The sequence below is a fragment of the Bactrocera latifrons genome, unplaced genomic scaffold, assembly GCF_001853355.1.
Source record: "Bactrocera latifrons isolate USDA-ARS-PBARC rearing strain unplaced genomic scaffold, ASM185335v1 scaffold_64, whole genome shotgun sequence".
Classification (NCBI taxonomy): Eukaryota; Metazoa; Arthropoda; class Insecta; order Diptera; family Tephritidae; genus Bactrocera; species Bactrocera latifrons.
In genome coordinates, this window is record NW_017537312.1 from 521,363 (window position 1) to 577,517 (window position 56,155).

Sequence of the window (56,155 nt, forward strand, 5' to 3'; positions counted from 1 at the left end):
GGTGGGTATGTTTGGTATGGTGAATTCGTTAGAGTAGATGGCTTGTATTGTGAAAGAGGTGGGCTATTATTAGTGGTGGGGTTAGTGGTGAAATCATTACAGGCAGAGAGTCTTTTTGGACTTGGTGGAAACATTCCTTTCCAATGTTTGAGTGGATTCCACTATGAGCGAATTGGAAATATTGGTTTGCTGTAAAGAAGAAATGCTTTTGAGTGATTGAGTTGATTGAGTGCTATTTTTGGTGATTTTTGGTGAATTTGATCTTTGAGTGTTGCTGGGAGAACTAATGTTGTTAGTGTTTATGGTGGTGGAAGAGTCAACGTTAGTGTTTGTTGTTTCTATATTTTCGTTGGAGTTGGACGCTATTGAAGTATATGTGTTATTGGATAGAGATGCTGGTGTTGTTTGTTCCTTATGCATTTTTATTGCTTCGCGCATGGAACATTTCTTTATTGTTTTAATTTTTATTATCTCTTTTGCTTGCAAGAATTTGGTACAGTCTTTAGAGGATGATGCGTGTTGTTGGAAACAGTTGATGCAAAAAATGCGTTCGCAATCAGATGGGGCATGGGGGGGGGGCGAGTGAACAAGTAACACAAAGAGGGGAACGATTACAGCGCTTTGCTATATGACCAAGAAGTTGGCCATTTTTGCAGCGCATTGGCAAAGGAATAGTTGGAAAGGGGTTTGGCCAAGTCAGTAGCTCCCATCACTACGAATTTGGGGTCGTCAACTTTTATATCTGGGAGTTCTGGACAATCCATAACCGAAACACTTTTATCAGTTTTACGTTTTTTTTTACCAGGTCCTGTATCGAATACGGCGAAACGATTCGCCTCAATAATTTGAGGCCCAGGGGCCATTATGCACGAGAAACACTGATGCACACTTTTAATAAGATCCTGCGCGCGAACAGTAAAAGAGCAAAGTAAGGAATAAAGGATTAAATGTACATAAAAAATCCGAAAAGAAGAAACAGAAAATGTCGAAAAAACCAAAAAAGACACGTCTTATCGGCGCGAGAGCTAGTCGATGACTGTGAGTGCAGTATGTAGCGGTGCATTATCGAGTTACAGAATAGCTTCGCGCAAACGAAGCATAACACTTAAATATATTACTTTTTGACAGTTTGCTTTGGTTTGGCGTGGTTTTTTCGGTCCAGGTTCACTTTGCCACGATATTCGGCCGATTAATCGTCTGTTTCCGGGTCATAAGCATGGATAGTCAGAAGGCATTGTTCTACAGACGTTAACGCGACGCTCTTTTTCGAAAAAATTTAGTGATTTTGTAGCCAATCGTTTCGTTTTCATTTTTCCTAGACCCAAATGATATTTCAAAATAAGATAAGATTCTGACGTTGATCATCAGTTAATGTTGTGGACCGCATTGGATGTGGCATATTTGAATTATTTGTACCAATCAAAACACTTGCCTGTGGTTTATATGCCAACATATATAAGGAAGGGCTAAGTTAGGGTGCAACCGCACATTTTATACTCCTGCAACTTGCAAAAATTCAAGGCAGGGAAAAACTGTAAGGCGTGAGCATTTTTATATATACAAATACTGTAGAGAACTCATACACTGACAGATGTATAAGGTTTGTTAGAAAAACGAAAATATTTATATGTAGTATATGGGAGTTGGGGTAGTATCGAGCCGATTTTATCTACTTACCCCAATAGCACATAATATTAACATGCCTTAGTATGTGTAGAGCAAAGTCAGTCGGATGTTCGGAAATCCTAATATTAGTTATATAGGGGCTGGGTCAAGTTTTGGCCCAAATTTATAAACTTTGAGTAAAAGGATACACTGTTACGAGTAAAACACGCTCTCTGATTTCCATTGATATAACTCACGTATTGACCAATATATGCTGTTTAAAGCACACGGAAGTTCGAAAATCTTTATGTTGGATATACGGAGGCCAAAGGTAGTATTGGACCGATTCAATCCATTTTTGATATACAGAGTTACAATAGTCAGAAAAGCATTCTCTCTGCATTTCAATTATATATCTCGGACATTGACTAATATTTTCGATCAAAAATCAACTGCTGGTACTGGGGTCCAAATATTCGATACCTGCGAACTTGAACAGGTTTTGTTGGATTTGAACTCTTTTGGTTATAAGATGGCATACACTAAAGGTATTATTCGTATAAAGTTGTATCTCTTTACAATTAATGAGTTGTAATTCGAATGTAATGGAAAGAATCAAATGGAATTTAAAATTGTGTTATATGGGAAGCAGGCGTGGTTGTTTGTACGATTTCCTGCATTTTCGTGCTGTGACATAGGAATATGCAGGGAATATCACTTACCAAATTTTGTGAAAATCGGTAGGTCGGGCCCCGTGATGTGGGATTTTCCCAAAAAGTGGGCGGTGCCACGTTCGTCGTCTAATTTTCACACCGACTCGCATAAAGCGCTTTCATACCATCTCGGAAGTAAAACTTAATATATCTCGCGTACTTCTTCTTCTTCTTTACTACTACCAGAGCCGAGTTAAAAACAGCGCGCCAGTCGTTTCTTTTTTTCGCTACGCCAATTTGATATTCCAAGCGAAGCCAGGTCCTTTTCCGCTGGGTCCTTCCAACGGAGTTGAGGACTTCCTCTTCCTCTGCTTCCCCCGCGGGTACTGCGTCAAATACTTTCAGAGCCGGAGTGTTTTCGTCCATTCGTATAACGTGACCTAGCCAGCGTAGCCGTTGTCTTTTAATTCGCTGAACTATGTCAATGGCGTCGTAAATCTCATATGGCTAATTGTTCCATCGAATGCGATATCAATATCATACGCGATCCCGATCCTGACGGAGCTTGTGGTGTTGCTCAACTTCAGTTTAAACAGCCGTATTAGTTTTGCGGGGATACCAAATTCAGACATCTCGGCATAAAGGCAGCTCCTTTTCGTGCTGTTGAAAGCAGCTTTGAAATCGACGAGAGATGGTGTGTGTCGATTTTCCTTTCACGGGTCGGACTAAATCACCTTTGGGGTTCTACAAGAGTATGCTCCGGTCTTGAAACCTTCTGTAAGCCGCCACAGTTGTTCGTAGAATTTTTGAGCATTACCCCAGTCGGCCAGCTTATCAAGCTCTTCGTACTCACACATTTTGGCCTCTTTATTTTTCTGTCTGCAAATGCGTCTCGCTTCCCCCTTCAACCAGCGGTATCTATCCCATTCCGCACGTGTTGTGGTCGATCGTAACGTTGCGAGAGCCTCTTTTCTCTCCGCTGCGACGCGGCTCTTCTCGCTGTACCAGCTTTCACAAAACCAATGGTTTCGGTAGCAGCTACTCGTAAAGAGCTTGAAATGATTCTTTGTATCGGATAACTGTAATATATAGCTTCCATATGAACTGAACAATCAAAATCAAGTCCTTGTGTGGAAAACTGCTTTATTGGACGAGGTACCTTCGAGAAATCGGGCATTGAATATTATACAAGGCAACGGTACAGTCTGAAAATAAATTGGTCATATCGAACTACTATAGCATTTAACTGCCATACAAACTGATCTTTTGATCAATTTCGTTAATGGAAACTTTTTTACTTTGGGAAGGCTATTCTAGCGACCCAAGTTAACGTTTTTTCTTGTTTTGATTACAATGACTTTCAAATATAAACTAAGTTTGATAAAATAATAAATTTTTTTTTTAAATATACATTCTTATGTACATCAAAATTTCATATTTCATATATTTCATATTTGAGTAATTCATTTATTTTATATAATTATATAATTTATACATTTGTATATATGTATGTATTATTGATAATACGTATTCAACGTTTAGTGCGACTTTACGTATACGCAACATCACACTCATCCCCATACAAATTGTTGCTCATACGCCAGAGATAAAATAACGTTAACATTCAATTACTCAATTAAAGTAAATATTAAAATAGAAATTAATCAAAAGATTGTATTATTTGTGATACAAACGATTTTGGTTATTTCCTTCAGCCATGTGTACGAAATTATGAAAATTATATACAAGCGACGTTCTACTCTTCACCTTACCAACTGTTACCTATGCGCCCCATACAATATGAAATTAAATAAAAATTTAGGATTTCTTTGACTATTTAAGATTGGTGGATTAAATTTTAGGCTGGAAGGAAATCAATCAATACCGTTCTTCATCGCAGACGCTATAGTTTAGTTTGGAAAATCAGATGCAACTTCCTCAACATTTTGGAATCACAGGCGGTTGGGAAGCTTACCTACCATACTTACTTTACGACTTACTACATTAATCTTTTCGTTTATCTTCCTTCGAAATTTTAAAAATTAAAATAAAAGTTTGGCAGACTCGAAGTCTGAGGTATTCGATCAATTTTGTTATCGATAATAAATTTGAATATATGAAATGAATAACACTGCATCGTTTAAGATAAATAGGATGGCAGTATTTTCATTTAACCAAACATCAATAAAATCATTTTGTGGCTCGATACATTTTTCTTTTGGTAAAAATGTAGTAGTATTTGTTGCAAATAACGATGGTACAATATTAATAATTTTAAAGAAAACATACAGAAATTTCAAATTTAATGGGGAGTGTTTATTATCATTCGAAAGAACATTTTTTGTAATAAAGTTGAACGATTTGTAAACGTTGTTGAAGCGTAGGTCTTTGATAAAATACCAAACAATACTGAACAAAAATAACATGAGAGCTTAACACGATTCATGGGTGATCTGTCTAAAAAGGGCTATTAAAAAAATATCTATACTTGGATCACCCCTTATATAAAAGCATATTTCCTAATGAGTCAATTTCGCTTCACCTAAGTCGAACACCCTCATTGGCTTAATTTTCTGCAACCAATCGGTCGGCCGCCAGTAATTAAGTAATAAATCCCATTTAATTGCTTGAATGGTTCGGCAAACAGTTCAGCTTTCATTTATCATTTACTAGCAATAATTTCTTTGTTTATACCCGACTATTGCTTTCATGGGCCGTCAGCGCGACTATCCAAAATATCCCTGTAATATTTTAATAAATAAAGCAAAGCTGCATACGAGTATACATACGCACATACATTTATATACAAAGTGTGATTGCGGTGGTTAACAATTGTTAGATTTAACGCTATCTGCTGGTGTATCTATGATGCTCATATACGCATGCATGTGTGTATTTGTGCAGATAAAGCTATGCGCTTGTCATTTGTAACATTGAGTCGCCTTATCGGTACTTGCACTTCCTTCCTGCTCTTGTAAAATAGCGAAATATTACCATTTATGATTGGGAAAGTATGTGCGTAGTTGCAAACATGTGCCTCTGCTGCCACACTTTCTGTCAGTTGCGATGCTAGTCTCACCACAGTGTTTTATGAATTTTCCGCTTTGGACTGATTTCATATTATATTTAATTTTGCGTTCTAACGCTTTGTCAGCAAGCCAACAAATTTAATTAATATTTTATTATTATTTTTATTACCCTTTTATTTTGCTTATTGATTTGCTCGTTAAAGCTAATCATATACATGAGAGTAATTTCACTTATAGACATAAATATATATAGCGCAGAAATTATTTATGTCAAGGGAGGTGAGGGTGATTATCCACTTAAAGCATGCATAATTCGCGTAGCAGTTCCTTTATGGTGGGAAACCAATCGCTATACAGGGTTGCGTTCCCCCCATCCTCAAAGCAGCTGCAGAACGCACAAGCTCATCGAGGCTCATTTGACGGCTAATCATCTGTTCTATGCACTCCTGCCCAATAGCGATGTAATGTTGTAAGATGAGATCGCTTTAAGTACAACGATTGCTGAGGATGACAATAATTATTGTGAAGATTGAGTTAGAGGTTAATCTAAGCAAACTGACAGATGGTGGAAAATGATCGGAAAGGTTCCAAGGTTGTAGACATTTTGATACGCGGTCAATAGACACTTTAATCTGCCTTTCGACGTTTTCGTGTAGTCAGTGTACCACTTAATAGTTCTATCGCTTAGTAATATGTCAAGAATGGAGTTACTCCGTTCGTCAGCCGTACTGCCGAGGGTAACTTTAAACTTATTTGTGCTGTTTGCCCTTGGGAGACGAGACCTTCTTTTCGTAAACGTGAAAATAGTCGTTTTCGGCGGGTTGATATTCACTCCAAACGTACTCCACCATTCCTTTGCCCGACCTGATCCCCATGACAGCGGATACCATTATTGGTTTGTTACCCACGACAGTGCTACATAATTAGAAGGAAATACTCCACCCTGCGGGCAACCTGTTGCCATTTCGAGATGAATCTTATTATCTCCTATAATGATCTCAGCTATTCTAGTGCGCAGTACGGCTTCTAACAATCTGCGTACTGGTTTTACCACATTTAAATACTGAAGTGCTTTTGTTACACTTTCATGAGACGTATTGTCAAAAGCAGCTTATATGTCTAAGATTTTGATGTTCTTTCTAAAACTTTCTCTTTATTCTCAAAAAAGAAATTTCTGCGTTTGACCTTTTAGTTATCAATGTTTTGACTTTTAAACCAACACGAAATGTTATTTTCAAATTTTCTTCCTTTGCTGAAAGAAATAAATTTTTTAAATTATCGATATCATTTTATCAATATTGTCAGTCTTGTGCTTTCTTTCTTCTTTTTTAAATTTTATTACCAATCGAGATACTTTAACAATATCTTCAGAGTTTAATTTTGGCGATTACTTGTATAACTCATGTAATGTCAGAAATCGTATTTTTCGGCGTTGAAAAAAAATCGAGAAAACTTTAATATTTTTAAACAAATCTTTAAATTACGTTTTCTATTTACTTCCTTTGGTGAGTAACGAATACTTCACAAGTACAATTTTCGTTATCGATAAAAATCGATATTTGGTTGTAGAAAGCTTTTTTCCGAATTGATATTTCTAACTATAGAATAAGGGAACTAATATGTATTTATGTGGACCTTATTTAAATAGTTTAAACAATCGAATTGTGAATATATGTATATGAGTATAATCCTCCTATTTTTATCCTCCTACGAGTCCCACGCTATAAAAAGCTTCACACAAAGTAATTTAAAAGTGCACGTATTTAAACATTTGTACTAAACGATAGCAAAGTTTGTAGGCAAAATCGAAAATTTCCGCGCAGGTGCATACCCACACACAATACGCATGCAATTCAGAGAAACACCGTTACTTCCTTGCGAGTTGAAGGACGTCGTGCAACCAATGAAATGTGAACTTTTCCAACTTTGATCTGAAGAGAAAAGAACAAAAAGTAAAAGGGATGTAGTAAAAATTAATTTTTTTTGTATTTTTCATTTCGCATGTGTGTGTAAGTAAGCGCGTTTGGATATAGCTTACTAACACAAGGCAATCAAACGGTTTCGTACTCGTAGAAATCGCATGAAATATTCATTATTCTATATCTATGAGTGGAGTGTTGGCCTTGCTGGCAGCCAGCGTGCTTGAGTCCCAGCTTTAGATGCTTGTAGAAAGCAACTTTGTGTTGTTGCATTGGCCAACGCTTAACTAAACGCTATGCAGCCAACAATCTGGCAAGTCTGCGAGCCTACAGTCCACATATGTAAATTCTATATTAAAACACGGACACATACGTACTCACTCAAACATATGTACACATTCGTATATGCATATATTATATAACATATTTATGTAGTGACGCAAATGTTAATGTAAATGAGTGAAGAGTTAGATGGCTGGTCGTTCAGCTTTAAAAAGTTGTCAGCGTTATTTTTATTTTGTTGTTGTTGGATTTCCGTATTATTTCAGCTAATGTTGTGGGCACTTACTCAGTTGGTAGAAGCACTTTTGAGAGTGTTAGTGGGCCTTAACTATTACTATTTTTATTTTGAGTAGACTAAATTATATTTATAACGGGTAGGGAGGGTTAAGTTCGGGTACAACCGAACATTTTATACTCTTGCAACTTGCAACAATCAAATCACTTAAGGTGTAAAATGTCAACCAGAAGATCAGAATCCAAACACTTTTATATACATATATCCCATATATCGACATATTATTATAAGAAGAATGAAAATCATTATATGTACTATTATATGGGACAAAGTCAGCCGGATGTTCGAAAGTCCTGGTAACAGGTATATGGAGTTAGGTCAAGTATACACCCAATTGTATCTATTTTAGGCATAAAGATACACACGCTCTCTTATTTACACTGGGATAACTCTCATATCGGCCGATATATGCGATACAAAATCACCCGGAAGTTCGAAAATCTTTATATTATATTTACTACGGGAAGTATTGACCCGATTCAACCCATTTTTGATACACAGAGATATTATTGCTAGTAAAGGATTCTCTCTGAATTTTAATTATATATCTCATACATTGACCAATATTTTTATATTGAGGATACTAACCTTTTTAATTATTATTTTTTTAATATAAGTATATACACGTATACCTTTTAATGTTTTTCAATTGATATTAATTAAAATTTTCTGCGATGTATTAGCTTCAAATACGGCATTGGAGTTAACCTATATAACCTTTCTTGACATATAGAAGTATAGTAAATTTGTAAGCGATAATTTGAGGCGATAAACTCAGTGGCCGTCCAAAAGAGCTGTTACAGATTAAAACTTAGAACACTTCACCAATGGATTTTGGATGACCTTAAAATAAAGTTAATCGCGAGAGTTGACACTGTAAATATAGTAAAGGATTGCTTTGGACCATTAATGAAATTCGAGAGAGTCCAAGATGTCTGAAATACCTCACATTCTCGAATCTGGCCGTCAATGACAATTTCCATCTTTTCAGACGCCAAGGAAATATTTGCTGAAAAAAAATTAAGCAACAATGAAAAGGACTCTTTTGAAGCAAATACAGCATTTACTCTAAAAATTGTTATTGTCTTCAGTAGCAAGTAAGTATAATTAATAATAAATTTGAATGTTGATAAAAAACATTTGATTTTCCTTATTAAAATTAAAAAACTGCTATATCAATTGTTATAAAATTTAAGCACATACTCAGAATTTACTGTTGTACGTTGATCCAGTGGTATGGTTTTCGCAAATCTAGTTTTCGTGAACAATTTACATATGTTCGATTCGGCTCATCTGGAAACACCCTTACTGTTTACTTTTGGGCTCATACGAGTACGTGTGAAACCCTGTCATGCTGTCATATTCGTGTTTCGGAGAACTGCTATCGTATTTTTTAACATTTCTCTCAACCCATCGACATGAACCCGTTTTGAGCGACCGACAAATAGTTTGGCATTAAACGGTAATCAAATTTTTTGCTGTCAAATGTTCATAAGAAATTTGCCTTGGAGTGATCTACAAAGTGAACAAATGGGTTTTTCTTCAAAATCAATTTATTTTATTCAAAATAGAATCCTTCTGCTTCAATACAGCTTTTTGCACGTCCAAAATCATTTCGAACGAGTGTTTTAGCTCGTTGCCTGTTATGGCGCCAGTATGCGGGTGCAAGCCTTTTGAGTGACCTCTACGTCTGCATAACGCTTTCCTTCCATGGGCAAATGCATTTTTCCGAAAAGGAAGAAGTCGCACGGTGCCATATCAGGTGAATACGGGGAGTGATTAAAATATGATTTTTGGTCAAATAATTGGTTACAAGCGTCGATTGATGAGACGACGCTTTATCGTTCAACAAACGCCAACTTTAATCTTCGCGATATTCGGACCGAACAAGTCGAATACGGCGCACCAAACGCTTCAAAACTCCAAGGTAGAATACCGCATTAACGTTTTGGCCGGGTGGAACAAATTTTTTGTGGACAATACCTTTGGAATCATGAAAACAAAACAGCATTGTCTTCACTTTCGACTTCACCATGTGCGATTTTTTGGGTTTTGGCTCGGCCGGTGCCTTCCATTCAGCACTCTGGCGTTTCATTTAGAGATCATTTTAGAAACACCACCAGTCAGATTATTGTAAAAGAAGTTTTGGCCTTTTTGACCTCTTAAATTATGTTCTTCGAATGTTAGATTCTGAGCAATTTTTGGTCGACAGTCAATTTGTGCGGAACAAACCGTGCACACACCTCTCCTAAGCGCATGTGAAGTTGACCTAAAATGCTTGCGATTTCATTCCATTTTTTTGGCCAAGATGAATATTTAAGTTACTGTAAGGAGCACAAAAGATCAAACTTTACTATAAAGTTGTGAGTTATCAGATTGCAACACTAAGGTTCCCCTTATATACCTACATATATTATAATAAATAATAATTCCAGACTATAGGAGGAACGTTTTGCCAGAAAAAATTAAATCTTTAACGCGATTTCCCTCCATTCCTGTGGGATTCCGGCCTTCTCCACTATTGAAACCCAAAACAATATTCCTTACTTATTTACTATTAACATTATTTTCGTATTTTAAATCTGAATGTCTCACAATATGTAGGCATTGAACGCTACCGCGCATGCTCGTGGAAATTCATTCATAGTTTCAAAAGCACAGAGCAACAACTAAACATTGTCATTTAACAATTTGAAATATGTAGTAACTCAGACTCTATCGGCAACTAGCAATTCGTTGTAACTTTTCCTTTTTATATGCAAGTAGAGACTATAGTACATGTATGTAATTTTCCTATTCAACAGGTACCAATAGCCACACATACACGTACGCACAGAAACATGCGAGGGTTGCTAACAATGTTGCATGGTTTTGGGCGTTAATGGCTTGTTTAAGCAAGGTTTTATGATACATAAAGCCAATTGTTGATGCTACAACAACACTACCAACAAGTGGCACCATAAAACCGCCGCAACACAGTTAAAGAACTCATTACAATGGCACAGTATATTAAATATGGTGTTGTTGTAGCTTCTGTACGTTTTCCATTCGTATATATATATATCCACATCGCCTATATCTATCGTGTCACCATTTGTACATCCGTCGTTGTCTCTTTCAACGCCGATTCATCGGTGTCCATTCGCGTTTGTGCGCGCCAACGCGACCGTCTAGCGGCGAACGCGCGCATACACAAACACAACAACAGGCCACCACTCACCACTCACCAGTCGCACAGTCAACGCATTCAGTGCATTCGACGCGTCTTCGGTGCCACCTCGGCTACCGCGGCTGCCATCGCTGTCGTTGGCGTTCTGTGTGGCTCGCTGATTTGCCTTATTCGCCGCAGATATTTAACATCCTGTTCCGTTTGATCTGGCATTCAGTTGTTGCATACTCGTCAGCGTGTTCACATTAGTGCTGTCAGAAAAGAGGGCGGACACAAAATTTTAAATAAAATCAAATGTGGCAAAAGAAAAAGCAACATTGTTAAAAAGTCAGTCAAACGGTTCTGAGTTTCGAAATTTTTGAATTTGATTTTTGCTTTAAAGTGCGATAAAAAGACAAATTTAATCAAATTACTGTAGTTTTGTGTATGTGCAAATTAAAAAGGTAAATAATTTGCGTAAAGTCAAAACTGTAAAGAATTCAAAACTGAACTTTTAATATATTTTAAGTGTGCACAATAAAATTTTCAAAAAATTCTTGAAAACTGTCGCGGTTTATTCTCAGGTACGTGCTCAAGAGTTTTTAGTTGATTTGGGAATTTCAAAATTGACAATGTTTACTTTTTTTAATTTTAATAAATGTTTAATAAGGACAAATTTTTTTTTGTATTTCTAATCAAATTTCAACTTAATTTTTTAATATTTATAATGCGCTTTAATGAACCAACCAGTCGGTCGACCAGTTTTTGCCATTTTTCCGCTGAAGACATTATTCCATCAGTGTAAAACTTTTTTTTTCTCAACAAAAAACTGCGACAAGTAATTTTCACAGACTTCTCTTGGAGTAAAGTTCTCTATTAAGGGAGTTATGCAGCAAAACTTTCCAGCCGAGCTCTCCCAATTTTTGCCGAGCCAACAAAGATGTGTGGGGTCTAGCGTTTTCCTGATGGAAGACGAARYCCTTTCTGTTGATCAGTTCTGGCCGTTTTTTTTTGATTGCTTGCTTCAATCTCATTAGTTGTTGACAGTAAAATGCAGAACTAATCGTTCGACCAGGCTGGAGCCGCTCATAATGGATAATTACTTTCCAATCCCACAAAACCTTTCCAGGCGTCTATTCTGGCTTTGCGTCCATTTGTTGAAGCTCACGCCCACGCTTGGACCATGACCTTTATATAACCCAGTTTTAACCAATATTTGAGTTTTGTTTCACTCACGTACCATTTTATAACGTTTTTCATTCTTCCCCCCTGTGAATTTCAGAAAATGTTGTTACGTTATTTTGCATTTTAGGTGACGATATATTTGTGTCTAAAAAATATCAATTTATATATATAAATCATATCAGGATTTTCGAACATCCGACTGATTTTACTCTATATGATTGATTTTACACCTTAAAGTATTTCCCTGGCTTTGATTATTGTAAGTTGCAAGAGCTTAAAATGTTCGGTTGCATCCCCTTAGCACTTCTGCTACTTGTTTAATTTTTGATTTTTTTTCGGTTCAACAGCAGTTTAATTAAAAACTATTGTGCTTTTAGGAAATGTTTAATAAAATAGGCCTAATATTGTTTCTCTGTGTGGTAAAATATTATTATTCACTGAAATTTTCACTTTAAAAACGTATGAAACAATTTAAAATCATATGAATAGAAAAATATGACAATCTGCTCTGTGATTATTATGGAGAAACAGAATACTTTTACACGTAGCTGAATAAATATCAATCCAATCCTTAAAAATTCAAAAAAAATACAGATTGTTTAGCCGAACTTCTTTAGCTTTTTTTGAAATGCCTCGGTGATCATTCTTTGTCTAGAAGAGTGAATTTCGGGAATTTTTTGACGATTGAAAAAAAAATTAATTTTTTAAATTTAATTTTATGAGTATGATAACCGAAAAAACGGCAATTTTTAGAAAAAAGAAATTATATATTTTTTGAACAATAAAAAACGAAACTGAGTCAGTGATTACGGCCTTCTCTTTGGACGAAATCTATAAAAAATGTTCCCCAAATTTTGGAGTTTTTGGCTTGCAAATATTTGTTTTTTGATCATATAAAAACCGCATGTAGAATTATATACAAAGCAGGCAGAAAAAAACTTCATGATAATCGGTTGAGAGGTTGTAATTCCAAAATTTTTGTTTTAAATCAATACATAGTATAAAAGAGTCGATTTTTCTGTTCCTATGCCCTTTTGTATGCTTAAATCTTTAAAACTACGCTACAGGTTTTGAAGCGGTTTTTTAATAGATAGAGTGATTGAAGAGGAAGGTTTATATGTATAGCATCCATTAAATAGTGAAGATACTGATATATTTGAGTTTTCTATTGTGATGCCGTAAATATAATAATTTAATTTTTTCCCCTTACGTTGCAAACGGCACTGAACTCTACGAGATTAATTAAATTCATGTACTAATTGTTGTACATAATGAAAAGGTCTATAGAAAACTTCGCGATGGTATATGTCTATCTCTTATGAATATCTGACAATAACATTTTTTTGTCATTTACTTTTTAGGACAAATAATGTCTAAGCGATTTTAACCGCATTTACAGCATTAGTTATCCAATTAAAAACATCTGATCAGCATTTGATTTAAATGAATATTTCGAAAACATTAGAGATTTAAAAATTGCGGGACGTAGCGCTTGCGCGGTACAGGACGGTTGGGACGGTGGGAGCGTGCCTATAAATTACGCGTCAGAGGCCGCGGTTCTGCCTATAGCACTTTGAATTTAGCAGCGATCGGACGCTTCTAGATTATTATCGGAGCTTTCTAGATTTAGGATTTATTTAAACGATGAAGTATATGCGTAGTATTTCAAACTGATCTTTCCTCAAAAATAATAAAATTGCTAAATATTTGGAATAGTAGAATAGATGCAATAGAATGCAATGGATTATAACTGACTCAGTAATCAGTAGATGAATCAAAAGATATAACCTTACCAGCCAACGTTTTCGTCTTTCTACGCTTGAATACCGGTTCATCATGCAGTCCACTGTAATGTCTGTCGATTGAACTCCAGTGTAAAATGATGGAGCCGTATTTCTATTGGCACACACCCATGCAAAAATTCGGTTTTATTACGATTAAAGAGATGCACTCCTCAGAATCAAAAATTCGTTGTTTTTGTTAGACTGTGCACTTGCGAGGCACCCACTTTGCACAGAGCTTTCGCCTCTTTAGGGCATCCACTATCTTCATTATAATCGGTGATCAACCTCTTTCCATCGGTTGATTCTCCCCAAAAAACAATGTTTTATTAACACACGAAATGCTTTTATGATACATTTTTCGAATTCGAAATATGAGAAAAAATAGTTGACTAGAATATTCGTTTAAGGGATCGTCTCAGTGTGACTCTCCGAAAAATCATTGGCTTTCGCGATTTTTGTTTTTAATGTTGAAATTAATATAGTAATATATATTATAAATAAATGCATTCATGACGAATATAAAATCGTTTTTCTTATTTATTGGGTGGATATTAGTTAAATAAATTCTTGAAATGACACGTAAAAAAAGGTCCTGAACTAAAACAAAAATTTCAAGAAGATTATTAATCTGTAGGAAAGTCGCTGACGCGTTCAAAAAACAAAATTCTCCCATAGCGCGATAAATAACGACGTTAAAAATGTTCTCTCCAAATTGGAGCTATATACTACAAAATTCTTCTTTTGAGAGTGAAACCCGTTTTCAAAAATACCATTCTGAGAAAACGCGTTTAAGATTGTCGACGTAATAATTTGAATTTCGATTTAAAAATTTGAAATAAGTATATTATTCAATAATGGAACCAAAAAATCAATATTCTAAAATTTCAGGCTCAGACGATCCCTTAAGACGGATGTGCTAAAGGGAGAAATGTTTTAACTTTTAAAATTATATCTATATATATAAATTTAATTTAAATAGCCATTTATGACGGTCCGATATTTTGCCGAATTATTCCCTCAGCTTTTGAGATATCGATCTGAAAATTTGTACTTGTTCTTTTTTTCTTGTCCATATTTGTCGAAATCGTTGATATCAGACAACTATTGCATATAGCTGCCATGTAAACTAATCGATCGAAGGAAAGTGTTCGTGTGAAAAACCGTTTTATAAATACCGAACAATCAGAATCACGTTTTTGTGAAGGAAATATTTTTTATTTGAGAAGATATCTGAATGAAGATATCGAACCTCCAAAGCATATAGCAGCTAATTAAACTGATTGATTCATTATCGATCGAGCCATTTAATTTGAAAATTTTTATTTGAAAATATACATACACACATACATATGTTCACGAAACTAGACAACGTTTCTTTCCCAAAGTAAACCTATATTATCTGCGAACATATTGCTAACATAGAACCATTTAAGCATATAGCTGCCATTCAAAGTAACCAATCACAATCAATTCAAAGATCTGCTTATTATGTATTTTAGTTTATGTGCAACTCGACTCAATAAAAACCCACTACAAAAAATGGTCAGAAATATAATGATAAGGAGATCACCCAGTAATTAGATTTCCAAAATTGCTTTACTACTGTGCTTCCGAATTCTTATGATGCCGGTGTCATAATGGTTTACTATATTGTAGTTCATAATTTTTAATAAGATACATGTCTACATATATTACGTGTAAGTACTTTTACTCATTTTAATGAACAACAAAACAAATAATTATGGTTAATGAAATAATCGCTTTGTTTAACCAATCGACAGTTAAACATATTAAAATAAATGGCAGCATATAAACCAGGACTAATTAAATAGCAATTATATTTTGGAATATCACTGGAACGCCCACGATTATCGTGCAGCTAAGGCGTCGTCACGTGACTCCAGTCCACCGAATTTATTAAAAAAGGCAGGTTTACAAATAAATTAAAACTCATTATGGGTTGGCTTAATATCGCTTTCAAACCGCATTTTTAACCAGCAGCACATTAGCGGTACGGATATAACCGTTGTATTTAAATGTCCACCGATTAGCAAGTAAACAAGCCCATATTTGCATACATACAAATCAAACTGCGAGCAAATATATTTTCTTCTTAAAATAAATTATGAGTTTTATTTATTGAATATTATAAAATTGTTTCTCTTTAATATGCAACAAATATCTGCATGTTTTGGTTTCTATGTATGTATATTAACATGACTTTTAATTGAAACACAATTTAAAACGAACAATGGAATACATGAAAAATCGATTGCATACATATCACTATAGTCAGATTGTTGTAAATCAGCAGGTTTAATGTACATATCCCCTAGACCACTAAAGCTGCACTAGCCAAACTCGCTTAGAATAATTCTTCTAGGAGGATAACCCCCGCTCTCTCCCCATACAACGTACTGCTAAAAACTACTAAAAGCGCTATAAATGAATAACTAAATAAGGTATAGACATCAATGTTTACCCCCGAAATGATATGAAAGTATCCGAGCCAGTGTAAAAATTAGACTCCGCCCACTTTTAGGTAAAGGTCCTTTCCAGTGTACAAATCAAGAGCAATAAATATAACCGGATAAAAGATTGCACGAATATGCTTTTAGCGTATGACCATAAATCCAACAAAAACAGTACAAGCCTCTAGGTACCGAATATTTGAACCCCAGAACCTACATATAGTTGACATTTTACTGCAAAGTTTGAAATATATAATTGAAATTCATTCTGTGTGCCATTAATGGGTTGAATCGGGTAAATACTTCTCTTTGCTTCCATATCTTCTTCTTCTTCTTCTTAATTGGCATAGACACCGCTTACGCGATTATAGCCGAGTTAACAACAGCGCGCCAATCGTTCTTTTTTTCGCTACGTGGCGCCAATTAGATATTCCAAGTGAAGCCAGGTCCTTCTCCACTTGGTCCTTCCAACGGAGTGGAGGTCTTCCTCTTCCTCTGCTTCGCCTTCGGGTACTGCGTCGAATACTTTCAGAGCCGGAGTGCTTTCGTCCATTCGTATAACATGACCTAGCCAGCGTAGCTGCTGTCTTTTAATTCGCTGAACTATGTCAATGTCGTCGTAAATCTCATATAGCTCATCGTTCCATCGAATGCGATATCAATATCATCGGCATACGCCAGCAGCTGTACACCCTTATAAAAKATTGTACCTGCTCGATTAAGTTCTGCAGCTCGAATTATTTTCTCCAGCAGCAGGTTGAAGAAGTCGCACGATAGGGACGGGGACTTGTCTGAAACCTCGTTTGGCACGAACGGATCGGATAGGTTCTTCCCGATCCTGACGAAGCTTTCGGTGTTACTCAACTTCAGTTTACACAGCCGTGTTAGTTTTGCGGGGATACCAAATTCGGACATCGTCGCATAAAGGCCTTTTTGTCCTGTCGAATGCAGCTTTGCTTCCATATACCTAATACACAGATTTTCGAACTTCCAAGTTACTTTATATCGGCCAACATGTGAGTTATCTCAATGAAAATGAGAGAGCGTGTTTTACTGATAATAGTGTTGCTTTGTGCCTAAAATAGATAAAGTTGGGTGGCGAACCTTGACCTATCGCCCATATAAAATAATAGTGGATTTTAGAACATTCGGCTGACTTCACGTCATATGATTGATGATGCTATGTGAGTTACCTTAATGAATCTCAGGGAACATTTTATTACAATGTGGCACGTTAATAGTATGTGGTCGTGGTGAAAATATATAAAATCGGGTCGATATCACCTACACTCTCCCATATACATACTACTTAAAAAGATTTTCATTATTCCGAATAAGTCGGTAAGTTCATGAGTTAGGTATATACATATATATATATCTGTCTCTTATACACATCTAGATGTGTATAAGAGACAGCACCTACACTCTCCCATATACATACTACTTAAAAAGATTTTCATTATTCCGAATAAGTCGGTAAGTTCATGAGTTAGGTATATACATATATATATATAATTGCTTGGATTCTGACCCTCTGGTTGAAGCGTTGCACCTTAAGGTATTTCCCTGGAGTTAGTGTATCAATGAATTATGATCTATCTATTACTTATTGAAAAACTAATATGTAAATTCATTGCGTCCTACTTTATTTTATAATATTTTTATTTTTGTTGAATAAAAAATTAAATATAACTGTTAGGTAATAATAATAATTCTTGTAAGACGTTAAAGATGCTGACGCAAGCAAATTTACACTTATTAAACGCATTTAGAAGTGTAAGTGGTGTGTGTGGGAGCATTTGTGTGTGCTAAAGTATCATTACTTATGCGGTTATATGAACTATGAGTAAATTATTATAATTTCATTTGCTCTAAAAGCAAAGGCGAAGACGAAGTAACCGAAATGAATCTCCTGACACTGAATAAAAGTCAGGTGTGTATGCATTTAACCTGCTAAGAAGGTTCAAGTCAACAAAGCACGTTCATTGAGCATCTGTAGGTGCTAATTTTGAAATCATAAATGAGCCAATGGAGAAATTGTTAAGGATTATATGGTTGAAAGTCATGAAGCACGTTTTAAATGTGTGGGTATGGTTGTATGTGCCTATTTAAACTTCTTTTCTGAATTTATCTACAATGTTGATTCTACATATGTATGTATATGTTTACATGCGAGGGCGGTCCGAAATGTCGACAACCTACAAAAAAACCAAAATTTGGAAGTATTGCCGATTTTTAAAACAACATAAAATCTCATTAGTACGATATATCTGAGCCAGAAAGGGTTCAACTTCAGCGGCCGTTCTGAAACCTTCGTGGAGGAGGTTTCTTTCTGAAGAGTTACAGACAGCAATCAGCACGGGAATCTGGAGTACACTGTGAATTGGCAGCAATTCATCGCCTAGTTCGACCAGTTTTACCATGCCGTGGGTGGATGTGTGAGACGGTGAGTAAAGCCGAAGGTGAACCCAATCAAATGAATTTTCCATATTTCTAAATTTAATGGACATATCAGATTTAGCAAGCGGTTAAAACGAAACTGGAGGTCCGTTTCAAAAATTTTGAAAGTAGCCAGGTACGAGAATATACTACACTTTAGTAAAATTCTCTTGCGATAGCCGCGACATCGGGCGATAAGCTGAAGAAGCACTTTTCGTACCGCAAACTTTTATTCCAACATGAGTATATTTATTAATAATAGTAAAAATTCAAGTAATTTAAACAAAAACAAAAATAAATCATAAAAGTAAAACATTTTAGATTTTTAATAAACGTGCGAGAATTAAAGCAGAAGACGCAGGTGTATTAGCTCAAGATGTCAAAACTAAGCCCCAAGCTGTGGCTCTGAACGCTTAATTAGTTTGAAAGTGAGCGGTCTAGATGATTTTAGATCAAAACTTAAGCGGTATACATACGTACATACATTTATAGTATGTGGGAGTAAGTTGAAGCACATGTGGCCACGTGTATTACTCACCTACTTTGGTCAGTAACAGAATGCGACTGCGTACAGCAGCATAGCCTAAGGAAAATTGCCCGTGTTTTCCACTTATTCATTAAACACATAACATACTCACGTACCTGTACCTGTATACCTAATTTTTTTCGCTTTAACGAATACTACTTCCCACCTCTGATTATTCCTGTCCCCTTCCCATCCTGCGGGCTACTTAAAAAGTCCAAATCAAATCTTTTAACAAAGTAATTGTGCCGTTTCTTTTCTTGTGCACTTCGTGCAACAGAAACTGTTATAAAATGCCCCCAGTCGGTGTGGCAATGTGTATTTAAAATTTTCTGTACAGTCATTTAGCGGTTTATGCCTTTAAATAACGATTTACTGTCCCTTTACAAAGCAAACATTTTGAAGACACGATTGTTCTGCTTTAACTTTAAGACACAATAAGTAACTGAAATAAAGAAAGATTTACTTCTCTGAGTGTTTTTGAGATAAGGGAGCCAGTAGAAGTCACGTTTTGAAACATTAAATAATACAATCACGGTTAAACGAAAATGATCTAAAAGCCTTCACCAAAATCTATTCGGAGTCTCTTTTGAACTTAGGGAGATCTAAAAGTCACCAGATTAGTAAACTACTATTGCGTTATGTTTCGGTAAAAATTCTATTCTGGTTATTATTTACACAAACTATTCATTCCGAAAATTAGAGTGTACAAACTATGGCAAGGGTGAATGTAGAAGTGTAACTTTATATCTAAACTACTAGACGTAGAGGTGCGGCGAACTGGTGCGATTATTAATGAATATAATAATTAGTCAAAGCATTAGAGTTTTGCCCTCCAAATAGCTGTGTGTAAGCCTAATAACAAAGTTTTACACTTTAAATAAAGATTCAGCAAATGCAGTTTTGAAGAAATAACGCATACTGGTTTCCAAAGTCCTTTGACCCGATAAAGAGTCTCAAAATACATAAGTATATTACGAAGAACCAGCTGTTGTCAATAAAAGAGAAAAGAGATAAAATAAAGCCATCCTTGGTGTATGCGCCTTGATGATTTTCGGCAAATGAAAGTTCTACAAGTTGTATGCAAGTTAACGAGTTAAGGTTTGCTATTACTACCGGAGGACAGATTGCTGATACAGAACTTGAGTTGTTGCACCACGGTAGAAACTATAATGTGATAAAGATTAATAAATAAGGTAAAACTAGTAAACAAAAATCCAATTGTGTTTTGTGACATGAATAGACCAAAGTGTTTATTATGTTAAAATTGCAACAAATGCAGAAAATAGCTACAGATTTCTTCTCTCACACAAACAGCGATAAATATAATATTGTTATATTATTTTATTAACCAAAGAGTACCTTAAAATGTTACTGTCGTTGTTTTTCGGCGATATTTTGTTTTTGGAGTGTATCCCTTAACAATGTCCAGCAGTAATCGGCAAGCAAACTGGCACTCCACGTGCCTTGGTACCGTTTCTCCAAAGCAGAAATGTCTTGGTAGAACCGTTCCCCATGTTCGTCACCTTTTTTATAGGTAATAAGTAGTTCAGTTATAAGATCTGTGTAATTGTAAGCTTTCAGATTTCCAAGAAAGTTTTTAACAACGCTTTTAAAGGCACTCCAGACTTGCATTTCAGTTTCATTGAGCATTTCCTCAAATCTTTTATCTTTCATTAGTTCTCTTATTTTAGGACCCAAAAATATGCCCTCCTTTATTTTTGGTACACAGACTCTAGGAAATTTTTGTTACAGATACAAGAACCCTCTTCCATTTCTGTCCATTACCTGAACAAAATTGAGATGGTGCATTATCGCACTTCTTTGTTCAATAAATTCAGACATAGTAAAAAGCGAAGAATTCACTTTTAGAGCATTTTTGTGCTCATTGTGGATTTTTTTTTTCAGATTTGACTTCAGGTTATCAAACTGCATTAGAAACACCTAAGAATTTTCACATCACAAATTATATATCTACCAGTGTAATTAGTGTTGTGCTTCCAATAAAGCACCATTTTTGCTTTAGTATATCCACCCTTTAAAAACTGTACAATCGAATTTACTTTCGCAACGTACGATAGTCCACTATGAAACATATTATAAGTTGAACCACAACCGCACCAATGGTTATTTTCATAGTGACCTATATCATCTTAGATTATCTCTAGCTGACAAACGGACAGCGGGCATCTTCGACTAGGCTCAACTTGTTTAGTACCAAAATAAAAACGCAGTACCAAAATAAGAACGCAGATTTTTATAAAGTCCTTTATTGTCGTCGATTAAAAGTAAAGTTATATAATCTACTAATATAGTTAAAAAAAAACAAAATCACCACTTTACGCTCTGAGTAACTATTTAATGACCATCGAAATTTGGTGTGTCAGTGAATGTTATCTCATTGGCTGGAGCTGCACGTTGATATTCGATGAGCACAATGCGATTGTCGCCGCTCTTAAGTACTTCCTGGGGCACGTAGAGAGTCACCTGTGGACCTGCCACCGGCCAATAGCGTCCCAAGTTTTCACCATTAATAAACACCAAACCTTTTCCCCAACCTTTCGTATCTAAGTACGTATCGGCTACTTGCCCATCAGGAATGGTTAATTGACCATAGTAAATAGTTGGACCACTAGCTAAGATGTTACCGCCCTTATCCTCGTGAAAGCGACGTATAACATTGATGTCGTCGGCATTTACCAAGGCTATCAGCGTTTCAATATCCTCAACCGATTCCAGCGGATACTTGGTCATAGTCCAATTGGTCAATATGTCTTTGTCGAGCATAACATTGCTTGTGATACCCTTAAAGTCCGTTACCGGTCCAAAATTAATGCGTCCCTGATTCTCCACCAACAATTGCAAACGCTTGCCGTAGGTTGGACTGATGGGAAGCTCATAGATGGGTGTCTCACGTGAAAGTATGCCCACCAGTTGATCGTCAATAAACACATAGGCGCGATCGTGTACGCCACCAACGCGTAGGATGGTAGGATCACGTTTGAACGTGGGAAGCACAGTTTCGTAGAGCACAAAACCTGAGTACTGATCGAGCGCTTCAAAAGTTTTCGGCTTTGTATCGATGACAACACCAGTCGAAAGTATTTCACGACCCTTTGCAGAAAGCATCGAACAACAGGCATTCAAACGTATAGTACCGTAGTTTTTCTTCGCGGTTGGCGCTGGTATCGGTATATTCGGAAGCGGTAAATAACTTCCGATAATTTCACGTAGTTTATGATATTTTTCCGTGACATCGCCTGCTTCGCTCATTGGCGCATCATAATCATATGAAGTGATATCGGGTTGATAACGACCGGGACCACCGTCATTTGCGCCTGCGGTAAAGCCAAAATTAGTGCCACCGAACATCATATAAAAATTAACGCTGGCACCGACATCCAACATCTCACTACAGTCACGAGAAGAGAGATAAATAAATAACTTATTTAAATAGCCCATAAAAATACATTTATACAAACATGAATGATTTTGAAATAGCCTCGGTACGCACTCGCGCCATTGGCTCTGACCAATGCGTGAGCCAGCCGGGATAGAATTCCGCATTGACCAACGGTCCTTTCGGTTGTATCTGTCGCAATCGCGCCCAATAACTACTTATCTGATTTGTTGCACCAAAGTCCATGGTTGCCAACACACCTTCTATGTGACCGCAACTCAATACGCTCGGACCGTCATTAGTAAAGAGCACGGCATTGTCCTGCACATGTACGAGTGTTTCATCACGCAACCAAGTGCGGTATTTCTTATCACAAGCATAATAGGAACCATACTCATTTTCCACCTGGACCATAATAATTGGACCACCGTTTCCGTAGAGGTAAGACTTGAGTTTATTGAAGAGCGCATTATACCAAGTGCGCACCTCAAACAAGTAGTCTATAGAACGAACAATTGTTATTTCTTAATAATGTTAAAAGATCTTGGACCACTTACTGACATCAGATGTACGCAGTTTTATATTGGGATACTTAGTTAGAAGCCAATAAGGGAAGCCCCCCTGAAAAGAAAAAGATTTAAAAACATTAAGTTTCATTATTTGATTGTCGAGATAATTTTTGGTCCAGAAGGTTTCGGTACAAAGCTTTCCATAAATGGTATAACAAAAGGAGTATCTCTTATGGATTCTTGAATGTAAGAGAATATTAATATACCAGTGGTTTGAAAAGCGCCGGTCACGAAGGCGCTAGAACCGGATGTACATTGTAGTACATGTTTTCGGCTTTTCCTAACTTAGTTATACCAGGGTGAAACGACCGGAAGAAATTTAGATAGGTTAGCCTCACAAGGCGAAAATTACTACTTATACTGATATACTATATATTTGGCGGTTCCGTTCATTTTTCGGGGTAAACACTTCCTGAAAGTATGTTGTTAAGCTTACTTATTAGGGTGAGACTAAATTAATTGATCCAAGTGAAGGTCGCAGCGCATACTTTTTCATCCACTCAACGAATAGCCTTTTGCACTGGAGTTAATTGATCAATTAACCAGCCCTTGGACGATTAAGCGCTGATTTAGATTCATTTACCAAACAAAATAAAAATCTTATTTCACTACAACAATTCTTAATCAAATTGAAATCATGTTTAAATTGGAATGCAACTTGCAAATGCGGGTTGTTGTCCATACTGTAAATTTGGCTGTGTTTAAATCTGAAGGTTGTTGTCTAGGCTATAAACTCGGTTGTGTTCATTAATAAAATAGCATATAGCAGATGATCTTTAAACATTAGAAAAAATACAAAATGAAAGACACAAGCAAATATAAGAGCTGATCGTTAACCATGCCTATGGTTAATCGACTAGCCAGCTTTGTGAAAGACAAAAACTGGTTCTCAATTAAAATCTTAATGTTCTAAATTAATTTGGCTGTGGTATAACCTATAAGAGATGAGTGAAACTAACCTACTTTTATGATAAGTGCCAACATCACGAAAGTTACGCGAACATTTTTTAGTTTAATGATCAGTTATAGATTGAAACGGAGCTTATTAGTATAAATAGTAAATTGGGAAGAAAATCGCTTCAGTAAAGAGATATGTGCATCTTTAATGCTTCATCCGCAGCTGAACTGGTGTCGGTCAAATCACTCATTATCTATATAGTACTATAGTAGGTAAACTATCATATCTACGAAAATGTGACGACGATTTTTTTAGATCACCGTCACTCTCGCTTCATGCCAACGAAAGCCAATTGCATATTTCTCTTTATTGGACGGACAAGAATTCACATGTCTTTAGCGGTTCCGGAGAGTCACTAGACAATTCCATTCCCTCGTCAAAGTTTTAGACCACCTCAAAGGAAAAAACGTTATTTCAACACTCTCAAAGTTATCTTCTTACCAGCGTTTGGAAAACTACGCTACTCCCGTAAGATTTCATTTCGCTCTTGCTACCCCTCTCACTTTGTTGGGAGCCACAGCATAGCCTTGGCATAACAATGTAAAAGTATGTGCTCTACTCTGCTCCGAGTTTTGTTAGGTAAAAAACTATAGCTGTAGCGAGAGCAAAAAATGTAATGCTGCGCTATGCTCTGGCGTAGCGGTAGCAAAAAATTGGGAGCGGCAGCAGAGCGGAGCTAATGAAAATTTTCATGTGCTACAGCTCCCACATATGTTTATTGTTTTTTTTTTGCTATTTTCTGTCATAATATTTGAATTAATTTAAAGAAAAAAATGTTATGCAAATAATTTTGGCACTTGTTACATCAAGTGACTTTACAATTCTAAAATCAAATATTAAATAAATTATAAAATGTTTTTAATATTATGTAAAATATTTACCATCTTTATATTATCAGAAACATCATCTATTACAATGTATTACAATACTCAATTACTATGAATTTTCAAGATTAATTTAAACTACATATCGTTTCCCCTTTTTTACGTTTTCTTAACCGGCATCTTTTAAATTCGCTTAGGCACAGGCACGTTCTTAGTAATTCGCGCAATCCAATTAATTTGTTCGTCCTAAAAACTGCCTGGTTCAAAAGCAAAATATGAAAATTTTTACTTATTTCTTCCTATTTTTTGAATTACTAAAATTTTTAAATGATGCTTAGTACATCAAATTTGATCAAATGCTTATAACTTGAAATATAATTTTTGTAAAAAAAAAAACAAACATATGCGGGAGCTGTTTGCTCTCGCTACAGCTATAGTTTTTTACCTAACAAAACAGAGCACATACTTTTACATTGTTATGCAAGGCTTTGCTGTGGCTCCCGACAAAGTGAGAGCGGTAGCGATAGCATAGCAATAATTCTAGAAATTTTACTGATACGGAGTAGTAAATGAGAACCCTGCTCCTTACTTATTTTGAATGAAAACATCCTCTTTTATATTTATAGTTRTAGCCTTTGTCCGAAAGCATAATCTTCGATGTGGTAGTCACTGTGAGGTCCATGTGTGAATAGCCTCCACAGATATAAATAAAATAACTAAAAAAAACTATTTTCTGTATACTTACGAAATCTCGTTCAGCGCAAATATAAGGTCCCGGACGTAATATCACAAGTAGACCCAACTCATCGGCCAGTTTGATAAATCTCTCCAAGTCGGCAATGCCATTCCAGACGTATGTGCCATCTTTCGGATTATGCAGTGACCATTCAACATAACTGTAAAATTATATGGAAAATTTTGCAATTTTTCAACAGCATGCAGAAATTTGTAGGGCTCACGTGGTCACCGCATTCAAGCCGGAAGCGCGCAATGTCTGCAACTTGCGTTGCCAACTATCAGGGTGTGCGCGAAAGTAATGAAACGAGCCGGCTATAAAGCGAAATGACTTGCCATCCTTCAGGAAACGATCATTATCCCAGTCAACGGTAAAGTTTCTAGGTCCTGGTGCGCGGTGTGCATAGCATGCATGTACGCCCAGCAGCAGCAGACAACAAGTTAAGCCTAAGAGGTGCATTGTCTGAATGTGAGAAAAGAAATAAATAATACCATAAAATGTATAAAAATGCAGGAAGTAACTGCATCTGCTCTTATAGGTGACCTCAAATAAATATGTTGCCATAAATGTCATATCCACAAGTGTTAATTAAATAATACTCTTGCATTGTTCGAGAGTGTCAAGATCCTCATACGCGTATAACGTCATCATGGCAAATTAGATTGAACTGGATTAGATTAGTGGCAGGTTAGTAGGTGCATGCCACACATACAAATGTATGAATATATGTGCGTGTGTATGTTTTGGTATTGAACGTGCACGGAAGTCAAATTATAATTTCACTATCAATGCTACTGAACCTACCCGTCTGTCCGTCCGTTCATCAGTAGACGCAAACAATAGTTATAATAATTTCTTTACAGCGAATTTCGACAATTCGCCGCAAGGCCAAAATCAGACTTATTTGCATTTCTTAGCTCAGCTTGGGGGCAGTAAACAAATATATAGATGCATATCTAAATAATTGGGCTCCGCACTTAATTAGCGGAATGTGTATATATAGCATATAGATGTTTGTATGTATGTATATACATACATATAGTATGTCACTCTGGTGGTCATTGATAGTCGCTCCGTGTTCCACTCTGATAATTTCAGCATAAATTAATTTCGACAGCACCGATATTTATGCACGGCGGCTGAGCAATGTGCAAAGGCCTACAAAAATTCGGCAAAAAAACGGAGTATTGCATTAAATTACCAACATATGCATCTGTAGAAATGTTTGTGTGAGCCTGCACAGCTGTGTACTCGCTTTTCATTTACGATTTAATTTCAAAAGTGTAATTAACAAAAGACTATAACAGATTTATTTAATACGCATGTTGTAAATGGCACATCTGCACGAGTTGCAAAAAATGCTTTCGTTTTTACTCAATGAAATAATTTGATTAATTGCAACAAAAGAAATGTTAAAAAACGTAGTGATTTGAGTAATTTGAAACAGATTATTAACCCCAACTGTAAGCTACCAATGGATTATTTATGAATTTATGTTAGCAACTTAAAGTAAATTATGACGTAATTGAAAGAAATACTACTTTGGTTACTCAGTCCACACAGATACCACCAAAATTGTATAGTATTGTATTTACTAAAGGTCGTTTTACTTTTAAAACAGAATTAATAAACTGTCAATAACATCTATGAATATTTTAGCACAACTAAAAAACTGTTGGGCTTCACCCAAGATATAATACACTTCAGTGCATTTTTTTTTAGCATAAAAGGGTATAAAAGATATTGTATTGATCTTTCAATTTGGATGACAGCTATAAGCTATAGTGGTCCCATCTGGAAAAATTCTTCGGTGATTGTAAAAGCTCAAAGTTCGACCTGGTTAATCCAATTTTTAGTTAGCACTAACTTTGAAAAACCATGTGTGCAAATTTGACTGTTGTCAGATCATCATTTTGTGAATTATATGTATAATTTTCACTGAAACAATTATTGTTATTTTAATGTGAATAAAATATTGCTTTTGAAGGGGAAAAACACAGTTGAAGCAAAAGCTTCCAAACTGGGTGTCACGCGACCTCACTTTGATAATAAATAACCACGAGTTGGTGATTCCGAGCAGTGCTTGGAAATGTTCAATCGTAATAAGCCTATTTTGAAAGTTTTTAAAGAATTGTAACAATTGGTTCAGTCCTGTTACATTAAGGACAAATCTGTGGCTTAAGAACTGAAAGATCAAAGTTCTTATCTTTATATATGTGAGAAGAGTATTATAGCTTCGGAGCAACTGAAATTTACGCTTTTTACTAAGGACTATACTATTGAATCAATATTATGAGATTATTATTATTCCACATCTCAAGGGAATGACCATGAAACTGAACAATTATAAAAACAAATTTAATTCGGTTATAGAAATTTGATGCACCTTATGGTTATTCAGGGTATAATTTACAAATAATTAAAACTTCAACTCGAAAAAAATTACCTCATACTAGAGGTAATTTTGTAAATTATTTTATTTACACAATATTCCTCTATTGACTGCAGCTAATAATTAATTAAACATTTCAAAGTCTGAAAGTATGCATCCGCTTGAGCAGAGTGTATTTTTTATAGATAATCGTTTCATCTTATTAAGTAACCAATCATCGTTGAGTGATGCTTATACTGCCCAAAGATATGCAATGCCTGTCTACTCTCAAAGCGTTTACTTATTAAAATAGTTGTTCTGTGATAAGATTAATATAAGAGCTCAATTATACAATTCATTACAAAACCCAAGTTCTAGTTTGAAAACCTTATGAGCTGGTTATTTATAATAGGAAATTGATGTTCAACGCCAGCTCCACTTGATCAGATTGCTGGCAATCTTGTATTATCTTGAGATAATATTAATAAAACATCACAGTTTGGTTTGGTTGCTAAACATATATGTACATATGTATGTATGATTTGTCAGGCTTAAGTAGTCAATTAAAGGCATTTTATTTGATTTTAACCAGCTTTATCATTTACATATCTTTGGCACATGCATATGTAAACTATTACTGATTTTTTTTTGGTCTATACTCGTAGAAAGGCCTTAGCATTGAACTTGAAGACAAGTTCCAAAAAATATTTGCATATAAAATTAATGAAAAGAAATTGCCGCGATACGGCAGAAGCATAAATTAGTTTTATTGTATTATTTTAAATTGTTATATACTTTATTTTTTTATTTTTTCTCTTCTACGCTGCTTTCGTGACTGTACTATATTAATCATTTGACCCATATTAATTAAGAGTGCTTTGCATACAATTATTTTTAGGCAGATATATCAAGCCACTTAATAGCGTATCAAGTAAAAAATATTAGAAATGAAATATGTAAATATAAGTACAATTAAATACTTATTTTAGTATGTAAAAGTAGTTCTTAATGATCTGAAGAGAATATTAAAGACTTGGATATCAAAGACGATAAATAATAATAATTATACTTGTATAACATAAGAAAAGATCTTTTAACTGTAGCAGATAAATTAAAAAAATTTAAATGTAATCCAGAATTTATTCGTCAGAAATTATTTAATGTTTTTTATGATCAATAGAATTAAATTTTTGTGCTAAATCAATCCTTTGTACTTCAGGAAGAATTCGTAACAGTCCTTTCTAATCAATGTGTAACTAATAAAATCAAAGAAGCAAGAAGACTAAAAAAAATTCACATCGGAAATAAATTCAGATACCTTGTGGTTTGTGGTTAAATACTGCATTTTCTTAGGACGACCTCCTTATTGACGACCTCCCATCGCTTCATTATAAGTAATCAATGAAATAGACAAACACATTGTATGACGATTTATTGCATTCAGGCTTTATATACAAAAAACAGATTTAAAGCTCAAAGTGATTTAATACTGGAAGAAATATTGATAAATATCTTCATAGTTCTTAATATTAGGATGTTTTGTCTCATTTTAACATTTACAGGGTTGAAGTTACAGTTACTTAATATTTAATAATGGTATCCTACATTTTTTTTTAGAAATATCTTGTAAAGATAATGTTATGTACAGGTTCATATATAGGATATCTGATGGTAAATACAAACAAGAGGTATCGGAAGTCACTTTTTTCTCGTACGCCGAACGTTGAAATATTGCATTTACCAGGTCAACCTTTTAAGTTGTAACATTTAAGTAAACGTTGTCAAGCTTTTATTTATTTAAAAAAGCTAATAAGAAAAGTACGACTCAACTTTGATTATGTGACACATAGTGGCAAAGTTGGGGTTATGGCTCTCTTCGATGAAATAGTTTGTTTTCGGTTGGACAGACGGGTTTTCTATACAGCTCTATATCATTGGATATAGATAAATTTGGTTTCTTTAGCTTTGCAATTTATAAGATATATAGATCAAACCATGTAGGGGTCGGAGTTAAATAAGCTCACAATTGCCCTACTGCGATCTCATCTACCAAATTACAGTTAAGTATCTTAATTTAGTGCTAGTGGCAATGGTTAGGCAGTGCAATTACACCTGCAATTCTTTTGGTGTACAAGGAACAAATGTCGCAAGTTTCATGAGGATTTCTTAATTTTTACTCAAGTTATCGCTTTCACGGACAGACAGACAGAGATCAAAATTTCAGATCGTATCGTTATTCTAATCTAATATATACCTACATCTATCTCGATTTAGTTTTAGGTGTTACAAACAAACGTTAAGTGAGCATGACTTGCAACATGTTGCAGGTAATACTAACTTTTAAACACCTTTTCCAGATATACATATGTGTTTGCTTTCTATTCTATACAAATTTAAATAATACAATTCCCTGCTATTAATGTCGGTGAAGATATGAAAATTTCCCACTTATTTCCAGAAACTATTAAAAATGTTTGTCTGCAAATATGAGTGTAAAGCAATTAAATATGTATATTAATTAAAACGATCGTAATTCAATTCAATTAATTGTTACTGATAGCTGACACGATTGTAACTCAAAATATATAGTAATAATTACTTACAACACTTGCAGCGAGTTCAAATGAAAACGAAACTGTTTTACGCCGCTTAAAATTTGAAAATCTCGAATAAATTATAAACAAGTGTAAAATTTCCAATCGAAAAGGCACTTGAGAACTTGATAAACGAATTTTAAATGCGGGTATTTAAACAATCACTTATTTACATAGGCAAGATCGCTGATCTTGTTGACTTCTGTTTTCGTCTTACGCTTCCTTGGCGTTCTTGTGCGGCTAGAACATTTCACGTACTTGTATATGTTTATCCCGAACTGCGGCACCGTTGCCGTCACTCAACAAATAGTCAACTTGACTTATGCGCTTACAAAACGCAACTGAGCACTGGACTGGCGATCACACTGGCAGGGAACCATAAATACACGCAAATCGGGAACACTACGACCGGCTCGTCGTAGTTGAACGCTACAGGCACGATGCTCACAGTACTGTAAAAGTAAATATGTCACAAAATTTGTGCCAAGAAACAATGTGTTGTTGTAAATTCTCAAACATGCTGTACATACTTGTACGAACTATCTCCACACACCCGAACACATATGACTTAATTTTTATTTGCTCTTTAGCAAAGTAATCGCGTGCGCCGCAAGCACGTTTTCAGCTTTATCTAGCCCCCTTGCCGACATTTCGCGGCTAGCATAACGGTGCTGTGTGAAAATGCATGCGATAGCGTTCGGCAGACATTGCCCCTCTTTAGGCGTTTGTTGATATGCAAAACGTCAGCTGGGCGACGTTTATACTGCCCGCAACGGTACATAATTATTTTAACTTTGATAATGTGTTATCTCAATCCCCGAGCGCAATCGGGTGAGATGAAAACTTTTCCATGCTCAATTTTCGACTCTCTTCAAGAGCACGCTGTGGAGCAATGTTCTCTGAACAGTGAAATATTATACTACATATTAGAGATCACCAATGTATTTTTTTAACTTTGCACCTTGGGTTACATTATTGGCGTTTTTGTAAGGACCTCTAACTTTTTTGAAAATATAATACGAGTATAGCCTATATTGAACGGAAAGAGTGTAGCTTCCAAAGTAAATAAATTTTCAAATCCGCGAAGTAGTTTCACAGCCTATTCAATTCAAACAATCAAATATTTCCTCTTGAAAATAATAGACGAGAATTATATAAAATTGTTCTTAAGATAAGTTTAAGTACAGAGCATTGGCTACACTTCCCAAAGCATTTTGAGAATGCGCACCAGCATCCAATGTTGCTTATGACCTTAAGTCCGCTAAATGATAAATATAAATAATCTGTGACAAGTAATTAGCTCCAAAATTAACAGACTAAACATTAGCAATATTACCTCAGGAGGCTTTAACTTCGATGATTTACTTATCAAATATACCTGTACTCTTTGCGCGACTGACAGCTTTTAATTATAAATGCGTAAACTTGAAGCATCCTCAGACCTCAAAACACTTTGGAAGTAAACTTAGCGCTTGAAACATTTTGGTCGTATCAGTAAATGTTACTGAGGATTAGCTGCTAATTGAAGAATAATGTAATCGCATCTACAATGAGAATTGATTGTCGGCAGTTTATTTAAAACCTTTTAAGCATTTATATTAATGCAGATCTCATAATTGAAAATATCTTTTGCCTCGCGGGTAAATCATTACTGTATGTGTCGTACATTTCCACCACAAATTGCACTTAACCTAATATCTGATTGAAATGATATAAAAAACTAAGATAATGATACGAAATCAAATGATTATTCCGCTTCTTTACTGGCGTAGACACCGTTTACGCGATTATAGCCGAGTTAACAACAGCGCGCCAGTCGTTTCTTCTTTTCGCTACGTGGCGCCAATTGGATATTCAAAGCGAAGCCAGATCCTTCTTCACTTGGTCCTTTCAACGGAGTGGAGGTCTTCCCCTTCCTCTTCTTCCCCGGCTGGTACAGCGTCGAATACTTTCAGAGCCGGAGTGTTTTCTTCCATTCGGACAACATGACCTAGCCGCTGTCTTTTAATTTGCTGAACTATGTCAATGTCGTCGTATATCTCATATAGCTCATCGTTCTATCGAATGCGATATTCGTCGTGGCCAACGCGCAAGGGACCATAAATCTTTCGCAGAACTTTTCTCTCGAAAACTCGCAACGTCGACTCATCAGTTTTTGTCATCGTCCAAGCCTCAGCACCATATAGCAGGACGGGAATTGTGAGTGACTTATAGAGTTTGGCTTTGGTTCGTCGATAGAGGACTTTACTTCTCAATTGCCTACACAGTCCGAAGTAGCACCTGTTGACAAGAGTTATCCTGCGTTGGCTTTCCAGGCTGGCATTGTTGGTGGTGTTTATGCTGGTTCCCAAATATACGAAACTATCTACAACTTCAAAGTTATAACTGTCAACAGTGACGTGAGAGCCAAGTGGCGAGTGCGACGACTGTTTGACGACAGGAGATATTTCGTTTTGCCCTCGTTCACTGCCAGGCCCATTTGCTTTGCTTCCTTGGACAGTCTGGAGAAAGCAGAACTAACGGCGCGGGTGTTGAGGGCATTGATATCGATATGATTGGCATCCGCCAGCAGCTGTACATTCTTATAAAAATTGTAAATGCTCGATTAAGTTCTGCAGCTAGAATTATTTTCTCCAGCAGCAGATTGAAGAAGTCGCACGATAGGGAGTCGCCTTGTCTGAAACCTCATTTGGTATCGAATGGCTCGGAGAGGTCCTCCCCGATCGTGACAGAGCTTTTGGTGTTGTTCAACGCCAGTTTACACAGTCGTATTAGTTTTGCGGGGATCAAAATGATTAGATCCAATAAATTTACCTGTAACCTCTGCTCGCAGCACTTTGGGAACTGGAATTATTGAATACTTAAAGTAAGAGTGCTCGAGGACGTCTAATCGTAGTATGCCTGTTTTGATATGTTCGATTCACTGCTCTTACATCCTAATATATATGTGAATTAAAATATATACATATATTACTTAATTATAGCTCTAATGCTGCCAACTACCGAAATAATTGCTAATATATGTACATATGTATATACATATATACGTACAATAAAATTAAAATTTTTATTAGAATGTACAAAGCTGATTAAATCCTTGTTTTTGCCCGCGAAATGAAATTAAGCTTTCCGAATGCAGAGGAGCTTCTGCAAATGTACCGTTGAATTGAATAGAAAACCACATTTCCTGTTATTACTTAAGTCAATTGATTGGTAACTGCTGCAGCAAGTCTTCGTCACTTCTGAGCTGATTATGGTACATACCTATAGATATGTGTATGTATGTAAGAATTGCAGTATTCGCGGCTAAGGCAGATATTTTTTGTTTCATTTCCACTTGAACGGATATTGCCACTGCGTTGGTTTTACATAGCAATCTGCATACAGTAACAGTAAATAACAAACATTCCAAAAGCGCTTGCCGTCTTTGCTGCAACCGGTGCATGGGTGTGAAGCAGGAGAGTGCGTCAAACAAGCTGATTATTCTAGTGAAAAGTAAATGGAAAAATAACAAGTAAGCAAGCGCTGAGTTCGGGTGCATCCGAACATTTTATACGATTGCAACTCGCAAGAATCAAATTGCGCGAAATTTCTTAAAGAGCTGGCAAAATTTTATATTAAAATATTGCAGTTGAGGTAGTGTCAACCGAATTTTATCTATTTTATATATACATAGAACATATAACATGCCACGTCGAAAATCTTTGTATTAGGCATAGGGGGGCTAGGGGCAGTATTGATCTGATATAACCCATTTTTGACACACAGATATAGCATTGTTTTTGGGTATAAGGTGGGCGGTACCACGCCCAAATTATCCAATTTTGACCCGGCTCATTTAAAGCCCTGTTATAATTTCACGGAGTTAAAATTTAATATCTGGCGCCCATCTATGAACTCCGCCTTACTTTTTTGGAACCAAGAAACACGTGTACCAAGTTTCATCAAGATATCTTGATGTTTACTCATATTACTACTTGCTCGGACTGACAGACAGATAGTTATCTGGAATACAACTCACCTCGTATTCTGTTCATATATGTATATATATAGTACTATATATCTATCTCGATTAGATTTAGGTGATACATATAACCGTTAGGTGAATAAAACTATTATACAATGTAGCAATATGCTTCAAGAGTATAAAAATGTGAGGCAGAAATAAATACGGGAGAAACCGAATCTCGGTAAACCGCAATTTATGGTTTCTAAAAATTTACTTTCTATGCAAGTTATGATTTTTTACGCGAGTGGTTGTGAAAAATCTAGAATTTATCATCAGGAAAATTCATTTAGAATGCGCCAACAATTTAGTAAAACTTCCAAATATTATATACCAAATAATTTGCACTCCATAGTTGTCAAGTTGTACAAAACCAAAATAAATCCAACCAAATCGCAAAATTTATTTTGGTAATCTTACATAGGATTACAGCAAAAGCCATATTTATCAAAAATACTATTTTATTTTCAATTATTTTCGAGAATTCTCAATACCAGTCCATATTTTTCTTTCTTTACTGGCGCAGACACCGCTTACGGTTATAACCGAGTTACCAATCAATATTAGTTTTGAATACTCTGTAATAACAAATCTTATATACATTTTGCAACAAGTTGAAATCGGGTATAAAATAGCAATAACGGGGAGAAGCAACAAATTCAATTGACATCCACGGCGACCACAAATGTTATCGCACATTTGCAATTTCGCTTCGTTTTTACATACATATATATATTTTTTTTTAAGCTGACACTACAATTTCATTGAATGTCTTCATGCCGTCTTCGAGTTGTTGCTCCAATTGTTGTTGATGTTGTAATTATTGGTGTCAATCAATTCAATTGAATATAATCAACAGGTTGCTGCACGTATTTCATGCAGCAGTGTGGCAGAACCAGCAGTCAAACACGTATGTATATACGTATATTTGTTTGTAGTAATTTAAACCACATACACTTACATGGAGTACACGCATGTGTGGCAGTAAGCAGCAAAGTGGCAACACAAGTCAAAGTAAATATTGGAGACGACTTAGCTGCTCATTGACTGATTGCTCAAGTGCTAAGTTCGCAGCAAGAAGGCAATGTATGGACACGAAGTGACAGTTATGTTTGTACATTTGCATGTTTGCTTAAGAGTTATAAATTTTGTGCTCAATGAAGTTGCGTGGAGACATTTTTACTGTAGTAACACAGAGGAGAACGAATAGAAATCAGCTCGAGGGGAAAACCGTAGAAATATGGAGTTGAAAAAGTTTGCGTCAGTTGAGGTTGTATTGGATTGTATGTTACACCGGGGTGACGTTAAATGTACATATGTCCTTCAAATATAGACGGCAAGCTAGGGAACATGTTTTCCCCAAACGTTTTTGAACTCTGTACTTTTTGGGAACTGAAAAAGTCTACTGCAATCAAACTTTCGATCGATGTTAAGTATCCAGCACATCTTTGCTAGTTGTTAGACTTAGAGTTTCCTGTATTTATATGCATTATTAAGTACAGGGTCTTTCAACTGCTGAAGAATTTTAATGAGCGTTACCTCTATGTCTACATTTAACACCACACTTTTAACGACCCACTCTCTAACCTGCCCATAAGCAATTTGGAGTAATCCATGAGTGAAAACTTTATTGCCTTCAAAGTCATTGTAAGACTTAGGGATGCTGAATGTATTCAAGAGTAAAACAGTTACATTCTGTTACACTCCATCCAACTGATCTAGAGTTGAATTTGGGAGATCTCTGAGCAATGTTCATTTGGCCGCAATCAAAACAGCTTTACAGGACATTGTTCCATAGTCATACCTGCGGTAAGGCTAAAAAGGAAGTAAATTGCCAAATTTGTATTGTCAAATGCACTTTTTACTCCATTGTTAAGATTTCGCAATAGTGACTTTTAAACATTTCCCAGTCTTACTTTGGATCCTAATGGGTTTTCATAGGATCGACTTTTTTAACGTAACCTAATTTCGTTCCACCGCTTTGCAGAGAAAATGTTCAATGATCCAAATATTAAGGAACGTTTTATCCAACACGCTAAAATAAAATCTTCACAGCGTAGGTAGTGTACCATCAAATCAAATTCATTTGCGGCTATCTTTTGATACATTTTACATTATTTTATTTTTGTCTGTAACAGGCTCTTTTAGATGTAATTGTAGTAACGGACCTCCCGTTGAAATAATTTTGTATTTGCATGGTATATCTCAATATCAAAGGTGCAACTTCTGGGAGTTTGATATTTGGGTCAAAGTATACTGTTTCTTAGGAAGTAAAGCCTGTGAGAAAATTTCCAAATTTGAATATAATATCTAATAATTTGGCTGAATACTGGAATATTCAGATGAAAAACACAAACACAAATATAATTTAAATATAAAACTGTGGCTTAACATTCCTTGTTTGCATATTAATATGTTTACTTAGGTTAAATGAGTAGTCTTGGCCAAAATCTAATTATTTAAAACACACTATTTAAATCAAATTAATTAAGTGTTCAATGTCAAGGCAGCGAATATTTCAGCTCTCGATGCTTAGCTGTTGATTCAACAACCCGAATAGAATCTCAAATCAACCAGAGTGCGACCATTAAGAACAAAATCCTCAAATAAGCTGCCAACACATTCACTAATTACACAACACAAACACACCCACACACAAGTGAGCAGACTCAGCCACACGCACACACACTTTTAAAAATACAAACAAGGATGAGTCTTTAGCTCAAACGCACTGTAGTACACAAACACAAGCGCATTGGGACACATTCGTGTTGTTGCATAGGCAAATCAGTGATATTTAACGGTGAAATGATGCTGTTAATGCTAAAAGCTTAAAGCTGAAATCTACACGCCAGGGGAACATTGTGTGGCTAAAAATGTGCAGTTAATATCTGCAACATCGTTGTTATTATATAGATTCTAATGTGGGTGTGTTAGTAAGTAAGCAAAAGCATAAATACGTGGCCGAGCGCCTAAAAGTGGGCCACGGCTTTCAGCAAACCAAGCGACACTGCGAGAGATGAATTTAAAATAAATATATTATGTAATAAAAATTCGCAGCGACACCGAATCGGAAGCAGACTTTTACACGCAAATGAACCCACAAGCAAAGGCAAGCAAAAATTTTAAGTAAACAAAAGGTGCATTTAGTTGCTTTGTGAACATTTAAGTGAGTCTGCGAGTATGCTTGTACTTTTGGTGATTCTTCAAAGCCGAAAAAGGTTGTGTGGAAAACTTTTTCCTGTGGCCTGAAGTGATGTGATTTTTCGCAGCCATCCACTCTTGTGCTTCTTTGATTGTTATTTGGATGTTTGTGTGTGTGAACTTAGCCGTGATTGATCAAACTGACTTGATTTGAATTGTGTTACTGCAGGCATGGGGACCCATTAATACACTTAACAAGCGAGAAGTTCATATGTAATACGAACACTTTTAGAGACAGGGTGATTCATACAGTTGTTAGTTCCAAAAGAATAATTCACTTTTCCTTGCGCAAGCATTCCCATTATTCCCCAACTATAACTTAAATCAATCCAGAGAGCAAATTCAAGTTAAACGATCCATTGGATCAGTTTCATAAGACCGGAACTGAAATGTTCTGTAGGTGTGTTCACATCACCAAATTAGCTGCTAAAACTATTAGCTAACTTAGCTAGCATATGATAGATTCCGACTTAGCCTACTTGACATGGAATGCCATTTTGTTCACACCAAACAAGTCCATGTTTTCAATTTGCGATCACTGTCGAGAAGATTGTTGGTGAACATCGAGTTTGTAGCAGCAAAATGTCACTCAGCACGAACTACCATCTTCACTATTTTCTAAGGATGTTCCTTTAGAAAGATGATTTTATGAAGAGTCTAAGTCCCAAGACTGACTTTTAAATTTTGCACAAACTTCTACAGTATCATATTTTATTGTATGGGATTCAAAGCCTCGAATTTGGGAATTGCATTGTGTATTGTACTTGTACTATATAAATAAATTACCACCCTTTTCCACAATCGGTTCGACGTTGAGTGGTAAAAACAAATGTTAAATATATTGTAGGTATGTAGATATAAACGCTCAACTAGAGTTGCCCATACAAACGCAAATAACCGCAGGCTGTATACATTTTCGAGCATATTTATCCACATATTTACTCAGTCAATATGTACTATGACGCCGTTCATACAATTAGAATTATTTGTTAGTGATCGCTGAGGAATATTTTACTTTCAAATGACATGCCTCCGCATATTGAGAATACAAATAACATTTGTATGTTTAGGAATTCCATTTCATCTTCCTTTAAGTTATGATATGGTTTTTGAAGAAGACTTTTAAGTTTTTGCTATTGTTTTAATAACAACATAGTTAGACTTCCAGTTAACTAAACGGGTTTCAATATTTTCGTTTGCTAATAGATGAGTGACTAAGATTTCTATAGGTTCCCCCACGAGCAATTCAATAGATGGCTCTGTTCGTATGGCTCAAGGTAGGTGGGACGTGAATTGCTGATGTTATGGTTTCTGGCGCTGAAACTTTTCAAATAATTTTACACGATTCCAACAATTGAATCACGGATTTGAAATTTTTAAAGTGTACCTTAAGACGGAAAAAATAGATTTTCTTTTTAATTAATTATTAAATTGATGCTTTTCAAAAATAAAATTAAAATTGGATTTTATATTAAAGAACTTTCATCAATTATCCTATAGTTTTGCTGATCTTTAACCATCTTGTAAACATGCAGGTTTATTGCATTTGAGAAGAAATGTCTTCATTAGCATAATATTAGTATTTCTGCGCGTAAAATGTACGTACACACTTTATGACAGAAAAACACCGTTGTTTTAAAACGCGGTCTACACGCTTTCCGTTACACTTCATTGTGTATGCACCCGAAACCAAATGCCATTAACTCAACTTCGCTCCTAGACGATAGGGAGGCATCAAGACCTCATTGTCCACATCCTTGCATCTTGCTGAGCTTATCCATCAATGTATAAACAAGTATGTATGTATATGTGCGTACATACATATGTAAATATCTGTATTAAAGGTCAATATATTTTTTATGTTAACACATTATTGGCCCAAGGCAAGGCATAAATATTCTATTAGACTCCAACGCAAATAATGAGTATACCAATCAACCTCTGGTGTGAGGGAGGAATACTTTTTAATATTTATTCACGTACACATATCTACAAATGATTATATAGGAAGGAAAATATACTCATATTTAAGCGCTTGTCTAAAATTTTCTTTTAACAGATGGTTTTGACAAAACTTTTGTAAAAACATGAATGAATTAACGGTTATAATTAATAGTACTAGTAAATTACATACATGATATCTAGAGTATAACATTTACGCAAATATTTTTAATTTCAAAACATTCAATGTTCCAAACATGACGATAAAGACTAAACCTTATGGCAAAAAAAAAATTATATTTTATTTGAAAAGGATTAGGTAATCAGAGAGTGATTAAAAATGCTACTCCACCTCCACGTGTGTCGAAGAGCTGCAGAAGTTCGACATTAGTAAAACTCTATAAATTATCTTAACTATATCTCACACTAAGTTCTGAACTAACTAGATAAACTCTTCGGCGTGAAGCACAGAGAACGTGCAGAGCATACCAAGAAGAAAAGGTATCAAAAGTATCATTATTTATAGGAGATTATTCAATTATTCATAAAATTCATACGGTTTTCTGCGCATTCGACTAAAATGGTGTCAATCAGCCCTTAGAACAGTTTTAGAAGATTTCTGTCACTTGCTTATGAATTCGTTAAGAATATGAATATGAATCCTAAGGGATCGAATCCTCTTTTACTAGGTCTGAAAAAGTTTCGGTGCATTCACATCGATAAATCAGCTGCAAAAACTATTACCTTGACACCCATACGACCGATTTTGACTTAGGCTATGTGACATGGGGAGCCATCTTCTTCACACTAAGCAAATTCATGTTCCCAATTTCCAATCACTGTCGAGGACGCTATTGGTCAAAATGAAGTTTCTAGACCCACAGAGAAAGAACTGGTTTCCTGACGACTCCCTATGTGGTAAGAAAGATTAGTTCCGTATAAAGGATTATTTAGAACAAGAATAAATCATCCTTTAACTAAGTTGTAAGTCTATGTTATTTTCGTGATGTGTGAGAACTTGAGTTACTGAGCTCGCTGGACTGATAACCAACTTTCCGAACTTTTCGAACTTTTTGTAAACCGATTTTGAGCGATTTAAGGACTCTAGTATTGTTTCCAAAATAAGTATATACCGAGACTTCTTTAACTAACTTCAGCGAGTGTTGCTTTAATCAAAGTTTTCAAACAATTTCAGCAAGTATAGCGACAATCCTCAGTAAATAATGTCAATGTTTCCAAGGAATTTCTGATAGAAAAATACTTCTCACTAAATTTGAACACTATTCCGAGTCCTAATGCATTTTTAACTCTCTTTTTGATAATACCAGCTATAAAATAAAAAAACACGAACTCGACGGGAAAGTGCCCACTTACAAGATTGCAGCAACTTATCTCCAAAAATATTCATGAAATATATATATATATATATACATGTATAGTATATATAGACTTTACTTAGCTTCGGAAACTTAACTTTATCCCCCGTTGTGTAACAGTTGCGACTTATCCGGACTAATTATAAGCTGGGTAATACCTGCCGGCAACACCTCATTAGATGAGTAATTTGCTCACTAAAGTGGAAAGTTCAAGAAACGATAATTTCAGTAAGTTTATAATGTTAATGAATATTTAAATTGTTTTTAATCAATTGGCTTGTCATTAACCATTCGTTGAATTTCGTCAGAAGTACGACGATTTTACAACCAATTCACACATTATTTATCGAAATTGAATTTCATTATGAAGACCGTTTGAAACGATAGTATTCAAAATGGTAAAAAAGTGAAACAATTTTATCACTAATAAAGTCAAATAAATATCGGGACTTTTACTAGAAAAGAAAGGAGCCACTGAATTGAAGAGTGTATCGAGAGTTGTGTATCCATAGAATATTCTCCTTAATACCTTTGATGTATGTACCAATTGAAGCAATATGTTCCTACACTTTAACTTGATACGTAACAACCTTGCACGCATTTGATCAGTTTTCAAGATTAGTTTTATTTTCAGTTAAGTATTATTTTCCAAGCATTGAGTTTTCTTAATTTCAAAGAAGAGTTCTACTGATTTGTTTTGCGTATAGGTTCAAATCAGATTAACTCAAGTTAAATAAATATTGAATCTCTTAGTGGTTTTTTTACCGACTCATAACTCCTCTTTCACTCTATTTCGATACACTACGCGTACACTGTAGTGTAGCTTTTAGTGTTCACTAGTACTATTTATAAATCAGCTTCGTTTTTTCAATAATAGTTGGCAGAATGCTTTTAATAAGTGTCATTAAATGATCAACGTTAGCTTACAGGTTGTAGGCCCCTCCATTTGTCAAATGATGACAAGTCGCTCCCTTAAATAGAGGAACAAACCGACCAAGCAGTTAGCAGAGACGGTATACAAGTTTATATCCAGTATGAATTAATAGATTTAATCCAATAAAATATGTAATATACCGTGACTTGTCATAGTTTCGGGATTAAGTTAAATCTTTAGGTATTATAACGATACCAAACTAGTTATTATTTTTGCATCTTGTTTCTATGGATTAAATTAGAAACGGTATTGAGCAATCATACGGTTTTTTTACTCCGGCACTACAGAATTCTAATAGATTTCATCATTGACAAGTAGATATTGGAAATATTTCTTTCTAGTATTTGGTTAAAAATACTGACCTAATTATAAAATAAAGTTTACATTCAATTTATATATGGTATATATTTTTATTTACAGCTTTCTCCACTCTTCCCATCAAAATTTGGATCAAGATCCATTTGTGTTACGCAAAACTTTAAATGGCCGTGCAAAAACTGAAATGTCTCACTGGGCGTTGTTGTAAGTTGTTGCTTTTGTTTCTAGTTTGCAACGCCATTGCAGCAACAAATGGTACCGGAAGCGAGGCGTCGATGCATGAGAGTCATAATTACCCGACGGTAAGATTACACAACAAACAAAATACGAAAGTCAAGAGGCTTTGCCCAAAATTTAACATAAAACAAAATTCCCAACGAAAATTGAGTAAATTTGGTATTTGGCTAAAATTAGTATTTCGAAATGAAGAGGAATCCTATTGAGACGCTATTCTTGCTAATATGTGTATACAATGTATTTTCTCTGGATATATATACATATATACCATATTTGGCTTTGTTGATATCTAAATGGCACTCTCTTATTTGACATATGCCTCAAAATTTCAAAAATCATTTCTACCCTTTCTTTGTATGTGGCTCATTTACTCAACCATTAAAAGACCATAAACGAGCGGTCGAGACGTGATGTTTCAGCGTCGGTCGACAGCACTACCACGCTCCAACCGTTGACCTACAACAATGGTAACCTCAATGCGGCTGATAATAAGGACAAACATAATTTGCCATTTAATTTTGTTGGGTAAGTAAGAAAAACAATAACGGAAATACTTGAGTTGCAAGTAAATGCGCGGTGACACTGTGATGGAAGTTGGAGAATTACAAATTTGTTTACTTAATTCAGTTGAAATTGTTTGGAAAACTAATAAATAATATGACTGCGAATGAAATATGTATATAATTAAGCAGCAATAGCGCTTGGTTATATTATGAAATTTATACTCTATATTTTACATACCAAGATGTGCCACAAAATCTTTTTAAAGGCTAAATGCGGACGAAACCACACATTGAATATTTTACGATGTATGTACAGAATTGATAAGTCAGCTACTTCGGTGCATGAAATCCGATTTTAATTATACGGATATTATACTAAAGGTGAAATACTCGTAGAATGTTAAAGAGGTCATAATATATCTCTAATACTGACTGAATATAGTAAACACTGTAATCTATCAACATGTGGAGAGTACTTACATTAATTATTAAGCGTAAAATTTGCTTGAAATTAGGAATGTAATTTGTAAGAGATATGAAATGGCTGGTGGAATTAGGCGGAACCACACGCCATTGCTGAATTTTCATTCGTTAGGAAATTATAGCAAGTGTATATAATTTCACCAAAGGTCGGGGATTGGGAAATATAAGTGGTTTTTATCTAATTTCATCCTAATAACATGACAATTTCCTAATAGATATTACGTCTAGAATAAAATTTCCAGTTTGAACATATTATTCAGTATATATTCAGTGAGAGGCAATGAGTCAGTTAGGCTTATTTATAGAAATAACAACACCAATTTTCTAGTAGGAATTGACAGTCATAAACACCTCGGCAGACTAGGCTAAAATTTGGATTACGAATAAATATCACTCAATAATAATTTAGAATTTCTCTTTTAATATTCTCTAACTAACTACAGCAATCCACTGCGTACCTTAAACATTGTGAAGCGCACGCCAAGCGGCTTTATTGGGATGCGCGGGAAAAAGGAATACGAATACACCGATTACAGTAATGCCAACAATCTGGCATTGGATGATGATCGTACAGCCAATTGGGACATAGATCCCATGCAACGAGTTGCCTACGAAAATGAGCTAAATGACGTCTACGGTCACTTGTTAGCTTTGGAATCACGGTTCAAGAAAGCACCCAGTACATTCTATGGCGTTCGAGGTAAAAAGTACAGTGACAACGATGTAAATCGTGTTAATTCGTTAATACGGCGTTTAGAAGAGGACCGTTTGCGTGAWGAGTTGACGCAGAATTTCCTCAGAGAATTAGTAAATCGGCAAACAACACCACAGAATGATGTCACAAAGCGTGCACCAACTGGTTTCACAGGAATGCGCGGTAAGCGACCATCGATGATGGACTATTTGTATTACGACGAAGATGGCATGTTGACAGCGCCTTTCGTGGAGGAGAAGCGCGGTCCAGTCAATGCATTTATGGGTGTACGTGGCAAGAAGGATGCGGATCATCAGACGTTCAAGAGATCTCCATTAGAGGTAAGCTAAGAAATATGCGCTTTTTATAATAGTTTATATTTTTAAGTCACAAAGTTTTGAATACGTGAGCTATATCCTAGAAATCTCAAACGAAATATTAAACATTATTCATTGTGTAATTTGAAAACTGTGTTTTTAAGGAGTTGAAATTTAAAGTTATTTTTCAATAGAAACTCTAGTATTTCCTACATTAAGTAGACTTGATCGTAGCACCGACTAAACTAATTGATAACTGATCCCGATAGATATATCAATCATTTCTTTCTACATAGATCTTTCCTTTCTTACAACACTGTCGTAGATTCTCTTCTTGCCTGTTGTTATCAGGAGTTGTCTTGCCAACTCAAAAATTATCTTTTAGACATTTAAGAAAACCTCAACAGTCCTTGGATCAGAATTGATTTATTCTCTGAGTCTAAGTTAACTATTTTTCTTTTAAATTTTCTTATAATAAAAAAAAAGTGGGTTGGTTATTTCAATTTTATTTCTCCGAAAATTCTATATTTACTGCAAATAATTAATTGAATAACTGCAGTTTTCTTATTTGGACATTTTCAATATTTTCTCTCAGTCTGGCAACCGGCGCAGCAAGTCTCAACGTTTTGTTGATTTCAACAACAAATTCGTGGCGGTGCGAGGCAAGAAGGGCGATGACAATATGCCGCTACTGGCGCTGCACAGCATGCGCGGCAAACGAGCTGTAGCCAAGCCAGCGGAAACGGAACACCCGACATACAAATTAGGTATGTACGAACACTTGCAACACATGCTATTGCAGGCAAAAGTAGTTACAGTGAGCCATTGTGAAGGACACTTCGCGTCGAAGTAAATAAAGAGAAAAAATGTCTTCCGGATTTATGCATATAATGAGCAAATACTACACTCTTTCACCAACAATAACGACAACGTCAACGCTAGAAAGCTTAAAATAGTATACAGAGCTGTATTTGTAAGTCCTGCTGCAGATGTGTTTAGAAATGGGTAGACACTCTTTGGCGGCAATAAAAAAACAAAGACGTTTAACTAAGTACAGGTATTTAGGAATCCGCGCAAAGATGCCATGCGTTAGATGGCATGAAAACTGAATAAGAGTGGCAGTACTGAAGTGTGCTCACTTCAGCCTCTTCTGAATGTGCGAGCCAGTCGTTGTTTCAAGTGGCGCTTAACCTTTTTCATGGATTCGTTAGAGTGTCGCACTCGGTCGATTGTCACTAGCGACTTATTTTCTTGAACTGTAATGTTTGAATTATTGTCGCCAACTAGCCAGAAAGAATTTAAAAATATTTTTATAACTAAGATCAACTGTGTTTACAAGAGTATTATAGATTTTTCTGGTTCACAGTTGTGTGCGAAAATGTATTTTGTTGAATAATCCTTTGAAAAAATTACAAACAATATTCTCTAAAAAATTTAGTTCGAAAAACCATGGACACGACACATGACCGCATCTAGGCAGCTGTTGCTCACTTAAATCAAGTTCGAATAGGAATAATGGGCGGGTAAAACAACACCATCATATCCAGGATGCTATCTCTGAGAAATATGCAGTCCAATCGCTTTAGTTGAGATCAGTTGAGAATCTTTTAAAAATTATTCGTGAAATTCAATGGTGTTATTCGCGATACGAAAATTCTTCTTTGCCGATCTTTCACGAATAAAAATATGGAGCATATCTACGAAAATCTAATAACCAATAACCCAATTTCACGACCCTACTGAAGGAATAAGAGGATGAAGAGGATTCAGGCGTGAAATCCAACGCAGAATAACTCTCTCTATCAGGTACTACTTCAGACCTGTAAAGTCCTCTCTCGACGAGCAAATATCAAATTTTACAATTCGCTTATCCTCCTCGGCTGTACGAGATATACGACGGCAATGACATGGATGACTCCAGCTCTGAAAGTTTTCGACGCAGTACCCGACGAGGAGACTTTTACTCCGTTGGAAAGACAAGGTGAAGAAGGACCTGCCTACACTCGGAATCTCCGATTGGCGAAAAACAGCGAAAAGAAAGAACGAATGGCGCGATGTCGTAAACTCGCAACTGCAAGATAAGAATAAAATTTTGCCCCAGGTTAACAGGGTCAATGTATAAAGGGGTAACATCATTTGCTTTTTTATATAAAGGATTAAAACATCGAACGAAGTTAATAAATCATTGTTAAGATGTTCCAAAAATCAGTGACTGATTTCTGTAAGGCTACTAAGGCCAACCTTATCTTCGAAATAGTTTCCCAACATAGGAATGGTCTTCAAACTATTTCCTTCCGAGAATCTTAATTAATGTCAAATCTTTAGCAATTATTCTAATAACATAGACTCAAAGGTGTAGAATTGATCTAAACATTAAGTCAATGACTCCAAAATATCGAGGCTTACATCCCTAATATACTTACGGTAACTTTTCCACATGTTTGTCCAAGGTTCTCATTATTCTGATACAATGGATTTAGTAAGTGTAAATTTCTGTACAAGAGACGGGGTTAACAGTATTTGTGTTAGATTCTCTAATACAGGGTCCGGCACTCAAATTGTAACCAACTTCAGAACGTTTTCTCAGCTGTTTATAAATTTGCTGAATGTCAGTTCGGAGTATTGTTCACAAGTGAACAAAAGCGTTTTGCTTTTGGGATCAGCAATGGAATTCAAAAGAAATAGTGTGATTGCTTTATGTTTAGCTGGCCAGCAATTGTTCGTGAAGTAAAGTTTTTGTTTATTGCACCATCACTCATTACAATGATACTGGTCATCCCATGATTTCACACCAAAGCAGCAAAAAATAAGACTTGAGAAAGCGAAACAGTTGCTTCGCTTGGCCGAAAGCGGTCAAATTCCGAACATTCTGACCAAAAAATTTTTCCAAATGAGCAATTCGTAAACTCTCAAATCGATAAGGTTTACTTGATCGACCGTTCATACGCGAATCTACGTCATCTGTTGGCCACCAAGAGGCAGCACCCGCCACAAATAATGGTTTGGGCCGCTGTCACCGCAGATCGGACCTCTCCAATTGTTTTCATCGAGCCTGGTAAATGCGACATATTATCGGGAAGGTGTTCTGGAGGCTGCTTTGAAGCCGTGGGCAAACAAACATTTCGATAGCCAACCATGGACGTTTCAACAAGACTCAGCACCGTCTCACAAAGCGCTAGTGAACCAAGAATGGCTGAAAAACAACGTTCCGAACTTCATTACGACCACACAATGGCTCTCGAATTCACCAGATGCGACTCCAATGAATTATACAAAAAATACACCAGTCCCAAGGTGCTGAAAAAAGCCGTTGTCCGTGAGTGGGCCAAAATACCGGCAAGTCACATTCGGGCAGCTTGCGATTCGATTTTTAACCGTCTCAAGGCCATAGTTAAGGCAAAAGGTGGTCATATAGAGCAAAAGTGAATTGGTCCTGAATTTATGATTATTTTCACACATTTTGTTCTTTAAAATAAATACAAATAATTTTCAAAGCCGTATTTACGGCTTTTTTAATCGGTTACACTTCGAGTGTCGGACCCTGTATGAGCAAAGTGATGATTCGAACAAACTTCTCTTCTTCTTGATTGGCGTAGTCACCGCTTACGCGATTATAGCCGAGTTAACAACAGCGCGCCAGTCGTTTCTTCTTTTCGCTACGACGCGTCAATTAGATATTCCAAGTGAAGCCAGGTCCTTCTCCACTTGGTCCTTCCAACGGAGTGGAGGTCTTCCTCTTCCTCTGCTTCCCCCGGCGGGTACTGTGTCGAATACTTTCAGAGCTCATCCGGACAACATGACTTAGCCCTGTCTCTTATACACATCTAGATGTGTATAAGAGACAGCGGGTACTGCGTCGAATACTTTCAGAGCTGGAGCGTTTTCCTCCATCCGGACAACATGACCTAGCCAGCGCAGCCGCTGTCTTTTCGAACAAACAGCTGATTTAAATAGAGCTAGACATGGCACAGTAAAATACAGTAGTCACCGTAAAGAGGTTATGTACCCTATTGTGCAATAGTCAACTGGAAAACTTTCTGAGCTATTGTTCCAAAATTTCGCACGCATATTTTTCTTCCTTAGAAACGCTTATTTATCGGACCACTTTAGCACATAGCTGCCATACAAACTAGCCGATCAAAATCAAATTATAGATGTAAACTTATTTATGTGAAGGGTATTATAGCTTCGGTGCAACCAAAGTTTCTCGTTTTTCTTGATTTTTACTCTGCTAATGTTCCGATTGATTTATTTAAACAGTTTCTTTACCTCTTTTTAGCAGTCGATGACCTACACGCGCTCAAGAACTAAACTCGTATCACCTGGTTTTGGGACATACATCATACAGCGAGCTACATACTAACGGAAAGCACGATATAAAAAAATTAAATAAAAGTTCCTCTCGTCGTCAACATTTAAATTTGCAAACAACTCAAAAATACATACATACAAAAACACTATTTACTAACACATATAAGAGGCTAAATTTTCAACTGCGAGTACCTTGCATACACACTAACATTTGATTCTCAAGTTCAATGGGGTTATTCACTGTGTGGCTCTTGGTGCGATTGTAGATTATTTACAAAAACAAAATAAATATTATTATAAGAAATATTGCTTTGTGTTTCTGACTGAAACGCCCTTATTTATTGTTTGTTAACACGTATTTTCTTCTTCAATTATTAGCCTTTTAAGGGGAATGGCTTGAACAATCATGGGCTGGAATTGTTCAAGCGCAAAAACCTCAAGCGCGCTATGATTGAAGCTTTTATATTGCTTTTCCCCACAAATAAATGCTTTGTCTCCAACAAAAGACTAGAAGACTACCTAATAAAAGAATAATATTTAAAAAAATTCAAAATAAATATACAAATTAATATAAGTAAGTAAATATGTGAATTATACATATTTTAAATTATATTCAGTCTAGTAGTAAATCAATAAACCATAATAAAATGAAAAGATGGAACTTGAAAATTATTTACAATAAATGTTCTGCTATATTGATTATTTCAAATAATTGATGTGTGTGCTTTTTTGTGATTCTTAAGTCAATTTTGCATAATTTAATCATATATGAAGAGAAATGTTAAATAAATTCCAAGCATTCATTATATGTCCTTGTAAATACCCCATACACATAATGAATTGTAACTGTACTTAAACATATACATACATACCTTATAAACGTGCAATTATTGTAAATTTATTAATTATTTATTAACAAATTATTAAACGAATAAAGAAATAAATTGAAAAATAAATGCATTAATTCTACAAAAAATTTGTATTTATCTATCTCTCTTATGAAGGGTGATCCATTTTGAGGTTCCCTACATTTTTAAAGAGAAAACGCAGAAGCTTTAAATTTAATGGGAATGTTTATTATCATTCGAAAGAACGTTCGCTTGAGCATTACGACTGGTAACTAGTGATGAACATTAATAGCCGGATTGTCCGTATAGTCCGCATTATCTGCTCACTTTAATTTCAGGCATTAAATAGTTGGTTATCAAGGCGTTATAATAGTCGCCATTGGCCCATAAATCACACCAAACCGTTGTTTTTCTGGATGAAAGCTCTTGAATCTCTTCAAGCTTACATAATTTGGCTCGAAAACTTTAGATCTGGAACTTTTCAATATCCCATTGAAGGAAGCGATGTCGCTCGGGAAGACCGATCACAAGCAGTATTTTGTACTATTTAATTTAAAGATCTCAGAACACCCCGTTTTTTTTGCCCTGAATATCATAAGTTTACACATCTTAGATATGTACATATAAAAATTAATCACAAAATGTGTTGGTAAGCGCATAACTCAACAACGCCTGGACCAATTTGGCCAATTCTTTTTTCTAAATGTTCGCTGAGGCTCAAAGATGGGTTTTTAATGCGAAAAAAAATAACCGATAATTGCCGGAAAACCCCTAAAAACAGCCCTTTTCTTTTTCCCATACAAACGAACGAATGTTTGCTCGTTAGTAACGCTAAAAAACGGCTGCACCAATCTTGATAAAATTTTCAGAGGTTGTTCGCTGTGGATCGGGGAAGGTTTAGAAATAACAAAAATTGAATGCTTTTCGCGTGGAAAAGTCGGAAAATTGGAGGATTCCAAAAAGTAACTTTTTTCATACAAAATTTTTCTTTAAATTTTTTTGTTTTGGTTTTTAATTATTTAAATCGTTCAAATGTGTCATTTGCGTTCTTTATTCTGGCTTTTCAAAACAAAAAAAAAAAAAGTTTAAAATTATTCAGTGAATGTCTTTGTCTGTTTCACACAGTGATCAATTCTTCTTCTTGATTGGCGTAGACACCGCTTACGCGATTATAGCCGAGTTAACAACAGCGCGCCAGTCGTTTCTTCTTTTCGCTACGTGGCGCCAATTAGATATTCCAAGTGAAGCCAGGTCCTTCTCCACTTGGTCCTTCCAACGGAGTGGAGGTCTTCCTCTTCCTCTGCTTCCCCCGGCGGGTACTGTGTCGAATACTTTCAGAGCTCATCCGGACAACATGACTTAGCCAGCGTAGCCGCTGTCTTTTAATTCGCTGAACTATGTCAATGTCGTCGTATATCTCGTACAGCTCATCGTTCCATCGAATGCGATATTCGCCKTGGCCAACGCGCAAAGGACCATAAATCTTTCGCAGAACTTTTCTCGAAATCTCGCAACGTCGACTCATCAGTTGTTGTCATCGTCCAAGCCTCTGCACCATATAGCAGGACGGGWATTATGAGTGACTTATAGAGTTTGGTTTTTGTTTGTCGAGAGAGGACTTTGCTTCTCAATTGCCTACTCAGTCCGAAGTAGCACCTGTTGGCAAGAGTTATCCCGCGTTGGATTTGGCAGTTACAGATTGAAATTTGTTACGATCCTCTTCGTGGTCGCGCTAATATCGATCGGCGTTCTTTTTGCCATCAACGGTCAATCAGCAAGCGATCGTCACGATATCACAGCACGACATTTCAAACAACGCTTACGATGTTTTATGGACTTTATCTTGAGGCAACCTATGGTATATTTGGTGCTGTTAGATGCTGGATGTACTCTGTTGAGTTGCAAAAAAGAGGTTTGCCACAAGCACCCTTCTTCTTTGGATGGTTGATTGTGGTTACACCAGATCGAATTGATGAAATCATTTCTGGGAAAAGAAAGATCCAGTATTGTACGAGGTGATGAAAACTAATATGGTTCATAGACTTTGCGGACATCACAATCCCACTTCGGTTTGTATGTCTGACAATAAATGCACGAAACACAATTAAGGTGCTTTTTTTCGGAAACACAAATTAGAAATGATGGATATGCACTCTATCGGCGTCGCTCACCAGACGCCAATAGCAGAACATTCAGCATTCAAAGTTGAAAACACATGTATCGTACTATATTCACCACTATTGTCTAATTCACATTCAAAACTCATACCAATGTTGAGTATTGGTGAAATTGTTGTATATTGGTGAAATCGATGAAATACGTTTGTAAACACGTTACCAAAGGAAGCAACGAAGGAAGCAAGTGGTTATTTACCTTGAACGATATATTATCAAATGGGTCGATAAATGAACAGCAATGAAGCGCTTTGTAGGGTATTTACATTTGCAATTCATGAACCTTTTCCGACTATTGTACGTCTCGCAGTTAATATGGAGAATGGCTAAAGATTGTATTTCAATACAGAGAATATAGTACAGCCAGTGGAAACACCGCCAGCAACCAAATTAACATTGACGAGTTTTTTCCCAACTTTCGTCATTTGCGAGAACATTGCTCTAAGTAAGGCCAACCAGTAGATGGACATCCAGTGTTACCGACTAATGCGTTAGGACAAATTTACACAATCCACCCGAAAATCGACGATTGCTTCTACCTTCACTTGCCATTGATTAATGTACGCGGTTCAATTTTATTTGAATCATTGCGTACTGTGAATGGTACGGTGAGGGCAAGTTTTGGAAAAGCAAGCCAGCAATTACAATTGCTGGAACATCATAATCACTGGAATCAAACAATGGACGATTCGATAGCTACTTCGAATGCACATGAAGTTCGTGAACTTTTCGCGATGATTATTGCGACATATCAGCCTTCAAATCCGCAAACAAAAATGGCATTACTGAAGACATTTTACATCGTATTCGCTATGAATTGGAAATGGGTCAATTCCGGTTGATACTTAGGGTGGTTTGATATCAATTTCATCTGCCGTTTATCAATTCAGGAAAGATAAACTCATCTCGAATGTTCGGACATCTTCCAAATTATTGTAACAACGATAGCTGCCAAAAATACCGATGTTACAGACCTAAACTGGAAGATTCGAAGACAAATTCCAGGCGGTTTGCGCTCATACAAATCGATCAATCGTTTTGGCAATGACGACGACGCCGTGAATTATCCAATGGGATTTCTAAATTCTTTTGAGAGGCTTGGTATGGCACCACATTATTTGCGTCTCAAAGTTAGATCTGTCATTGGAACACTACTAATTATGACGCACCTATCAAATACAAGGGCATAGAATGCTTGATTCTACGAATTCCTTTCCGTTCTAACGATTTGCCATTCCAGTGCAAACGTATTCCGTTTCTAGTGATTGCATTTGAGATGACAATCAACAGGAGACAAGGATAGTCGCATAGTGTGTGGCAGAAATTTGGAAATGCTATGTTTTTCACACGGCCAGAGTTGGAAGACCATCTTTTCTGTACACCGGAACAGAAACCAAAAATGTTATTTATCGAGCTGCGTTACATTGAAAAAAAATTAAATGATAAATTCAACTTTCTTTTCATTTCAAAACATATAATTTCACGCAGGACACGGCTAGTTGTTTATAAAAATATTAAATGTTCTCTTGTTTTTATGATAACTCTTCTTTACTGGCGTAGACATTGCCAGCGGTTGTAGCCTAGTTAACAACATCGCGGCATTCCTTTCTTCTTTTCACAATTTTTATGATAATTACATAGCTAATAATTTGATAATTATCGGCTTGTTAGTAATAAAAATTAAGTTTTCCAGTCATGATTACCGCATACAACCCGTTTTCCCACAAACAAACATCACGTGGTCATCATCATCGCACGTGGAGTTTTCTAGGATTACAATTGCATATACCAAATGTTCTGTTTTAGAAACAGCGATGTCGCTAAATACACAGATATGAGTACAGTTTACCAATGGATGTAAATAAGAGGGTGAAAGGGAACAGGAAGGATATTTTCTCAAAATGAACTCAGTGGTTTAATATGTTATCAATTTAAAAATGACAAAACAATTTGTCAAAACGTTGGACAGATGATGATTAGATGATAATTAAGTCGAAGAATAATTTTCGATAATTGTTATGACCATCTACCTTGCCTTATTTAGTCTCCATTTTTTAATTTAGATACTTTTTAAACCACCAAAGACATTTCAGAATCGCATTGCATTTACTCCATCGATCTTTCTCGTAGAAGGAGCTTAGCCGTTGCTAAACTTGTGGCAACATTTTAAACAATCAGGATGCTGAAGCGAAGACTCGGCGTCAATAACACGAAAACTCCGTCGAGTAGCAATTCGAATATTCTTGCTATTTATAATTATTTAATACGCAATGAATACAAATAAAAGAACTCTAAGACAGTCGGGTAGGAAGGACCTCGGTTGTGAAATGCGAACAGACTTTGATTTTCCGAACAAAATAAGAGAAGGGCACAGACATTTAAATAGGGATACTGAAAGATTAACCTTAAATTCGAATGATTTTTTAGGTTATGCTTGGACAGTTTTTGTTGGTTGTTGGCAAGGTCTCTGTAGGCTATATTAGAGATATGTACTTTGTTCCAATGTGTCCTGCTCTTTCTCACATAACCATTCAAGCACATAAGGAAATCTTAACCTAGGGCTTAGGCGAGCTGCATTTACGGATATGTCATTCCAATGACTTTACTTTTTCTTCTTGCAATCGCTGGACATTCACCGCAAGATTGTAGTATCTTTAGTTTTCCGCCGAGTAAAGTGAGATCAACTATCTTCCCAGAAAAATCCCTTTTCACTTTTTTTTCTTCTGAAGCGCTAATTTTTTGCATAGGTCTCATATACAAGGTACTTTGCAAAGTAAACAGGACCTAAAAAAACAGAAAAAATATTTTCAAATAATATTTTCGGCAAATTCAATTTATGTTATTCAAAATAGTCTCCTTCTGCTTCATTATATGTTTTGCACGGTCCAAAAGCATTCAAACGAGTGTTTTAGCTCGTTGGCCGGTATGGCCGCCAGTATGCCGGTGCAAGCCTTTTGAATGGCCTCTACGTCTGCATAACGCTTTCTTTTCATGGTTAAAATGTGATTTTTGATCGAATAATCGATCATTCCAGTGATCACGGATTTTGATCGTCATATATGTCCTCACGACGATGAACATATTGAAACCACTCGTACACTTTGCTACTGTATTGAAACGTTTCGGTAAAAGCTTAACCAATTTTAAAACAAAATTTAATTTTGTCACTTCGAACCGATGAAATGTCATGAAATTCTCAATCGATAAAGATAGCAGATTCTAACGCACCAGTCGACATATAGATGGTGCCACCAGGGGGCGCTAGATTCAAAAAGTCCTGTTTACTTTGGAACACTCCTCGTACATTCATATATGTATATATATATATATGTATATTGTATACATACATATACATATGTATTTTTTTTTTAAATCGGAAACGAATTGGAAATATAAAAATAAACCAATGTTCTTACGCATTTTGTGTGTGGTAATAGATATTGGCCACTATTTAAAAGGCAATTTGGAGTGGGCGGCTCATTTTGGTAGCATGTGCACAATCACTTCGCTAATTAATTGAAAAGAAATTAAAAATTTGCGCATTTCACTCTAAATTTAATTGCTGCTATTTGTGGAATTCGACTGGAGGTGCATGCAAAGGCATATGTACATATACATACATATATGTATATGGTATATTCTAACAAGCTAATTACCGATTATACCACAGGATGAAGGAAGTTATATTTCAAGCAACATATGGCACACATATTCCTTTACTTTAACAAAGATGTGACAAAGTAAATGGTACACACTCCAGCATACACCCATAATGTATTATCTCGACTCGCGCTAGATGCTTTTTAGCGCATCTTTAAAACATTAACCTCTTAAACCAACCTTTCAGAAAAATCAACATGGTACTAAGGCATAAATCTGTGAAAAGTGTTGCCTGCAACAAACAAACAAAATGCGAAGCAGTCCGATAGACAAAAGGTTCATCGCCGGAGGGTCACTATTGCAAAAGAAATTAGCTATCATGGAGTAGATTTTCCTAAATAGTTTCAGCTCAGCCGAATCTGAC

The 56,155-nt window shown here is 35.8% G+C and overlaps 2 protein-coding genes across 11 annotated transcripts; one reads left to right on the forward strand and one right to left on the reverse strand.

Moving 5' to 3' along the window:
• Window positions 1–11,094: 11,094 nt before the first annotated feature.
• On the forward strand, window positions 11,095–49,752 carry LOC108975395 (tachykinins). Of its 8 annotated transcripts, none has more exons than XM_018943862.1 (7): window positions 11,095–11,395; window positions 11,461–11,515; window positions 42,667–42,866; window positions 43,187–43,326; window positions 44,231–44,822; window positions 45,394–45,565; window positions 49,078–49,752. In XM_018943862.1, the coding sequence occupies exons 3-7, from the start codon at window positions 42,729–42,731 to the stop codon at window positions 49,107–49,109; spliced, it is 1,074 nt and encodes a 357-aa protein (XP_018799407.1). In that variant the 5' UTR covers window positions 11,095–11,395; window positions 11,461–11,515; window positions 42,667–42,728; the 3' UTR covers window positions 49,110–49,752. The 8 variants fall into 8 exon arrangements, with proteins under 8 accessions (XP_018799407.1, XP_018799408.1, XP_018799411.1 ...); XM_018943866.1 differs by lacking the exon at window positions 11,095–11,395 and having other exon boundaries at window positions 11,410–11,515; window positions 44,231–44,487; window positions 44,545–44,822; XM_018943863.1 differs by lacking the exon at window positions 11,461–11,515.
• On the reverse strand, window positions 21,576–31,117 carry LOC108975394 (beta-galactosidase). 3 transcript variants are annotated; one of them, XM_018943860.1, is made up of 6 exons: window positions 30,959–31,117; window positions 26,044–26,282; window positions 25,830–25,980; window positions 23,291–23,354; window positions 22,816–23,233; window positions 21,576–22,745 (listed from the first exon to the last, which is right to left on the reverse strand). In XM_018943860.1, the coding sequence occupies exons 2-6, from the start codon at window positions 26,277–26,279 to the stop codon at window positions 21,692–21,694; spliced, it is 1,923 nt and encodes a 640-aa protein (XP_018799405.1). In that variant the 5' UTR covers window positions 26,280–26,282; window positions 30,959–31,117; the 3' UTR covers window positions 21,576–21,691. The 3 variants fall into 3 exon arrangements, with proteins under 3 accessions (XP_018799405.1, XP_018799404.1, XP_018799403.1); XM_018943859.1 differs by having other exon boundaries at window positions 30,795–31,117; XM_018943858.1 differs by lacking the exon at window positions 30,959–31,117 and adding an exon at window positions 29,510–29,574.
• Window positions 49,753–56,155: the final 6,403 nt, after the last annotated feature.

Coding starts and splice junctions, on each gene's coding strand:
- LOC108975394 (XM_018943858.1), bottom strand. CDS start 29,536: ATGCAGTATTTAACCACAAACCACAAG. Junction 26,283..29,509: donor ATTTAACCACAAACCACAAG/GTATCTGAATTT, acceptor TCTCACATTCAG/ACAATGCACCTCTTAGGCTT. Junction 23,234..23,290: donor ACTGCGTACATCTGATGTCA/GTAAGTGGTCCA, acceptor TTCGTTCTATAG/ACTACTTGTTTGAGGTGCGC.